Source organism: Lissotriton vulgaris, chromosome 1_1 (genome assembly GCF_964263255.1).
Source record: "Lissotriton vulgaris chromosome 1_1, aLisVul1.2, whole genome shotgun sequence".
NCBI classification, from domain to species: domain Eukaryota; kingdom Metazoa; phylum Chordata; class Amphibia; order Caudata; family Salamandridae; genus Lissotriton; species Lissotriton vulgaris.
Window position 1 is genome coordinate 1,712,573,863 of NC_141685.1, and position 72,089 is coordinate 1,712,645,951.

Genomic DNA, 72,089 nt, shown 5'->3' on the forward strand with positions numbered 1-72,089 from the left:
GCTCCCCAACACGCGAAATGTCTTTACAGGCTTCCCCTAAAACTTGATTCAGGTTATTAATATAAAGGGTGAAGAGCAGGCGGACCAAAATACACCCCTGGCTGACCCCATTGGCGATACATATTCCCTGGGTACAATTCCCCCTTTGATCATACCTCACTGTAGCTGTCGCATCTCTATGCAAGTCGGCAAGGAAATAGAGAATATTTCTATCCACCCCTATCTTGAGAAGTATAACCCATAATTTGGACCTATTCACTCGGTCAAAGGCCAAGGAAAGGTCTATAAATGCCAGATACAGTGTTCCCTTCTTGGAAAAGGTATATTTCCCAATTATTAGGTGCAGATTGAGGGACTGATCAGTAGTGCCTCGTCCTTTCCTAAAGCCGTATTGCAGATCTGAGAGAGTGTTAGATTCAGTTAAAGAGGCAGTGAGTTTGCTAAGTGCCACCCTTCCAAGCACCTTTACGGCAGAATCGATGAGTGATATTGGTCTATAGCAGCTTGGGTCCTCCCTATTACCTTTTTTAAAAATCAAGACAATCACTGACTCTGGCCATGATCTAGGTAAACCAATTTTACAAGCTATGTTAAAAACATTGACCAATATTTTGGACCAAAGCATTATATCAAATTAAAAAATGTTGGCTGGGATGCCATCTGGTCCAGGGGCTTTGTTACTAGTCATTTGGATTATGGCATCCCTTACTTCTAAATCTGAAAAAGATAAGGTGTATGCCTCGACTTCAAATGGATTTAAAATGATTATGCCAGTCATGCTCCTGTTTTTCACAATTAAGGGGACAAACCGTAGATTCTTGAAAAAAGGGTTTGTTAACAATTTCCCAAAAATTGGCAATATTTTTAATAACATCAATGGACAAAAGGTCGTTCCATACCTCATGTTTAATCTCATTTTTACATTTGTTTATTGCCAGTTTATATGTTTTCCTTATACTTGCTATGGCACCCTTGTCTTGAGGTTTAGATTTTAAGGCCTCTAACAACTTTCGGTGGGCAGCTGAGCAATTACGATCAATCCACCTCTCCCCTTTATTTGGGTGTTCTTTACAAGGCCGTTTAAGATTAGAGGCCACCTAGGTACAAATTTTCGTATATGCCACAAGGACCTCTTTATCCCTTGAATTGTCATCTAAAGAATCTCATCTCCCTACTGACAGTAAGATACAAGTTCGCCTGAAAATCCTCCGACACTACTGCACACCATTTAAGTCTGCAGGCCTGGTCTTTAGGACGTATATTAGAGGTACAACCCGATCTATTTGATTTCGGGATTTCTTGAGACCTTCCACCAGTGTCAAACTTATAGGGCTATGGTCACTATACTGGGACCATATGTTGTGTAACCTATCACCCAAGAGGTCAGAACTACACTGATAAAATATAATCAATGGTGGAGTGCATACCCCTACCTTTAAAGGTGGGGACGTCATCACCATCATGTATTATATTAGGATAAAATAGGCCGTGGTCCACCAATATACTCTCCATAAAGCCTCCCTGCAATGAATGTTCAAAATTCATCTCTGAATGATTTGCAGGACCTAAACTGTCCCAAACGCAACGATTTAGGTTGCAGCGATGTACAGTAAAGTCACATGAAATAATAACTGAATCAGAAGTAGTTTGTTTTCTACTATACAGTTCTAGGAAACAATTCAGACTAACCAAATGTTTATTTGTAGTAATTCTTTTGAATGAGTTATAAAAATTAACAATTAGCAAGGTTGGTGCATTAATAAAAGTGATCTGTACCACCAAACAATTCGGTGAGCCAGAGTCCAGTTTGCAATGATTGCCTGCAACTTTCAAAGAAATCAAGGTAAATAGACCACCCTTTGCCCTACCAGTTACAGATGCTTTAGCTGGTTCCGAATAGGTTGTATAACCATCCATCCAGAAATTATTCTCGGTGTCCCAGGTTTCCTGCAACCCAATGATGTCAAACTCTCTTAGGAAATCTTTCTACCTAGCATCATCTGATTTATCTTTAAGTCCTGCTATATTCCAGCTTATTATCTTAGAACACTGTCCCCAATTAATCTTTACCCCCTGGGTAGGTTTACTTGGACAAGTCATATTGTTAACTCCAACTACATTTTGCCCTTCACAACAGGGGTCTAGTCAATCATTATTGTCCTGCTGACTTAGTGCGGCAAACATATTAGGTGTCACAAACCTGCTTTCTCTAGTTCTGCCATCCCCACTGATGGTCCCTTCTTGGTGTCCTCGGGTTTGGGCAACAATGTTTACCCTGGGGGGCTGAACAGCATTGTACGTAGTTTGAGCAAAGGATATGAACGGCCCTTTTCCTACCGTATGTCTATATGGCCCCCAGCTGTCAATGCCCCTAGGGCCTAGGTCTGGGGGGTAAAAGAAGCCCAAGGGTATAGCTGTAATCACCCCCAGGCTCAGTTTGAGCTCCCCTGAAGGAGCCAACCAGCTACATCCATCCGATCAAAATTGATTACTATGCAATCTCCCTCTTCCATTTTGGGGCAGGTTCCCACCCAGCCTACCCATCTAGCCATTATAATATGTTTAGATGCTCTTAAACCCCCCTCAGAAGCCCTACTGCACCAGAACATGACTTTGCGAATAAGCTCCTCGGTTGTCTCAGTACAATTACCTTTAAGAGGAGGGACCACTACTAAGACCGCCAGTAGAGGAGTAGCCTCCGGTGGAAGATTCAGCCCTACTGGTTTGGCAGGTACTCCTGAGGATATAAGGTTTGGCCCTGTCAGGGATGGCATATTAGCCTTCCACTGGGTGGTGCTCACAACTCCAATAGCGATACCACCTGTTGGGCCATCACATACATCATTAATATTAAAAGGCCCCAAGGGAATCAGAGTTGGTAACCGGTTATCTTTGGGGATCGAGATACAAGATGTTTGTGAACTCCTACCCACCTCAGCTTCACCTGGTCTCTTACCCGTGATTTTAGCTTTGTGAACCAGACTCCCTCCCATGTTGAGGTCATCCAGTTTGGACTCTATTTTGGTCAATATATCCATCACACGATCTAGACCAGATTTGACATACTTAAATAAATCCTCCTTTAACAAGTCAATAAGCATGTCAATGTGTGAGAGCACCGGATCCATGTTCACATTAGTCAAATTAGAAGATGTCAGTTCCTCTGTGGGCCGTTGACCAGCACACCCCTACCGTGTTATTGGCTTCTTTACGGCGGGCCTGTTTTTAGGCATTTTTTCCTCCCTTTTTTGGTAGAGGCTACAGCCCCATCTCTTGGTGGTCCTGTACTCCCTTTTTCCTCTGATTGACCCTGCGGCAAGGGATAGAAGCAATGTTAGTATCGCTAGTAATAATGTTTGCCGCCACATATGTTATTTGACTGGGGATGGAGTCCGGACATGGAGCATCCTTGGTGGCAATTCCACCTGTTCCATCGGCCCCCAGCCCCAAACCCAGCTGAGCCTCCACATCCTGAATCTCATTGGTTATGGCCCCCACAGCTGTGGTGAAATATGAGATAATGGAGGCACAATTCCTTAGAACTTTTGCCTTGGATATGGTTGAGACTGTGGAGCAATCATCTTTTCGCTTACCCATAATGGTGTCTCAATGAAAGAAGTAGGCCGGGTCCGGTCTCAGTCAGTCTAGCTGTTTTTAAAGGGTCTCTGGCCCCCTTTGATGATGCCCTCCTCGAGGGCAGTGCACTGCCCCCTGGGATATGGAGTCCAGGTCGAGCCATTCCCCTCACATGCAGCGCAAGAGCAAACTGACGAGCCGTTCCCCTCACGTCGGTGCTAGGGGAAGAATCAGGTGAGGCGGTATGCAGGGGAGTTTAACAAGCTGTTCCCCTCACGGCGCTGGGAAAATGATGTTCTGTGCCTCCACTCACACTTGCTTCAGGTAGCAGCACTGCCCCGCCCCCAGCCGCCTGGGTCAAAGTCTATCCCCAGCCTTTCGTTACTTCACAGTTTGGTGCCTGGCAGGACCCGCAGTCGCAGTTTCTTCCCCAATGTACCTCTTGTATCCACTGCTGCAGAGTTCTGGGCAGGAGGTGCCTTGAACTTGCTCCAGACGGGGTGAGGGATCCCAACTGATGCGCCCACACAGCCTGAACGCATCCCGCGGCAGGCCGGGCGCTCTAGGCAACTCTGAAGCTGATGCACCAAACAGGGCTGGACCACGGTATCCTCACAGCCTTTCAGAGTCGCTGCAGAACCCAGAAGGCTGCCTCACTTCATGAACAGAAGGATCTCTCAGCTTACATTGGAACACAAATTTTGAAACGCTTTTTCAGAACTACAACAGTAAATTTTATTACAGAACCTTTTAAAGGGTATTACACATCCATAAGGCTGGAAGACATTGTGGAAGGTAACGCCTAGATGGCAGTGGGTACTAAAATGCCTCAAGTCACTGATAAAAGTAGGTCTGTTAAATGTTGGCAAAGTTGTAGCCCAATACGAATAATAACGCATTTTCTATGGGGATGCCCGGACATTCGCTTCACATAGAGAGAGGGAGTTATTTAAAGCAGGGATGCGCAAAATCCATCTAATTTACGGTACAGTAGTTACATGAATTTCCCCCCAAAACAGCATATTACTACATGATTATGCATCTCATACATAAAAATGACATGAAGATTCATTTCATATTATGAACACCAACCTGGACCCCCTTTGGCAGGAAACTACAGACCAATCTCATTATTCCCTGAGCTGAACAAAATCTTAGCGAAACTTGTGCCATCAGCATTTCTCAGATTTTTTAGAAACAAATAATGCCCTACACTCCACTCAGACGGGGTTCTACCCTAAACAAAGTACAGAAAGAGCCTTACTGGTGGTTGTAGAGGAGTAAAAAATGCTGCTTGATCATAGCTGCACAGTTGGCATCATACCTTTTGACATCAGTGCAGCATTCGACATGGAGAACCATGACATCTTCATTAAAAGACTCAACAGAACATATATATATATAGGCAATACTTTGTTGGTTGAGATGATTCTGGGAGACGATTGCTGCCATGGTTCCCGCGGTGGAGAGCGGGTGAACTCAAAATGCTGGCGTATGCTGGGGCACCATCGTGTGCCCGGACCGGTCACTGTACCAGAGTCCGCAAGATGGAGAACGTCAGCTTGTACAAACGACGGAAACTGTTTGAAGGACTTGCTAGCGTGAGAACTACAATTACCAGCAAGCAACAGCAAACACTGCAACAGATGTGGCAAGAGCAGTACCTCTAAAATCGGAACGATCAAGCTCCAATGGGAGTTTTTTAGGCAGCGAGTGATCCACGCAAAAGATAACGCAAAAAACACAATGCTGGCAATGAATAAGGCAAACGCCGAAATGCGTCTGCCAGGTGTTTTTAATTACTTGTGTCTTCCAACTTGGCAGCAATAAATCTTACCTGGAAAAGCCTCAATGCATGTGTCGGACCCTTTCTTTATGAAGAGGCGAGGACTGGTAGTATATGTTAAATGCAGTGGTCGGCTCTGCATTTCCCGACATGCCTCTCGTTCAGGTGCTCCACTGATGGCCGGCATTTCCGTGTTGGTTTGCGTGCTGGATGCACACAGTGGCGCCCCCCCGCCCAGGACTTGTTTCGTGGTATCGGGGAGAGAGCGGCAATACTTTGTTGGTTGAGATGATTCTGGAGACGATTGCTGCCATGGTTCCCGCGGTGGAGAGCGGACAAACTCAAAATGCTGGCGTATGCTGGGGCATCATCGTGTGCCCGGACCGGTCACTGTACCAGAGTCTGCAAGATGGAGAACGTCAGCTTGTACAAACGACGGGAACTGCTTGAGGACTTGCTAGCGTGAGAACTACAATTACCAGCAAGCAACAGCAAACACTGCAACAGAGGTGGCAAGAGCAGTGCCTCTAAAATCGGAACGACCAAGCTCCAATGGGAGTTTTTTAGGCAGCGAGTGATCCACGCAAAAGACAACGCAAAAAACACAATGCTGGCAATGAATAAGGCAAATGCTGAAACACGTCTGCCAGGTGTTTTTAATTACTTGTGTCTTCCAACTTGGCAGCAATAAATCTTATCTGGAAAATCCTCAATGCATGTGTCGGACCCTTTCTTTATGAAGAGGCGTTGACTGGTGGTATATGTTAAATGCAGTGGTCGGCTCTGCATTTCCAGACATGCCTCTCGTTCAGGTGCTCCACTGATGGCTGGCATTTCGTGTTGGTTTGCGTGCTGGATGCACACAGTGGCGCCCCTCCGCCCAGGACTTGTTTTGTGTTATTGAGGAGAGAGCAGCAATACTTTGTTAGTTGAGACGATTCTGGGAGACGATTGCTGCCATGGTTCCCGCGGTGGAGAGCGGACGAACTTAAAATGCTGGTGTATGCTGGGGCATCATCATGTGCCCGGACCAGTCACTGTACCAGAGTCCGCAAGATGGAGAACGTCAGCTTGTACAAACGACGGGAACTGTTAGGAGGACTTGCTAGCGTGAGAACTACAATTACCAGCAAGCAACAGCAAACACTGCAACAGAGGTGGCAAGAGCAGTGCCACTAAAATCGGAACGACCAAGCTTTAATGGGAGTTTTTTAGGCAGCGGGTGATCCACGCAAAAGACAACGCAAAAAACACAATGCTGGCAATGAATAAGGCAAACGCTGAAACGCGTCTGTAAGGTGTTTTTAATTACTTGTGTCTTCCAACTTGGCAGCCATAAATCTTACCTGGAAAAGCCTCAATGCATGTGTCGGACCCTTTCTTTATGAAGAGGCAGGGACTGGTGGTATATGTGAAATGCAGTGGTCGGCTCTGCATTTCCCGACACGCCTCTCGTCAGGTGCTCCAATGAAGGCCGGCATTTCCGTGTTGGTTTGCGTGCTGGATGCACACAGTGGCGCCCCCCCGCCCAGGACTTGTTTCGCGGTATCGGGGAGAGAGCGGCAATACTTTGTTGGTTGAGACGATTCTGGGAGACGATTGCTGCCATAGTTCCCGTGGTGGAGAGCGGACGAACTCAAAATGCTGGCGTATGCTGGGGCATCATCGTGTACCCGGACCGGTCACTGTACCAGAGTCCGCAAGATGGAGAACGTCAGCTTGTACAAACGACGGGAACTGTTTGGGGGACTTGCTAGCGTGAGAACTACAATTACCAGCAAGAAACAGCAAACACTGCAACAGAGGTGGCAAGAGCAGTGCCTCTAAAATCGGAACGACCAAGCTCCAATGGGAGTTTTTTAGGCAGCGAGTGATCCACGCAAAAGACAACGCAAAAAAGACAATGCTGGCAATGAATAAGACAAACGCCGAAACGCGTCTGCCAGGTGTTTTTAATTACTTGTGTCTTCCAACTTGGCAGCAATAAATCTTACCTGGAAAAGCCTCAATGCATGTGTCAGACCCTTTCTTTATGAAGAGGCGGGGACTGGTGGTATATGTTAAATGCAGTGGTCGGCTCTGCATTTCCCGACACGCCTCTCGTTCAGGTGCTCCACTGATGGCAGGCATTTCCGTATTGGTTTGCGTGCTGGATGCACACAGTGGCACCCCCCCCCGCCCAGGACTTGTTTCGTGGTATCGGGGAGAGAGCAGCAATACTTTGTTGGTTGAGACGATTCTGGGAGACGATTTCTGCCATGGTTCCCGCGGTGGAGAGCGGACAAACTAAAAATGCTGGCGTATGCTGGGGCATCATCGTGTGCTCGGACCGGTCACTGTACCAGAGTCCGCAAGATGGAGAACATCAGCTTGTACAAACGACGGGAACTGTTTGGAGGACTTGCTAGAGTGAGAACTACAATTACCAGAAAGCAACAGCAAACACTGCAACAGAGGTGGCAAGAGCAGTGCCTCTAAAATCGGAACGACCAAGCTCCAATGGGAGTTTTTTAGGCAGCGAGTGATCCACGCAAAAGACAACGCAAAAAACACAATGCTGGCAATGAATAAGGCAAATGCTGAAACACGTCTGCCAGGTGTTTTTAATTACTTGTGTCTTCCAACTTGGCAGCAATAAATCTTATCTGGAAAAGCCTCAATGCATGTGTCGGACCCTTTCTTTATGAAGAGGCGTTGACTGGTGGTATATGTTAAATGCAGTGGTCGGCTCTGCATTTCCAGACATGCCTCTCGTTCAGGTGCTCCACTGATGGCTGGCATTTCGTGTTGGTTTGCGTGCTGGATGCACACAGTGGCGCCCCTCCGCCCAGGACTTGTTTCGTGTTATCGAGGAGAGAGCAGCAATACTTTGTTGGTTGAGACGATTCTGGGAGACGATTGCTGCCATGGTTCCCGCGGTGGAGAGCGGACGAACTTAAAATGCTGGTGTATGCTGGGGCATCATCATGTGCCCGGACCGGTCACTGTACCAGAGTCCGCAAGATGGAGAACGTCAGCTTGTACAAACGACGGGAACTGTTAGGAGGACTTGCTAGCGTGAGAACTACAATTACCAGCAAGCAACAGCAAACACTGCAACAGAGGTGGCAAGAGCAGTGCCACTAAAATCGGAACGACCAAGCTTTGATGGGAGTTTTTTAGGCAGCGGGTGATCCACGCAAAAGACAACGCAAAAAACACAATGCTGGCAATGAATAAGGCAAACGCTGAAACGCGTCTGTAAGGTGTTTTTAATTACTTGTGTCTTCCAACTTGGCAGCCATAAATCTTACCTGGAAAAGCCTCAATGCATGTGTCGGACCCTTTCTTTATGAAGAGGCAGGGACTGGTGGTATATGTGAAATGCAGTGGTCGGCTCTGTATTTCCCGACACGCCTCTCGTCAGGTGCTCCAATGATGGCCGGCATTTCCGTGTTGGTTTGCGTGCTGGATGCACACAGTGGCGCCCCCCCCGCCCAGGACTTGTTTCGCGGTATCGGGGAGAGAGCGGCAATACTTTTTTGGTTGAGACGATTCTGGGAGACGATTGCTGCCATGGTTCCCGTGGTGGAGAGCGGACGAACTCAAAATGCTGGCGTATGCTGGGGCATCATCGTGTACCCGGACCGGTCACTGTACCAGAGTCCGCAAGATGGAGAACGTCAGCTTGTACAAACGACGGGAACTGTTTGGGGGACTTGCTAGCGTGAGAACTACAATTACCAGCAAGAAACAGCAAACACTGCAACAGAGGTGGCAAGAGCAGTGCCTCTAAAATCGGAACGACCAAGCTCCAATGGGAGTTTTTTAGGCAGCGAGTGATCCACGCAAAAGACAACGCAAAAAACACAATGCTGGCAATGAATAAGACAAACGCCGAAACGCGTCTGCCAGGTGTTTTTAATTACTTGTGTCTTCCAACTTGGCAGCAATAAATCTTACCTGGAAAAGCCTCAATGCATGTGTCAGACCCTTTCTTTATGAAGAGGCGGGGACTGGTGGTATATGTTAAATGCAGTGGTCGGCTCTGCATTTCCCGACACGCCTCTCGTTCAGGTGCTCCACTGATGGCAGGCATTTCCGTATTGGTTTGCGTGCTGGATGCACACAGTGGCACCCCCCCCGCCCAGGACTTGTTTCGTGGTATCGGGGAGAGAGCAGCAATACTTTGTTGGTTGAGACGATTCTGGGAGACGATTTCTGCCATCGTTCCCGCGGTGGAGAGCGGACAAACTAAAAATGCTGGCGTATGCTGGGGCATCATCGTGTGCCCGGACCGGTCACTGTACCAGAGTCCGCAAGATGGAGAACATCAGCTTGTACAAACGACGGGAACTGTTTGGAGGACTTGCTAGCGTGAGAACTACAATTACCAGAAAGCAACAGCAAACACTGCAACAGAGGTGGCAAGAGCAGTGCCTCTAAAATCGGAACGACCAAGCTCCAATGGGAGTTTTTTAGGCAGCGAGTGATCCACGCAAAAGACAACGCAAAAAACACAATGCTGGCAATGAATAAGGCAAACGCCGAAAGGTGTCTGCCAGGTGTTTTTAATTACTTGTGTCTTCCAACTTGGCAGCAATAAATCTTACCTGGAAAAGCCTCAATGCATGTGTCGGACCCTTTCTTTATGAAGAGGCGGGGACTGGTGGTATATATATATATATATATATATATATATATATATATATATATATATATATATATGCCATGAAAACTCCCAACAGCCACCTTCAATCCCACAAGACAGGTGAAGCAGGAGACGGACCACAATTTTAGGTAACAGTTCTTTTTACTGCAGAAAGGTCAGGTGGAAAAACCAGTGATGACACGTTTTGGGCTGAGCAGCCCTTGTTCACATGCAGAGAGTAGCAGAATTTTGTTATTTTTAGAATGCAAGCACCCCGCCTACATCCCGCCTCCAGCTTGATCATGTGACTAATGGACATAACAAACAGACTGTTGTTGCCGAGCCCAAAAGTGAAATCAATTTCCATAATGATTTTTACATAACAAAATAACACAAAAAATAACACGATTTGAACTGCATAAATGCAATAACGAATAAATGAATTCACATGGCATCAAATGAGCATGATTGTTCTAAAATTTCGATTACTCACTGGATAAATCCTGTAAACCAAATAGGCCACAACATATTCAAAAAAATAAATGTTAGTACCAAGTCACTTGTTCACAATAGGAACAAATAAGAATTACGCTGGGAATTACGTAGGCCATAAAGTGCTATATATAAAACACCTAATGGCAGTCACCAGTAGGTAGTTTTAGTTAGGACCTATTTTCCATAGGAAATCTGCAACATTCTATTTGGAATAACTTTGGCGCCAGTTGACGAATTGTCACAAAATTTCCAAAACTTATGGTCCGCTCCGGTCCACTCCTATCCTGAAAGTCTTGGGTGACTTGTCAAGTGGGGGCCGAGAAAAAAGGGGGGTCCCAAAACATGTCTTACCCATGCAATTTCCCATTGGAACATTTAATCGCAGCTACAGCCCGAACTGCGTAACAGATTTACACCAAATTTGGCAGAAAGGTAAACCTTGGTTCAGAGTTGTGCCTTTTGTTCAAACGGTGTAAATCAGTTCAATAGTTCCTGAGAAAATCACAATTAAAATCATATATATATCTATGGCCAAGGAGGATCCGTGCACCTTCCCGAGCACGAGCTGTATGCTAATTGGCTGTCAACACTCCAAATCTACTGAGGCGCAAGAAACCTAAGAAAAAAATGAGGAAAATGCGAAAAGGGGACAGGGTAGAAACACCATGACCCCCTAGGCCTGCTCAGGGGGTCCCACAAGGACGACCAAGGCCCAAAAAAAAAAACATAAAAAAAAAAAATCGGCAAAATCTGCGCAGTGTGCCGATAAAAAATAAATGAAGCGCGGTCTCCTACACTTCAATGCTAATTAGCTCCCGGGGGGCCAAGTCCTGGGGCATGTGGAAAATAAAGTGTGGGTGGGGCCAATCCCCCCCACACTGCCCCTGGTACTGGCACCACCCCCCGCGCAAAGTATGAATAATTGCGGAGGGGAAGCGGCCCCCGCAGCCCCGGCGACCGCCACCCTCCTTGGTTTAATAGTTTAATGTGGGGAGCCTCTAAGGCTCCACCAAGCCTCGGGGATCAACTTTATTGACATTGCGGGCGGAACACAGCCCCCCGCAGCCCCAGGGACTGCCACCTCTGGGACTTTTTTTAGGTGGAAATACCCTGTGTGGGGGAGCAAAAGCCCCACCACACGCCCTGGGGACCGCCACCTCCTGGGGCTTTGTAAAATATGGGAGGGGGCTGCATGGCCCCCCTCCTGGAGCCTTGAGCTGCCCTGGGGACCGCCCCCCTCAGGGCCAGCACAAGCACACCCCCCAGGGCCAGCTCCTGCAGTGTCCCGGGGTGCCCACCCCCGGGACACTGCGGTTTGCAATGACAGGGCGGGAGCCTCGCGTCTCCCACATTGTCATTGTAAACTGCTTTGCTTCATTGAAGCTAGAGCAGGGAAACCTGCTCTCGCTTCAATGAAGCAAAGCAGATTGCTTTTCTACATAGGGAGCAGCATGTTAGCTCATCACCATGTGCAAAAGCAATGCAGGCTCGGGCAGGATGCAGGAAGCCAGCTGGGACTGTGGGGGGATTGGGGACCTCCCAAAGTCCCCAACGGAGAGGGCCAGCCCCGAGAGATGTGGTCCAGAGGGCTACAAGTGGCCTGGAAGTGCGGCCACGTGGCCAACCTCCCCACCAACATTAAAAAATAAATAAATAAAGGAAAAGGCTATGTCCCGGGGGATGGGTCCCTGGGGCCGATTAAGGCCTCAGGAGGGGGGCCACATGGCCCCCTTCCACATTTAAAAAATAAAATAAAAATTAGGAGGCAGGCCTTGGGGGATGGGGTCTCCATCTACACAGCCCCCCTACTTAAAAGAAAAAAAGTATCGCGCCTGAGGCTACGCCCCCTCCCTTCATCACTCTGCAAACACTCCCCCTGGTGCATTTGCAGAGGGGGAACAAACTACTGGGGGGTCCCTGGGGGCCAACTATCCCACCAGGAACCTCCAGGATGCGCCAGGGGGCTGCATTACAGAGAGGTGTTCTGAGGCCATGCCCCTTTTCACACCTCTCTGCAACGGAGGTAGCTGGTGGGCTAGTTAGACCCCAGGGACCCTTAGGATTCAAGGGGATTTAATCCCCCAACTTAAAACGCGCCATGGGGCGCGTTTGCACAGAGGTGAAGGGAGGGGGCGGGGCCTGAGTTCACATGTGTGGAAACACACCCTGTGGCGCGGTTTAAGTTGAAGAATTAATTCCTTGTCAATCCTGAGGGTCCCTGGGGCCAACTAGCCACCAGGTACCTCCAAAAAGGCGCCATGGAGCTGCGTTGCAGAGTGTTGTAAAAAGGGGCATGGCCTCTGCACACTTCTCTGCCACGCAGCCCCCTGGCGCATACTAGAGGTACCTAGTGGGCTAGTTGGCCCCAGGGACCCACAGGATTGGAGATGTTATTTGAGATGTCATCAGTGATGTCACTGATCATGTCATGAATGATGTAATATTTGACATCTTCAGCAGTGGATTTCGGGCACGCGAGTTATAGTTAGTACAACAAACTATAACGGGGGAATTTCAATGGTTTTGTACAAGTGAAATCTCCAGCTAACTAGAGCACCCCTAAAATCTATGTTTTTTTCAGTGAATTTTAAGGTTTTTTAAATGCTAATTCCTAACTATCGCATGTCTGAAACCTATGGTTTTTTTCAGTGAATATATATATATATTGATTCCAAACATTCCTGAACCTCCTGATGCAGCAAAAAGGAACGAGTGAACTCCTCTTAGTGGAAAAAGGGAGTATTTTTATTTCTCTCTTCTGCCTGCCATGATGCTTTTTGACCGGTACAATGGCCTTGATCACAAATGGCTGGCTTTGTGGGAAGACTGTCTTTTACATGTGCTGAACCCATGCCACATGATCAAACAACATGGAAAACAGACTCAATACTCTTTTACTTTGTAAAGGTAAGAAAACATACTTTCGAATAGTGTGTAGTTTCAATCCTAGTGCCTGACAGTTTATAGACATCGAAAAACTGAAATATCTGGAAGGCACATATATTATATAAATATATAAATATAGATATAAATATATAAATAAAGAAATATATGTTTCACTGTATAAATACAAGTTAAAAATCAAACAAGCCCTTTATAACAGCATAAATGCGATGGGGCTACTTAAATTCAACAGGTGTCTCAAATATATTTTCAGGGGGGATACGTGCAACACATGTATCGTAAAAGTATAAAATCCTGAGAATTAATAAAAATCTGTAAAAGCTCCATATTAAAACATCTATAAAACACCCCCTAGAAGTAGTAAATAAATGGTGCTACCAGTAAGCAATACCATAATAGTGCAAAATATTGAAAGTGCTATTGATGTGCAAATACGCTCAAATCTGAAAAATTATTTAACGCAAAAGACCTATTTCAATTAAAATAGTTACTGCGATTCTACATAGAGGTGTCATAAAAGGTAATGGACAGAATTAATTCTAATCATGCATGTAATAGATATGTAAATACGAGGTACATGTAGTATACAATGCAAGTAAATAAATAAATAGATACATGTTGAGAACAAACCAAACTGAATTCATGTTATGCAAAAAACTAGAAGAACATATATCTCTGTTAATGCACAGCTACAGATAAGTGTACATATCTTCTGTGGTATGAGGTAATAGAAATTTTCAGGTAGCTAATGTGTCCCCCACTCGCACCCTATCCATGCACCCATGTTCCTTGTATGTTGTGTAACTTCTTTCCCGTACATGCTAGAAAGACGCATATGCTTTTGCGTCCAACCTTAACATGTCAGCTATCCAGTCCTGCAAGAAAATCCCGTTAATTAGGCTTCTAGGCCTACGGTGCCAACGTCTTTACATGGTACACTTTTGAATCTCGCACACGTTTTCTCCATGTTTCCTGGCTCAGTCGAGCTAGGCCCTTAAACGAGGCCCCTCATCTCTCCTGTCTCCGAAAGCTGTATGCATCCCTGACCCCTGCCTTACTCCCTGCCCGGCGAAGCGGTGCCCGGCTCGGCCTGGCCTGCCTGCCAAAATCGTATTGTGCCTACAGTTATCTGCTCAGCCTCCTCGAAAACACATTCCAGTCTAGTGAAATAGGTAAACATATTCCCGGCTACAGAGCAAAGGGCCCGGCCTTCCTGTCCTCCTTGCAAGTGATTTACTGAACCCGTTTCCATGGTAGGCCCATGGCCCCGCGCATTGCACCAAGACACGTATGCACGCACTAGCATTCAGTATTGAACGGCCTCTGCCCGAGAGACCTTTTACTTCAGACACTACATCCTCCAAACATGAGATACCAGATATGCTATAGGTACAGGTTGCCCTGACATCCCAGACACCAGTCTCCTCTACTAGTGCTAAAGTCAATGCCCCCAGTTCTCCCCAGTTACACGTCATGCTCAGTTGCGCGCGCATATAGGTCATAAGTTTGTGCTGATCCTGCAAACTTTCTCTATGCATCCACCCACTTGTGACGTTACTTGTGACGTTTCTCTGACATGTTCAGTGCACGCCCATGTGTACGCCTTTTTACACGCCTCCTGTTACGCACATGTGTTCTTATCTCTCTCTTTTCACCTGTTACGCCTACTGCATTCATTTCAATTATACTGTTTTACTATATATAATGTGTAATGCTAATAAAACGTTGAATGTCCCTTCCTGAACCTTAGTGGTGATGGAACATGATATCCTGCAACTCGAGTCGCATAATTAAAGCCCGTATGACTCAGATACCACGGACTCTGCCTCTCATTTGATTGAGCTGTCCTTTATTGATAATTAATTGTATGGAAAAATGATACAGTAAAATTATTTACCACATAATCTGGCGCCCGAACAGGGACTCCCCCCTTCCCCACTCGCCGGCGATGTTACGCCGGCTTTGACCCCTTCTACAGCCGCGACGGAAACCGTGCACGCCTGCGGGTTTTCCTGCTATCTCCCTCGGGCCCACGGAGGGGACGGAGACTGCGGTCCGGCATCCAGACGAGGCGGTGAGGAATGCGGAGGATCCCGACCAGAGCCCCAAGTCGAGAGAGCAAGGTCCGAGGTATACGGAGGCCCACCTGTTCCGAAGCGCATGCGTGGTAGCGTGATGCGTAGCAGCCAGACGTCGTAGCAGTCCAGTCCAGTCCAGTCCAGTTTCCGAGGCCTTCAGATTCTTGCTTCCCGGTGAGTACCGTTGTTGGGAACGCATCTAGACGGGTTCATTAATTTGTGCCCGGTCAAGACAGGTCTGGGTACACAGACCTGGTCCAAATGTGTTTACTTAGGTGAATGCGGTATGACGTGTCTCTTTATCGGACCGGTATTGTCTGTACTGTTTTATCAGTACATCTAGTTATCCAGTATTCTAGTATTGTATCTCGAGATTTTCAGAATATCGTGTTTTCTATGCACCAGGTAATATCAGTCTGACCTGTTTCAATGTGTTTTAATGTCATGGTATGAATGATTGTTTGCTATTCATTACTGTGTTTACTGTGCTCACGTTAAAACCAGTTCGAAAATGCCACTGTTCTCGAAATTACGTCAGATAGGAACTAGGAAAGGGATACTCGAAGAAGCTGTTCCCGTCCCACCTAGGGACACTCCAGGATATTTTATGTACCATAAGCACGGCTTAGATGCCGTACTGTATCTAGATTTGTGGGTGGATTACACTAGGGATCTGGAAGAGAAGTATAGATGGCCTGTCTCAGGGACATGGGATGCTGATTGCATCATGAGAGTAGAAGAAGCATTGTGGAAAAAGAAAGCCAGACAATCCCAGAAAGATGCCATAGAATTGTGGCGTAAGGAATCGCATAGAAGAACCGAGAAAGCAATCAGAAAAGCAGAGAAAAGTAAAGAAGAATCTGAAAAAGCCAGAGAAAAAGAGTTACTAGAAGAAGGAGAACAAGTCAGATTAGAACAATTAGACCGTCAAAGAAACGCACTCAATACAGGCATGTATCCTGTTCTTGCCGAGGGCCTGCCCAAGGCGACCCCGGAAGTACCCCGTAACTTGCCACCACCATTGGTCCCGACTAAACTTCGTCACAAACAGACCGCAGCAGACATTTTCCTTTCTTCCTATTTAGATGATGTAGCTCCAGCATATACCAATGTACGCGTACCACCGACTAATAATGCACAGCAACCTCTCCCGCCTGTTCAAAACGTACAGCAGCCTACTCAGCCCGTTCAGTCTGCTCAAGACGCGTTACCCCCACCCACTCAAGACTCGACTTCTCCATCCGTTGCCACTTCCCATCCTGTCACCACTGTCCCTGTCACAACTATTCCTGTCACTACTACTACTACTGCTGTTCTTCCTACTACCAGTCCTCACAATCCTTTCGCTATACCGACAACTCAGGGTCCGCTTACATTACCTGCACCTGTTTTTCACACTATGACGCCAGCAGTATCAACACATCTAGTTGATAGTTATGCTTCCGCTTCAGGAGGCGCCGTAGGGGGTCAACCTGTCACCCCGCCTCAAGTAAGAATGACATACAGAGAAGCAGCATTACAACGCACACCGAAAGCTGAGACTTTCGCATCCTTAAGACCGTACATTACAGATTGCAGATATGACCCAGTACCAGGTGAAGGCGAAATGATGTTAATTTCGTTACGTTTACGTCGTGTTGCAAATTATTTGATGCTTTTACCAGAAATGACAAACCATCTAGACAATATTTACCATTTTATTAGAACGGGGGAGAGACCAGAATGCATTCGGGAGGCCATGGCACATCATAAGGTTGAGACACAGAGAATGATCCTACGGTTTTTGATAAATTGTTTGATAAGGGAACGAGATCGGCCAGGTGCTATCAAAGAAGAGATGGACGTACTAATGAATTGGAGTAATAATATAGCAGATTGTAAACATGATAAACAAAATTGCGTAGAAGCCATGTACAGGAAGATCCGTAAAGAAATTGTAATAATACACGAAAAAGCAAATGCGGCTAGGGAGGCCGAGACAGACAAGAATGAATCCTCAGAGGAGGAAGAAATAGATAATCCAGTAGAAGACGCAGACAGAATAGCGTACGTAGGTAAAGCGAGGCTTCCTAAACAGTATTCTTTTGACAGACCTTTTGACAGACCCATTCGTCTAGAAAACAAGAAACGTTTCCTTTCTCCCATACCAGAACAATGTTCTCTTGAACATGTATTCCAAGACACCGATAAAATACTGAAAGAAAGAATAGGTTACCATGAACTTAGTACAATGCGTGATCAGGAACTAGCACGGTCAGCAGTCCAATGGGCTGGAAATGAAAGCATTTATAAAGATGATTCAGTAGCGCAAACGTTTTTGAGTCTTACCCCAGACGAACAGCGATTAGCCGGTATGTACATGATCCAATATCTCATTACACTATATGAGAGTCAGCATTCTGATCCAGGTCCCCTATATAATATATTGGAAGAATTACTCCTAAAAAGATGGAGAGGCCTAGGTACCGATTTAATTAATACCATTCTAGAACAACGTCACAAATACAGAACTTTCCTGACTCCACATTTTGTTTCTGTTCCACCCCCAGTAAGACAACCTTTTCACATAGACAGACAGAATCCCTTACGAGAAGTTCATCCCGTCCTGACCCCAGGGGGTGAGCTCCAACGAGTATTCGTATACACTCCTTTGACCAAAATGGAATTACTGGAAATGAAGAAAATAGTGCCTAGTCATGATAAAGATCCGGCAGGTTTTCACTGTGAATTAAAGGACATGTTACTCATGGGAGACTATACGTATCCCGACATTCTTAAAATGTTAAAAGTATTGTTGCCGGCTGGTATTTACGAAAAACTGAAAGAAAAAGAATGGGAGGTGGGAGATAAAAAGATTATTTGGACGGAATTAGAAGACGAAGACGAGTCCCAGGCACAGGTCTTGGGGTCAAAACCAAAGCATTACCAGGATTATTAGTACAAATCTTGCCTAGATTATTGACAGTTAAAAAGGAAGACTGGGATGCAATCTCAGCCTGCAAACAGAAACAAGACGAAGACACTAGTGATTTTTATTCTAGATTCGAGAAATGTTTCATTATTAATAGTGGCCTGAAAACAAGTAGCGAATCATATCCACATCTTTTTGTGACCAAATTAGTCGAGAATTCCTTACCCCAGGTTAAAAACAGAGTATTAAAAGTCGAAAGCACATGGCAAGCAAATACGCCTTCCCAAATGTTACAAATGTTACAGTATCACCAGAACAGAATTAGAGAGGAACACGATCATGAACAGAGACGTATGAAAGATACGAAAATGAAAGTACTAGTTGCCCAGTCCGTCCCAGCAGATGGTCAGAAGAGGGGTAACACACAGACTAGTCATTCTGCAGCTCCTGTTAAAGGGAATTGCAATTACTGTAAACAGCCAGGTCACTTCATAAATGAATGTGCCGTTTTAAGACACAATATTGCTACAGGCAAAACGAAAGAAAGACCGCGCCCGCCTAGACCAGAACACGTTCCACAGAATATTCCACAGAATACGCAACCTCCCCAGAATGTACAACAACAGACAGTAGCTGTACCCCAGCCCCAACCCATTGCCGCAACGCAACATGTCACACAGCAAATGTACCAGTATGCACAGTCAGATTATCCCGATTATCAGCAGTACACATGAAACAGCCTAGAGAGGGAGGTTGGCTTGCCCCTTATCGAGGATCCTGTGGATCAAGATGGTCCCTATGTACATAGTCAGGTATTAGGGAAAGACAGAAAATTTTTGATTGACACAGGGGCGAGCAGAACTACCATTAGTCATGACGAGGTTCCAGGGGCACCCCTCTCAGGCTCAAAGAATGTTTCCCTTAGATTTTCAGGAAAGTCTATTGTTAACGAAGTGTAAAAGCCAGTTCCTCTTGCAGTTGGTCCATTGTCCCGTACTACAGATCTGTTACTTACGAAATCATGTCCTGAAAACTTGCTTGGTATTAAAACGTTGAAAGCTCTAGGAGCAGTAATATGTTGTTCTCCGGAAGGAGTGAGATTGTTCTTACGTGACTTTAAGGGTCATTATGTGTAGAGAGATTTTGATCCGAGATTGAAAAATGTTCCACAGCATTTATGGGCGCAAGGTCCAACTGATGTAGGTTGTATGCACATTACTCCCTATCGTGTCACACTCAAGCAAGGTGTTGTACTGCCTCGGATCCGACAATATAAACTGCCCCCCAAGGCTGTAGCAGCCTTACTGAAAATTATTGACGAGCTCATTGCACAAGGAGTAGTTGTAGAAACTGACTCCAATGTATGTAATTCTCCAATCATTCCGATTCTTAAACGAACAGACCCAAATGCACCTCCAGTCTACAGATTGGTAATTGATCTTAGAGAACTCAATAAATGTATAATACCACAGTACCCGGTAGTCCCAGATATTTCTTCACTATTAACTGCCATTGATTCCGAAGCTGCGTTCTTCGCTGTAATAGATCTTAAGAACGCCTTCTTTAGTGTCCCCATTCATCCCGATAGCCAGTACCTTTTCGGGTTCTGTTTAAATGGCCGAAGCTTCCAATTTGCACGTGCACCTCAAGGGTTCACGGAAAGTCCTAGTATTTACAGCCAAGCACTGAAACGACAACTCGACAGTATTCACATGCCTACTGACACTGCTCTGCTGCAATATGTTGATGACTTGTTAATTACAGCACGGACCGAACGTGACTGCGAACGCGCGTCGCTGACAGTCTTGTATTTTCTGGCCGATAAGGGGCATAAAGTGTCCCCTTCGAAGCTACAATTCTGTGCCCAGCAAGTGGTATACCTTGGACACTTGCTGTCCAAGAGGGGTAGACAGTTGACACCAGATCGTATCCAGTTAATTGCACATCTGCCACAACCCAAGACACAAAAGGAAGTACGGGCCTTCATTGGCCTCACTTCTTACTGCAGACAATGGATTCCCCAATATGCATATCTAGCCAAACCACTCATACAGTTGACAACACAGGAGGCAGCGACTTCGACTGTCCTCCCTTGGACTCAGGAACATACACAGGCTTTTGACGAATTGAAGAAAGCTTTATGTCAAGCACCTGTTTTAGCGACACCATGTTACAGCAAACCTTTTATACTTTTTGTCACAGAACGCGATGGCACAGCATTATCTGTTCTCACACAGGATCAAGCAGGACACCATAAGCCTTGTGCTTATTTTTCTAGTACATTGGATCCAGTAGCCCAGGTCTTGCCTGCGTGCCTAAAATCAGTTGCAGCAACAGCTCTAGCTATCAGACAAAGCGACTCAATAGTGTTAGGACATCCCCTGACAGTACAGGTTCCACACTCAGTGGAAGTTCTCCTAAACCGAACCCAGACTCAACACTTGACCATAGCACGACTGACAGGTTATGAACTGACACTGTTCCAGCCACACATAGAAATCAGACGTTGCAACATACTCAACCCTGCCACATTGTTACCCTCGAGTACAATTGATCCAGCACCACATGACTGTGTAGAAGTCATTAATACAGTGACAAAGCCCCGACAAGACTTGACAGACATTGCATTGCCCGACCCAGACCTGACACTTTATGTGGATGGTTCATGCATGAGAACAAGCACAGGAGAGTTAGTGGCCGCATATGCAGTGACCACTGAAACTGAAGTCATAGAAACACATCGTATTGACACATTATCTGCTCAAGCAGCAGAGCTCATCGCTCTGACCCAAGCTTGTATACTAGCCAAGAACAAGAAAGTAAACATATACACAGATTCACAGTACGCATTCGGAGTCGTTCGCGACTTCGGTGTTCTTTGGGAAGAGAGAGGTTTTTTAACTTCTCACGGTGCCAAGATCCAACACGGTCCCCTCATTCAAGCCCTGTTAGAAGCAATACATTTGCCTACAACCATAGCCATTATGAAGTGCAAAGCACATACCAAAGTCACTGATACTATTTCCCAGGGTAACGACCTGGCAGATCGAACAGCCAAACTCACAGCTCAGACTCAGACAGATGTCCCGACAGACACAACAAAGACTGAAGTAACCTCACTGACACATTGCCTGACAGTTAAGGATCCCACACTAGATGTACTCGATATACAGACACATGCAACCCCAGATGAAATCAAGAAATGGACTGAACAAGGAGGGATCCAGACAGATCAGGGATGGATGACGAAGGGAAGAGCCACATGGTTCCTCCCCGACTCTATGGTTCAAGTTATCATTAACACAGCACATAGTCCAGCACACTTAGGAGAGAAAGCTATGTTAGACAGTTTACAGAATCTTTGGTTCAATAAACATTTACGAGCAGCAGCGAAACAGAAAGTGCGTACTTGCATGATCTGTTGTCAGTTCAATCCAGGCAAAGGTATTCCCGTGGAACAAGGTGGATTTCATCCTCCTGACCATCCTTTTGAAGTCCTCCAGATGGATTATATCCAATTGGACAGATGCCGAGGATTCAAGTATGTCCTCGTAGTTGTATGTGCCCTTTCCCGATGGACAGAAGCATATCCAGTCCCAGATTACACTGCTGTAACCACTGCCAAACAGCTGGTCCGTGAATTTTTCCCGCGATATGATTTGCCCCGTGTCGTGTACTCTGATAATGGTCAGCCATTCTCGTCCGAGCTCATGAAACAGGTATCACTCCTGTTAGGTTACCAGTGGAAATTCCACTGCGTACGACACCCAGAAGCAGCAGGTCTCGTTGAGAGACATAATCAAACCCTGAAAACATGCTTAGCAAAAGTCTGTGCAGAAAAAGGTGTAGATTGGATAGTAGCTTTACCAGTTGTCCTCTTTTACATGCGAATGGTAGCCCATTCTAGAACAGGATTGTCCCCGTATGAGATAATATTTGGACGTCCCCCAAACATGTGGGGTACGCCTATGCCCCGCAGAATCACAGATGTTGATAGTACTATGCTGACAGATTACTTGGCTTCCTTGATGTCTGCACTACAATCTTGTCGTTCACAGGTCGCGGCTGCCTTCCCGGACAACACCCAAGTAAAACCGCATGAAGTCGTTCCAGGAGAATACGTATATGTGAGAAACTTCGACAGAACAAGTCCGCTGGAACCCAGATGGAAGCAGCCAAAGCTGGTGTTGATGACAACGAGGACCGCCGTAAAGCTAGAAGGTCGCAAGGGATGGCTCCACTCCAGTCATATTAAAAGAGTACACGGACTGTGTCCAGAGACTTCGATTAAGGACTGCCCCCTTTCAGACATTGACTCTAAACTCCCCCTGCTAGAGAAAACTCCTCAACAGGAGTATCGGTCCAAATTAAGGTCTAGTAAGTCAGACAGCGTTTAATTGTTTAAGTCCCCCTTGGGTGAAGCGGTTAGACAGGTTTCTGACATGTATAAGATAGACCCAAGTAGTCAGAGAGATAGGCGTAGCAAAAAGAGAAAACAGTATTGTAAAAATTTGCACAGCCGATGCGTCATCGCATTAATTTTTATGTTTCTTCTGAGTCTTACGATCATATGCATAAGTTTAATGTTACATGTTTTCTTTCCTTTTGATTCTCATGTACATGCTTCCTCTAATGACACTGTAGAGCACACTTTTAGCGACCTGCCCCCCCACGAATTATCCTATCGTTTAGCAATGCGCAACAATACATTCATCCGTATGTTACATCATTCCCACCAGACCAGCAATGCCACCAATTGCTGGGTATGTGGCCGACTCCCTCCCTATCAGAAGTACAAGGGAGCTCTGCCACTTTTTCCTTATCCGTTCACACATAATGGTTCGTGTGGTGCATGGTTTACTTTGATGTCTTCCCTAGATAGTAAGTCCAAGGTTTCCCAAGGCAATTAGATATGGGGAAACCTGAATACAGTTATGAATAAAATATGTTTCCCAGATCAAGAAGGTCTTCCCCAAAGGACAGGGACCGATCTAGAAAATGAAGTGTATGGATTAGGTCATTTTACACCTAATCTCATGATCCTGAATGTGCAGTCTGAGACTAATTCGGACTTGCCGTTTATTACAATTTTGCCAGTGAAAGGCGAATTATGCGTCAGAAAGAATGGTTCAGTACATCTAGGACACAGTGATTGTAATACTGTGGTCGAATTCAGTGATATAGGAAAGTCTACTTTCAAAGCTTCCCGCCATTCTTATTTTATATGTGGTCAGACAGCCTATGTACGTCTGCCATTAGATTGGGATGGGACGTGTTATATTGCGTTCCTAATGCCACCTGTTTTCCTAGCCCCGCCTGATTATCATCGAAATCCACATCTTGTGCATGTAAGACATAGAAGGGAGATCAAGACCCCGATTGTCGACCAAACTGAAACAACATGGGAACAATATACATATTTCAATAAAGGATTCTTTTTCTTTGTAGGTCCTGTCCAGAATAGTAAATTGATACGCAAATTAACCAGAACTTTAGAAGCAGTAGTGAATGAAACTACTTCTGCTTTAGGTAACCTGACCGAGGAGCAGTCTGCTATGAGACTTGTTGTTCTTCAAAATCGCCTTGTCCTTGACGTCATCCTGGCCGATAGGGGCGGGGCTTGTAGAGTCATCGGATCCAGTTGTTGCGTGTTTATTCCTAATAACGCGCCATCCGTGTATAAGGCCATAACTCGGCTTCATGAAATTGCTCACCTGATACACCAGAATCCAGGCTCCTGGACTTGGTCCGGTTGGCTCTGGAGTGTGATATCCGCCTGGGGATGGAAATTGTTATCATTCCTGGGAATAATATTGGTCATAGTATTCAGTTGTTGTCTCTGTCTGCAATGTGGGCCAGCGATTTGCGGCTTGTGCGCCACAGCTTGTATTCCCCGTCCGAGTACACGTTCCCGTTCCTGACTAAAGAAAGAAGAACAAATGATGCTTTACGAACAGATAGATGGTCTCATGAATATAGATATATCCTGAAGGGTGTAGTAGGGTCCAAGGAGGGAATGAGGTAATAGAAATTTTCAGGTAGCTAATGTGTCCCCCACTCGCACCCTATCCATGCACCCATGTTCCTTGTATGTTGTGTAACTTCTTTCCCGTACATGCTAGAAAGACGCATATGCTTTTGCGTCCAACCTTAACATGTCAGCTATCCAGTCCTGCAAGAAAATCCCGTTAATTAGGCTTCTAGGCCTACGGTGCCAACGTCTTTACATGGTACACTTTTGAATCTCGCACACGTTTTCTCCATGTTTCCTGGCTCAACCGAGCTAGGCCCTTAAACGAGGCCCTTCATCTCTCCTGTCTCCGAAAGCTGTATGCATCCCTGACCCCTGCCTTACTCCCTGCCCGGCGAAGCGGTGCCCGGCTCGGCCTGGCCTGCCTGCCAAAATCGTATTTTGCCTACAGTTATCTGCTCAGCCTCCTCGAAAACACATTCCAGTCTAGTGAAATAGGTAAACATATTTCCGGCTACAGAGCAAAGGGCCCGGCCTTCCTGTCCTCCTTGCAAGTGATTTACTGAACCCGTTTCCATGGTAGGCCCATGGCCCCGCGCATTGCACCAAGACACGTATGCACGCACTAGCATTCAGAATTGAACGGCCTCTGCCCGAGAGACCTTTTACTTCAGACACTACATCCTCCAAACATGAGATACCAGATATGCTATAGGTACCGGTTGCCCTGACATCCCAGACACCAGTCTCCTCTACTAGTGCTAAAGTCAATGCCCCCAGTTCTCCCCAGTTACACGTCATGCTCAGTTGCGCGCGCATATAGGTCATAAGTTTCTGCTGATCCTGCAAACTTTCTCTATGCATCCACCCACTTGTGACGTTACTTGTGACGTTTCTCTGACATGTTCAGTGCACGCCCATGTGTACGCGTTTTTACACGCCTCCTGTTACGCACATGTGTTCTTATCTCTCTCTTTTCACCTGTTACGCCTACTGCATTCATTTCAATTATACTGTTTTACTATATATAATGTGTAATGCTAATAAAACGTTGAATGTCCCTTCCTGAACCTTAGTGGTGATGGAACATGATATCCTACAACTCGAGTCGCATAATTAAAGCCCTTATGACTCACATACCACGGACTCTGCCTCTCATTTGATTGAGCTGTCCTTTATTGATAATTAATTGTATGGAAAAATGATACGGTAAAATTATTTACCACAGGTATTTAAACCAAAAGGAGCCTTACTGTCTAGTTCTAATATTAAATGAGTCTCCACTTGTCTCAGCATTCTTTCTCTGTTGCCACCCTGTCGTACCTTGGGGATGGCATCAATCACAAAATAAGTTAGACTTTGGAGATCATTACTGTGTACATCCCTAAAATGACGATCTACCGGTTAGGTGGTATCGTTATTAACAATGGCTCTCAAATCTTGGTGCTTGGTGCTGCCCACATAATTGAGGCCACAGGTACATGTGAGAACATAGACAGCATATTCTGTACGGCAAGTGTAGTGCCCCTTGATATGTATCTCTTTTGAACTAAACAGTGTAGTGTAGGATGTACGATAAGTGCCAAATGTACAGACTCTACATGAAGTACATTTGTAGAAGCCCTCTTAGGTTGAAGTCAAGTACGACTGGATATTATTTCAGGGTTACTTTTGACTAATTGCGTTCTCATGGAGACCACACATCTGAAGGTAATGGATGATTTGGTGGGTAGGCAAGGTGCCAGAACTGCATCCGTACTCAATATGGGCCAGTTTTTGTTGATGATGGCCTTCAACTGTCTATGTTGCCTATTAAATGTGGTGATTAGACGGGGCGCGCTATCCTCATTTCCATTCTGTCCAATCTCAGGAGGCCTGGTGACTGTACCCAACAAGGATTCTCTCGTTCTCAATGCTGTCTTTCCACTAGCTTCCTTACGCACAGACTCACTATAACCTCTAGCTTTGAATCTAATCAGAGCCTCTTCAGTACCATTAGCGAGCTCATCATTAGTGCTACAAATCCCTATCAGTCTTAGAAGTTCCCCATCGGGGATACTTCTGATGAGTTGGCTATATCTATCTATCTATCTATCTATCTATATATATATATATCTATATATATATATATATATATATATATATATATATATATATCTATATATATATATATATATATATATATATATATATATATATTTTTTTTTTATAAAAGACTTGGCGAACCTACGCCGTATTGGCTTGGAGTGCTCTCATTTCTAAACCCGGGATCTGGGGGTTTTGCGTTGTACAATATATATATATATATATATATATATATATATATATATATATATATATATATATATATATATAGCTATACGGCCGCTAACAGACATTGTCCAGTCATGCAACATATCATTGGTGTCATTTGCCAATGACACCCAATTGGTTTCCATGGACGGTATCCCCTTTTCCCCGATCCGGGACCCTATCTGAAGAAAGTAGAAAGGTGGATGGCAGGTTCCTGCCTCAAACTTAATGGGGAGAAAACAGAGCTCATGCTAATAGGCAACAGCATCAACCCTCATTTATACCTGGGCTAAATTAAAATTAACGATCATAAACAAACATAATTATATATAAAAAAGAAAAAATATAAAACATTTATCTACATATAAAATTAAATAACAATAAACAAAATAAAACCAAACAATAAATAAACATCACATTAAATAAATTACAAGATAACAGCTAAAGAATTTAAAAAGGCTACCTCAACCAATATAATTTAAATACACAAACACAAACCAATAGAAAACTTTAAACAAACACTATAAAAACAATCAAATATTTAACTTAAAATTTAACATATAACTGACGACCGTGGAGGAAGAACGAATATTTGAAAGAGAGAAAAAATGAAAAAAAACTACATGAAAAATTATTCCAAATATCCCACAATAAAGTTAAGCACAAAACTTGATAAATAAATAAATAAAGTGATTTGTAAAATATTATAATATAATTTCCTTTAAATATAACCAATTCAACATCACTAAAATTGCATCTATAAAATTCAGCACAACGATTTACGTACACAACATCAATAAAATATAACACAAAAAGAAATATATAATTTCACCAACAACTAACGTAAATTCATTATAACAACTAAACTGAATAAAATAACAAAACATTGCTAACAAATGTTCTTTTAATTTCAACAGCTTGTACAAAAATCGACATTAGCAGAATATCTACTAAGGACACTCCAGCAGCTAAAAAGAGTAAGTATATTTATTTAATTACAAATTAATAAAAATAAACACTTAATAATATAAGTAATGAAATAAACTAAAATTACAATGTCATGTTTTATTTTGAACAGATTATAATTCATAACAATTCCACCCAAAACTACCAAAAAAACATTACGTTTGAAAAGAACACCAAAATCAAAATTATACAAATGTTATAATACAAAGTAAATATATCAAATAACAAACAATTAGACCTAAATAGTCAATTACATTTTTTTATAAAAAACATAGTCCTATTAACAAATACTTTTCTCTTAACAGCTTCTACAAATTAAAAAAAATCAACATCAACTAAAGATACTTCACCAACTATATTCAGTAAGTATTTTGATTTCTTCAATAGAATAAACAGAATAAAAATGTGAAACAAACAAACTAAAACTTTAACCTTCTATTTTATATTTCACAGATTAGACTTCAATAAACGTCCACCTCAAAGCAGCCAAGCCTTTGAGAACAGAAACAAAAACAACATTACAGAAAAAGATAAAATGATGTAAGTATATACATTATCCAAGAATTATTACAAACTAATTAACAAAATTAAGATAAATTAAAAAGCAAATATAACTAAAAATATTTTTTTTACCAGCTTCTATGAATTACAACCTACAACAAAATCATTGAAAAAAACATCATCAACAAAAACTAGTAGTTTTTTTATCAACTAAATAAAATAGAAAGTAAATAAATAAAACAATAAAATGTAACACTTTAATAAAATTAATATTTTCCTCTATACCAACAGAGAAAAAACAAGTGGTCAAACATCAAAAAAATAAAATCAAAATACTTGTAAGTTTCTTACAAACATATTAAATATATACAATGTGTATTGTTCAAAATAGTATAATTAATACATGTATATACATATAATTACAGATTAACCAAGAAATGGCAGAGGGAGCAAAATTCATTACCTCACAAAAAGGGGAACTTCTTCTCTGCTACATGGGCTAGACTTCTACCCAAGAGAAAATGAGTGGAGACAAAACACATTGGAAATGCAGTAAATATTACTCTAACTCTTGTTATGGTGGAGTCACCACAAAAAAACACTTAAAAATGTGTTAACTAGGGTACCTAAGCATGTAACAGTACAATTGCCGTCCATCCCCACTCTGAAGAGATTAATTTCTCGAACTAAAAGAGGTACGCTCCAACACCACCAACCCCTTCAAACTTTTGCTAGAATACAAATATTACCTGAATATACCATCACTCAAAAAGACTTGAAAATTCCTTTTCCATGACAAAAAAAGTTATGAAAAACGAATTCTTATCTTTGCAATAATACCAACTTAAAAAACTTAAAAACTGCGGCACATGGATGATGGATTCTAGAAAGCCGAGCGAGGACGCTCCTGTCGTTGTATGGAGTGTGGTGATGCCAGGATTAAGCGTCTCATCAAGGAGACTCTCAGAGAAATGGGGGGGTGATGGGGCTCACCCTTGAGACCCTGGGCCGGTGTCTTCGGGTCCCCTGACAGTGAGGCTGAGTGGTTGGAGGACAATGAGCACAAGGGAAAGTACATTGATAAGGACATGTTGGCTGGGTTGCTGAAACATGTCAAATTGAACATGGGGCTTCTGTATGAGGAGGCTCCGAGTACCTCTGGTGGTCCCTTGTTTCACCAGTTTCAGAGCGCTGCTACTGTTGATGTTCCTATTAATCCTTTCATCAAGGATGTCCTGAAGCTGAGTCGGTGGATCCCGATCTTATCCTGCTTCCTAGTTTTATGGCTCAACTTTATCCTCTGCAGGATATGGCTATGGAGCTGCCGGACACCATTCCAATGGATTTTTTGTGGCCTGTCTGGTGGGTCGCACTTCCTTCGCAGAGGATGCGGTACTGAAGGATAAGCTTGATGAGAAAGTTGATGCTTCCCTAGGAAGGTGTATTCTGGTTCTCATCTGGCATTGAGGGCTGGCATTCATGGCACTCGGCTTTTGGATATCAAGTCCCTGTTTCAGTCAATGGATGATGCTACTGACTGTTCAAGTCTTCTGGAACATATCGAGGGCAGGTGGAGTTGCTCTGGGATGTGTCCTTTGATGTGATGCAGGCTTCTTCCCTTTCCTTGGGGGCGTGTGTGGTGGCTCGTCCCAATCAGCTTTTCAAGAACTGGAAGACGGACTCCACTCAGAAGGCTTGCGCTTTGCGCCTGCCCTTCCGGGGGACAATGATGTTTGAGGAAGAGTTGGAGGATTAATTGCATAAATTGTTTAAGGAGAAAAAGCACTCTTCTTCTTTTAAGCAGGCCTCTGCTGCTTCTGTTTCCTCTAAAGCTTTTTTCAGTCCTTCCTCTCATAGGCAGTTTTCCGGGGGCCCGGGGTGGTTCTCTTCCAGTCGGGGTCAGGATAAAACGGCTAAGTCTCCCCCTCCCAAGCCATGTTCCTGACTATATGGATGGGGTTCCTGGATTGTTGGTCGGCTACGCTTCTTCCTGCCGGCCTTGGTGCAGTCCTGTTCAGATGCATGGGTGTTGGACATCATTCGTCTGGGCCATGTCATTGAGTTGTCGAATCCTCCTCCAGACTCGGGGATTCGTCTGACTCCTTGGCCGTCCTGTCTGTCCAGGAGGTCCAATCTATCTCTGGGGGTTGAAGCTCTTATCCAGAAGGGTGCGCTACAGGAGGGTCCTCCTCTGTAAGTGGGTAGGGTTTTACTCTCTGATCTTCGTGGTTCCCACAGTGACGCGGGGTTCTGCCTGGTCCTTGATTTGAAAGCACTGAATAAGTGGGTGGTTCGTCTGCCCTTTCGTATGGAGACCCTGCAGCGGGTGATCCAGTTGGTGCTTCCGGGCCATTTCATGTGCACCCTCGATCTTCAGGACGCTTACTACCATGTTCCGATTCATCCTTGGTCTTGTCCCTTCCTGAGGTTTTGTGTTCTGGGGCGTCACTATCAGTTTTGGGTCCTTCCTTTCGGCCCGAGGTCGGCTCGGTTGGTTTTTACCAAGGTTGTGGCTCCATTGGTGGCTTTGCTTCATATTTGGGGAATCCTAGTCTAACCTTACCTCGATGACTGGTTGATTCATGGTCCCTCTCGGTCCCTGTTGTTGGTGGTTCAAGGGGTGGTGTGTTCTGCATTGAGGGATCATGAGTTTCTTCTGAATCTTCCCAAGTGTCAACTGACCCCCTCCCAGGACTTGAATTTCATTGGTGCTCAGTTTCAGACTGATCTCAACAGGGTGTTCCTGCCTGGGCCTCCGGTCTTCACATTGGTGTCTCTGGCTCAGAGGTTCAGGGATGGGGGTTCCATTCTGGTTCGCCCCTGGTTGCATCTCCTGGGTCTCATGGGGGCGACGGTGTTCACAGTGGCCTGGGTGTGTTTTCACTCCGTCCTCTCTGGTTGTACCTTCTGGCTCATTGGGATCCTGTGTCTCGCAATCTGGACTTTCTTCTTCCTGTGTCCCCTTTGGTCCTCCCTGCCCTTCTCTGGTGTATGTTGTCGGCCAATCTGTCACAGGGTCTGCCTCTGCAGCCTTCTGCTCTGGTCGTCCTGACTATGGACGCTAGTTCTTTCTGGTGCGGGGTGACCTTGTGTTCTCTGTCCATTCAGGGTTGTTTCTCCCTTCAGGAGAGTCGTCGCTCTTCCAATTGCTGGGAGTTGACCGCGGTGTTCGGGGCTGTGATGGGGTTTCGGGTTCGGTTGCTTGGTTGCCATGTGGTGGTGAGATCCGACAACACGGTGACTGTTGCTTACCTGAATCATCAGGGGGTGTTCGGTCCTCCTCTCTGAATGCGGTGGTGGTCCCCCTGTTCTGTTGGGCGCATGGGCAGCTGTTATCTCTGTCGAGGGTTCATATTCAGGGGTGGACCTCTTTGCTTCCCGGCTCAATGCCCAGCTGCCCTGCTTCTGCTCCCGGGGTCATCAGGAGGGTTGCTAAGGGGTGGATGCCCTGACCATTCCCTGGCCATCCAGGCTCCTCTATGCTTTCCCTCCTCTGGCGCTGATTCCCCGGTTTCTGGCCCGCCTGAGTCGGGAGGATCGGATGGTGTTGGTTGTGGTTCCAATTTTGGTTCCAATTTGGCCTCAGATGTCCTGGTTTCTGACTCTGGGGTTGTTGGCTGTGCAGGGTCCCTGGTTTCTTCCTCTGTCACCGTCCCCCCTGTGGTGTACTCCGTCGCTGTCTCTCCTGTGGTTGCATCTGTTGTTGTGGAAGTTGAGAGGCAGGGATGACGTCGGAGGGGTTTCCCTGACCATTTAGTGGTGGCTCTTCAACGGTCTCGTCGGCCTTCTACCCTTATGACTGTCATTGGGTAATATTCAACGCTGGTGTCTCGCTCTGGACTTTGGTGTGCTCTTTGTCGGTGGTGCTGCAATTTCTTTTTGAAGGTTTTGAGAAGGCTTGGCTGTTACCAATTTGCAGGCTCAGTGGGCTGCTGTTCGGGCCTTTCGTTCCCCTCGGGGGAATTTGTCTGATGTCGAGGATCTGGTTTCCCGTCTTCTTTGCAGTTTTTCTCTGTCTTGTCCGGTGGTTTCCTTCCTTCCGTTCCTTTGTATGATCTGCCTTTGGTTCTGCGGGCTTTGGTGGCTCCTCTGTTTGAGCCCCTGTCAGATGTGGACGTTAACTTTAATACTCTTAAAGTGGTCTTTCTTGTGGCGATTACTTCCGTTTGTCTGCTAGGGGAATTGGGGGCCTGATGGTCCGGGAACCTTGTTTGTCCTTTTCTGTGGGTGGGGTGGTACTCCATTTAGGTTCCGGGTTTGTTCCAAAGGTTTCTTCCCCATTGAATTGTTCCCAGGAGTTGGTGTTGCCAGCCTTGGGGTCTGATCGGGACTCCCCTGGGATCTTCCCTGGTCTTTGTTGGATGTGTGCAGGGCTTTGCGTGTCTACTTGGAACGCACTGCAGATTTTCCGAAGTCAGACTCCCTTTTTGTTTATTTTGGGGTTGCTTCTCGTGGGGGGAAAGCTTCTTCTGCTTCCATTGGTCATTAGCTGAAGCAGGTCATTGCTTTGGCTTACTCTCTATCTGGGTCTCCTCTTCCTGTGGGGGATTATGGGATTATGGGAGGTCTACTCGTGGGGTGGCTACTTCCTGGGCTGAGGTTCGAGGAGTTTCCCCTTTCACTTGGGTGTCTTCTAATACCTTTATTCGGCATTTTCGCATTCAGAATTTGTTGGGGGATGATGTTAACTTTGGCTTGGAAGTGCTGCATGCTGTGTGCTCCTGAATTTCTTGTTCTACTGTTCAATAAATCACTGGAATTTTGCACTTATGGTCGTTCCCGTGGTTTATTGTGGATCAACGCTGGTTTCTGCTTGGGTATTTTGGAGGGACCTGTGGGTAATGTCCTATTACTTAACCGGTAATCTTCATTACTCCTGGTCCCGTTGTCCTCGTCTCCTTCATGACTTCCCTCCCTCCCTGCCTTGCCTGCCTTCATATGGCCTTGGTATTGTCAGAAGGAATGCTGGGACCAGTAAGCTTATGTACTCCCAGAGGGAGGGGGAGGTCCAGCATTCCTTCATTTTTTTTCTGTCAGCGAGATAGGGTTTTCTCATATGTTATGAAGGGGACGAGGACAACAGGACCAGGAGTAATAAAGATTACCGGTAAATAATAGGACATTCACAAACACCAAAGGTCTAGAATACTTAGCCATGATAGCTAAATCTATACTATAAAAAGCTTAATTCTACTCTTTTTTTAAAAAATTAACAAGGATAACTATGTCATGTAAAATTTACAAAATAGTACAATATATATGACATATTATAATTATTACATACAAATAATTACAAACAAATCAACTTAAACAAAAACATTTCCCACCCATAATAATTAAAAATGACTTACTGTTATTTAGCAGTAGACGATCTGGGAAATCCAATGAATCTAATAAATCCATAGAAGATAAATCAATAACCAAATCCATTAAAAAAGCGAACCTCCCAAAAAATGCAAAATTACAACTGAAGAAAAATGATCCAAGGACGCAATCCTCTCAATAACGAAAGCCTCAAAAACCAGAAATATAGTTTAAAAAGGAAATGTAAAAATATTTTTTTTTCAATAAACAAAATAATGTTTCCTTTTTTTGTGCAAATAAAAAGGCTGAGACCATCACCCCTTCACGATCAGGAAAACCGGAAAAAAATAAAACATCACCCACCCACAATAACACGTTCAAACCTTCAAACATCAACATTAACAACAAACACAAAATAACACAATTAAACAACTCATAACTAACACTACATAACACTCTACTGTAATACAACACTACAGCAAACACATAAAACACTAAACTACCAAAACAACAGCTAATTACACTAAAAACTAACAAATGTGGTTTTCATAAACCTAACTACACTCCTACTACCACGTCCCTACCCTAAAACTACCTTGAAATTAATTAAATTAAACTTACTTTCAGCGACGAAATGCAGCTCCCAACGGCGAGGTTCTATCTTCCAAAATGACATAAAAACAAAACATATAGATAGAAAAGTGAGGAAACTAGAAACAAAATGGCCACTTAACCAAAAACATTTCCCACTCATAATAATTAAAAATGACTTACTGTTATGTAGCAGTAGACGATCTGGGAAATCCAATGAATGTAATAAATCTATAGAAGATAAATCAATAACCAAATCCATTAAAAAAGCGAACCTCCCAAAAAATGCAAAATTACAACTGAAGAAAAATGATCCAAGGACGCAATCCTCTCAATAACGAAAGCCTCAAAAAACAGAAATATCGTTTAAAAAGGAAATGTAAAAATAATTTTTTTCAATAAACAAAATAATGTTTCCTTTTTTTGTGCAATTAAAAAGGCTGAGACCATCACCCCTTCTAGGCGTGGGCGGAAAATCCGTTCCGCTCGCGGATTTTGCGGATTTTCGGGAAATCCGCAATCCGCGAGATTTGCGAATTTCCCGCAAAATCCGCAAATCCACGAGCAGCGGATTTTGCTCGCACTGCTCGCACTGTTCGCGTGAGTTCGCGCCCCGCGAATAAGTGCAAAATTGCAGAAATACGATTTTAGCAAAACTGAAAGTAACTACTTACCAGGTTCAAAAGTTCAGGCTCATCATTAGTAGCCATTTCCTGGAGTGCTTCCTGAGGGGCCCCTCCAGAGTTCAGTTGCCAGTTGAAACTAGTATGTGACCCTGCTCTGAACCTCAGAATAGTTACACATATGCCACAAAGGTCCTGAATTACAGCTAAGGGAGACAAGCAGGAGCCAGGCTGGAAGTTAAAATCCATTAATCAGCCCCTAATTCATTATTGTCAGTTGGGGCAGGGCAGGTGTTGTAACTAATTTTGCAACAATGAAAGCACTTAGCAAGTGCAAAAGATCACTAATCAGGGCGCACTAAGGAAGCAGGTGCCAGCTAAAAAAATATTCTGTGACACATGAATCAGCCCCAAATTAATTCAGGTCACTTGAGGCAGGGAAGGTGTGCTTTGCTTTGCCGAAAATAATGTACACTGGACAACCAGAGGGTGTGGTGATGAAACAGAGGGTGGCATGGGTGGGCCAGAGGGTGGCATGAGTAGTCAGAGAGTGGCAGTGGTGACAGAGAGTGGCAGTGATGAAGAAGAGTGTCCCAAACAGGCTGGACACGTAGAAACAACAAGTTCGCGAAACTTGCGACCCGACAGGTAAGTTCGCAATTTGCGAAAGTGTACAAAACCCTCGCGAACTGGCAGAAACACGGGCGAACACAAAAAAAAAAAAAATCCGCAAATTCGCGGGAATTCGCGGATTTTGCGGATTGCGAATCCGCAAATCCGCAAAATTCGCGAACGCGAGATCCGCAAAATTCGCTCATGCTTAACCCCTTCACGATCAGGAAAACCGGAAAAAAATAAAACATCACCCACCCACAATAACACGTTCAAACCTACAAACATTAACATTACCAACAAACACAAAATAACACAATTAAACAACTCATAACTAACACTACATAACACTCTACTTTAATACAACACTACAGCAAACACATAAAACACTAAACTACCAAAATAACAGCTAACTACACTAAAATCTAACAAATGTGGTTTTCATAAACCTAACTACACTCCTACTACCACGCCCCTACCCTAAAACTACCTTGAAATTAATTAAATCAAACTTACTTTCAGCGACGAAATGCAGCTCCCAACGGCGAGGTTCTATCTTCCAAAATGACATAAAAACAAAACATATAGATAGAAAAGTGAGGAAACTAGAAACAAAACGGCCACGTAATAAAAATGACAACAAGACTCACTCCTCACAGAAAACAATGGAGGCATAATATTAAAATACCATCAAATAAATGTATGTATATATATATTTTTTTTAAATGCACAAATATTCAAAAAATATGCAAACAATTTTAAAAGATATATTAAATATTATATTATCAAAAACTGAAAATATGATATTTAATATATATTAAAATGCATGTTTATTTCATGTACTGTTAATTTTAAAAAATGTTAAAATGTATACTGAAAAACAAATGTGAAAATATATATTTGTAAATTATTTAATGTATCAAATATTATTTGAATAAAAATTATATTCAATATACTAGATAATAAAATATTCTAAAATGATGTAAAATACATTTTATATAATTGGATTAAAAAATAAAATGATATAAAATATATTAAAAATCTTTTTACAAAACAAATGCACATGTCTACTTTCTATACTAAAATATAATAAACAGCGAACATCAAATTGTTTAAAATAAACTATTAAAGTATTTACTTTACTATTCCATTACCATACTACAAAAATTACAAATTTGATTTAAAAATATATGTTACAAATATTCCTAATTTTCCAATTCCGCATGAAAAATGTATTTTAAAAAACATTGTTAATTTTGCAATTCTACATGAAAAATTTGTGTTTCAAAATATTGTTAATTTTCCAATTCAACATTAAAAATGTACATGAATAAATATTATTCCTTTTCCAACTCTACATTAAAATGTATATTAAAAATATATTATACCTTGTAAAAAATGTTTAACAACATCAATATGTTTTATAGTGTGAGAAAATGTATAACAAATGCAAATGAGAACAAATAAACTGTAAAATAGAAAAATAATGTATAACCAATGAAAATGTTTGCAAGAATAACGAACATACATCTCCTGTTTTATTTAAATGTACATACAAAATAAAATACCTAATAAACAATAAACAAAATGTCTATGCCTAACTTCAAAACTCAAAGAAAATGCTGAATGATAAAGCAAATTACCCCCAAAATACTGGGAAAGTGCGGGTTAATAAACATAATTAAACTACTATTCCAACTCCAAACCAAAATAAACTCAGGAAAAGGGCTGGAAAAAATAATAAATTACTATTACAATTCAAAAACCAACACAATTCTGGGCAAGTGCTGGATAATAGATCTAATTAAATTACTATTCAACTCCAACAAACAAAGAAACTCAGGGAAAGTGCTGGTTCATAATTCAAATTAAATTACAATTCCAACACCAAAACAAACTAAACACAGGGAAAGTGCTAGATAATAAACCAAATTGAATTACTATTCCAACTCCAAACCAACAAAACTCAGTGAAAGTGCTGGGTAATAAACCTAATTAAGGGGATCATTATGTTAGCAGTGAACCCGCAACCAGTACCCAGTCGGTGGAGAGTTCACCACCATCGTGTGGCCAAATATTGCCCTCTGGGGGACGGTATGCTGACGGATGGAAAGCAATCCGCCACGGGTTCCACCCAGGCAATCATTCCGACTGCCTGCCAGACCCGGCCAGCATACCTTGAATGGTGGTGGTCTAGCAGGCACCGTCTGCCACATTAGGATGCTGCATCAAGACAGCCTTTAAATGGCGGTTCAACCTCCATTCAAAGGCTGGCAGGGATGTACTTTGGGTGCTTGTTGCGGGGCCCCTGTTGTGCAGGGACATAGGAATTGTGCACCTAAGTGCCCCCTAAAGTTCCCTGCACCAGGAGGTAGGCACCAGGTGGTGCCTGCAACAAAGTGCAGGGAAATGCTCAACAAGCATTTTTGCCATTGCGGCATATGCTGCAGCCAGCTTCACCCGCCGCAATTGTAAACATTCACGAGGTGACTGCCACAGTGGCGGTTATTTAATGCATGCTCCTTGGTAAAACACGCAAGAAATTAACATGTTGCTGGATTCTAATAGAAACCTGTATTCACCCAGACTCAGGCGTAGACTTGGCTTTACATTCCCACAAGCATATAAAGCGAAAAAAACAATCTAGAGTAGATAAAATGGGAGGTATGATGGCAATTTATTTTCAAAGAAAACTGGAGATTGGTGACTCTCAAGTTGACCTACTCCAGAGGGCAGAACTGTTTAGCTCCTCCCTGGAACAAGAAGTGGGACAGCCCTATCAGCAATGCTATACTACAGGGCACCGGGGACCTTACAGGATTTTTTGCTGCCATTTTTTAAACGGGTCTCAAATCTGGCCCTAATTTTCTGATTTTAGGCAATTTTAATATTTGGGCTAAGGGCAGCTCACACAACCAAAGTAGAGAATGTATAAGCTCCTGTGAAGCTTTAGGTCTGCAGCAACAGATTAAAGGCCCAACACATCAGGGAGGCCACACCCTTTATATAATCCTTGCGTCAACAGGTTTGATTGAAGTCAGGAAACCAACCCCAGTAAGCTGGCAGGACCAGGCATTAGTGATCTTTGATTTAGCCAGGACCAAATTACAGGTAGATGGCAAAACATCAAGAAAATAGTAAAAGGAAGTGCATGGGCCAAACTAAAGATACTGACACCTCAAACTGTTATCATTGAGAACAATACAGTGGATGTAAATTGTGAGAAATAATACCAGCAAAACAACTGAAAACAAAAGTAAGACCCTCAGTGCCCTGGTTTACAGAAACTCTGTAGGACAGTAAAGCTAATTGTAGGAATATGGAGAGGCAGTGGTGCAAGACCTATCTAGAAATTGATAATTGATAAGATGCTGTTAAAATCCGCAATAAATAAGTATAAAAAGGAAATTAGGAAGGCTGGAGAAAACTACTATACTAGGTCATCACTGAAGATGTCAATAGATCAAAAAAAGTATTTGAGATAGTGAAGGAGCTGGAAAATCCAGACTGCATAAAACAAAAGGTAGGACCATCACTAGAACGGTGAAATAAGTTATCTGAATTTTTCAATAACAAAGTTGATATGATCATTAATGATATAAATAAGGGCAATAATTGCCAGTCAGGAAGTGATTCTGGAGGTTGAGTATTTAACTAGTATTACCCTTATGCCAGCAGTATGGCAACACATGAAGGAATTCACAATAAATTAGAAAATATGGTGACTCTAAATGAAGAGGAGTTTTGACTGTTGGCCGTGTCAATTTTTTACAGGTTCCTTGCCGGACGCAATCTCTTCCAAATTATAGAAAGACAGAGCAGATTAATTATACCCCAACCTGTTTAACATGTGTAATCAATCCCTGTCCATGGGCATGGTACTGTGCATGTGGAAAAAAGCTCTAGTCACCCCTCTACTGAAAGAGATATTAGCGGATGTTAACTACCCCAGTAACTACCATCCAATCGCTCAGCTCCCCTACCAGAACAGGAGCAAATGGGCTTTAGACCAGCCAATGGGATAGAAACAGCCTTAATCTTAGAGAAGGGTGAGCTGAGGATGACGGCGTACAGAGGTCGGATTGCAGTACTGATATTATTGGACCTATCAGCTGCTTTAGACACTGTCAACCATCAAAAACTACTTAGAAGACAGGAGAGGAAGGTACCATCCTGAAATGGGTCAAGTCATGTTTGTCAGACAGATTCCAAGCAATCTATTTGCCTACTTTTTGGGCAGACTTCAAGGACATTGAGCACCGGGCACCTTGGGGCTCATTTAGGAGCCCTGTTCTTTTTAACCCCTTGCATGCTGATGACGGCCCCCGTCCATCATGCAGCACAGTGGGCGCGTGCTAATGACGGCTGGGGGCCGTCATGAACCCGCCCACTCTTTAGAAGTGCCGCACAGGCACTGAATCGCGGCCGCACGCAAGGGGTTACTGTCTATCCACACCCACTGCTGACATTGATTAAATCATGTGGGATGTCATTTATAACTTATGCCGATGACACCCATGATGCACTTTACAGATTTCCAATAATAATACTAAAGTGTGACAGGTCGAGCCCCACTAATCAGTTCATGGGGGCTGTCCACCTGCACCACTATTCCTTGGTGCCGTCCAGGAGGGGGAGGCAAGCCATCAGCAGGAGAAGGAGAGACAGTGAGGAGGGCTGTAAGTATGGGTAATACTCACTGCCCAGGGTAGATGGTGCTCTCTGCAGCTTAATCCAGTATCGCGGGACCCACATAGCCACCGGAGGCTTACAGCCACAGCACCAAGCTGCCCCTTTGCCTGTTCTGCACTCCCGCCAGGCGGGCACTCCCACAGCATGTGACGCTCCTCAGGTAGCAGTGGCTGGGGAAGCGGATATGTTTCGCTCCATCCCCAGGGATGGATTCCCTCTCCGCGCTCCTCATACTGGTTGCATGCCACACCTTTTGTCTTTCATAGCAGCGACAGGTCCTGCAGTCCTCTCAAAGATAGCAAATGCATTTGGGAGTTGGCACTTGTGTGTCGGAGGATGTGAGGTGGGGGCTCTGTGTCTTCACTCCCTTGGATGGGTCCGGATCTTGGGCCACCAAGTGGAGCCAAGTTAAGTCATGTCTTCCATCTTGCCACAGCTGGCCACCATTAGGATAATTTTTTGAGTGTTTAAAGAGGTGGTGGGACTGTTGTGGGTGGCGAGGGCTCAGCATTTGGGGCAGGAGTAGGTTTTATTGAATAGTTTTGTGAAGGTGCACGGGGACTGTTGTGCATGGCTGCTGTGTGACAGTTGGGGAAGGGATATGTTTATTAAGATGCTTTTTGAGGGTTTATTGGGAGTGAGCCTGTGAAACTACGGTTACTCATGATTAGATATTTCTTTTTACAGCAATATCGCTGCTCTGAGCTTGGGTCATCACAAATAACTCAATTATCCACCCTCATTGTCTACTCTCTAGTCTACCCTCTACTTGACTTGAGCCCCCTTATCACTACATAAGGATGTGCAAATTTGGTGTCATTCTTTCTAGTCATTATGCAAAATGACAGCAAAAATATGCGTGAAATGCAAATCTGCCATTTTTCTCTCAAGTTTATAGAGAAATTCATCCTTACAACCAATTTTTGGCATGAGGATGCGTTTGAACAAGAGGACCACAAACGACAGCTCCTTGCCTTTTATTGTGTTCTTTGCACATCATTTTTACCATGAATTGCACCCTTCACAATCATTTTTTTCCACAAATAGTGTGTAAAGTGGCAGGATAACATCACTTTGGGAATTTCCCTTAACAAGCGTATCATGGATGTCCCCAAATTACATGAATTATGACATTATAATTTCAATTTCACATAGTCCTACCTATCCTCAATGCATTCCTAGAGTCCAGCCTCATACAATCAGTGTTGGAAAACTGAGGATACATTATCTTTGCCACTTCCCTTCATGGTTTGATATTACCTGAACGCACCCACCTTATTTTCAGTTAGTTGTTGTAATATCTGTATACTGTCCTACCCTCACCACCTAATCACCTTTACTTAGGAGGAGTGCTAAAAAAAAATAATCAATACAAAACATGAGACCTGTTCATATTATGCATACTGCAAAGTCCTCTCCAGTGACAAACCTAATCACTGCCTCTTTTCAGTTCTTGTCAGAGCAAAAATGTATTGCCTGCCGACTCCCCAAAGACTTTCTATTAATGTAGGTAACTTAGGGTGCCCTCAATGGACCTAAAGAGGGAAGACAGCACTGGAAGAATACGTTTTTCTTATTCACAATGGAGCACGCAAAACAGCACAGAAGGATTCTCATTCTGCAACCTGAAACAAACAAAACAAACATTTGCAATGCAATAAGTCTCGCATTTCGCTAGTTTAAGCTATTGGCATTGTAAATGACGAAGCCTTTTATTTACATTTTGAAAATAAAAACATAAATAAAAGTCATTGTCATTTACAATGTCAATAGGTAAAACTCACGTAAATGAAAACCTATTGCATTGCAAATGCTTGTTTAAATTGTCAATTTATTATTGCTGTGCGTCTCTCTTGTCAGTGCCACTTACTTTTCTTGAGCTAAGTGCCCTTCCCTGTAGACATGTTTACTGCTGTCCTTTGATGCATAATTGGTGGTCTTGGGTGAGACAGGGAATAAATGGGCGCAGTCTATAAACTATTTCCAGATTTATTGGAGCAGATTTGATGCCCTTTGAGAGACTCACATTGATGTAGAGTGTTATGAAGTCAGGACACAAGTCACTGCAGTGCCTTTTATTGTACGGCCAACGTCACGTAGCTCAAACAATTACCATTAAAGTCATGGGTACATGTGCCCAACACTGAACCTTCGCGCATGTACAATATTCAGGGCAACTGGAATTGTATGATTCTGCAGCGATTTTCTCATAACTAAGGATTTGCCACATAATCCATCAGCTTCATAATCAACAGATTGTAACCAAAAAAACTGTTTCTAGCTCAAGCGGATCAAAAGTTACAAACAATATGGCTACTTGAAGAATCCCTACATGCCAAACCCCCTCTGTACTATACCACCAAATGCTTTGCCTCAGTTCAGACTCTTCTCACGTTGCATTACTGCTCCAAGCCTGCCCTGCATTTTTAAATTAATTCTGTTACTTTCTGACCGTACACGCTCAGCCTAAAAGCAATTTGAGTCATTTACCAATTTCTCTGTTGATACTTGCATGTCTTTTTTGGCACTTAGTACCCAAAAGAGCATGATCTTGTGAATATTTTGGGTTTATTTGCAGTGATCTGACTGGGAATGTTTTCATCGTCTCTACTGTATTGATACCACTGGGAGGTTTAAATGCCTCTCTCGCTTCCGCTCTCCCTCTCATACCTCTGTTTTCTCTTTTCTACTGTAGGACTACAGTTGCAGTCTTTAAGTCTGTCATATCACCCCCCTTCTAAAATGGAGCTGCTGTGGATGTACATACTTCCCTCTCCTCCTGTACTCGTGTAGCTCAGGTATGCCTCTCCCCTCTGAATGATGAGGCCTTGTAGTAGTCAATGTGTAACACTTCTGGGGCAGAGCTTGCACTATATTCGAAGTTTTGCTTAGGGACCCTTTGCTTCAGGAGATGTGGCCTCCAGCACTGTACACGCACCTCAAATTGAGGTGTTTCCAGGTATGGGCACAGTACTCTATACGAGGGCCAACAAAAAGGTGCACAACATTTATGGGGACACTTCGAGAATGGACATTGTGAAATAGCGACCCTGGCCCTGCTGCCAGAAATAATTTGGACACAATAATCCATATTGGGCCTTCGGTAATCGATAATAATGTTTCCAGTGTCCCCTCAAAAGGATGTCTCCTGGAACTCTCTTGTTTTCTGTGTCACTAACACTGATTGCAGCGCTGTGATCTGTCTGCAGCGCTTGCAGTGGATGCGCTGCTACGACCTGCATTGCTGTCAGTAAAGGCACTGTTTGGAACCGCAGTGCTTACAGTTAAGGTAGTAATGGGATCTGCAGGGATTGCAGGGCCCAGGCATAACTAACCGGAAGGCCGCAAGACGAGTCGAAACGTCGACATCCAATAATACCTGGACCACTAATGTTATTCCCCCCCAGTGCAGACATTGACTCATCTGATGTCTCTTGAATAACTAGAAGGACTACATATTTATTCACTTAAGTGGCCAGGTTCTACTGTTCCAGTTCTTTTTTGACTGGTGTTTCCTTGAATAATATAGAAAAAAAAATTGTTGTATACTCTGTGTGAAACCTCTCCTTTTCACCTTTTCACGATCACGCCCTTTCAACACCTTCTTTTCCTTTACTGCACGCTCTAGATACGGGGCACTGTATATAAAATGTAAAATAACTGTAGATTGAATCTTGTTTCAGAAAATGCATTAAATGCTATGAAAGAGTCTGAGGTTGTTGCTGTTGCCTATTCTTTTGGTTTTTCATTAATTGTGCTTAGGTCTGTGAATTTATTTTATACACACCTTGAACTACTAAAATTTTGATCTCTCGCTTTCAACAAAATTGGGTCTCGGACCATTGTTTGTTTATATTAGTGATTGCAGTGCACGCGCCAGTGGGATGTTTGACGTGCTTGCAATGAAAACACTGCTTGGACCTGGCTGCAGTGCCTGGCGTCGGAGGCACTGCTGGGGTCTGCAGTGCCTGCAGCAGAGGCTTTGGATCGCCAATGCTTTCGGGGGGAAACAGTGCTGGGATCAGCAGTCATCACGTTGGGATTGTGGTACAGGATGAAGGAGAGTAGGGCGGGTTAGAACACTGGCCTTTAGCTTGAGTTGTACAAGGTACCAAATTAAACTCTTTACTTTGCCCGAGGCACAGCAAGTCACCCCCAACTCGGTTTATGAATGGCGTGGAATGGCGGTAGTGGATGCCCGGGGGTATCATCCTTGCTATGGCATCACTGGCTGAATGTTAGCCTCCTGCTGGCACAAGATGTCTGATGTGGATGAGACCAATGAATATGGAAAACCGGCTTCCTTAAATAGCAGTCTGTGAGAGTCTCTGGCTGTCAGGGAAAGGAGGGGAAGCGTGGTGCTCCCCTCACGGCTGCGCCCTGCTTTGGTGCCGGCAGTCCGTGCACGGAGACATTCCAATTACCTGCCACTCCCGCTGGTAGCTGGCCTGCTTGGGCGCTACTACTTTTAACACGGCTGCCCGCCGGAGCCGCTAATTGCTGCCTTTCCATTCCAACTGGGATGGTGCAGTGAGCTAAAAAACGGTGTTGGATCTAGCCCTGATCTTTTGACTGGGTGAGAGCTTTCTGCTTAATTCAGAGACTCTGTCCCTCACCACCCCTTTTTGTAAATATTTTTGTCCACCCTAAGCGTGGAAGGGTATTCTCAGATGTGAGACCCTTGCTCATTGCACCATCAGGATTCAAGCAAACCGGGCCGAAGACGGCTGTAATGCCAGAAACCGGTCCCCGGGAGCTTGTTTCCTTCCCAGTGTAAGAATTGGCTTCTGTAGTTTGGTTTGTCCTGTTCCCATCATGCACTGGGACAGGAACAGACTAATTTGCATACAGCCAGGTTCTGAAACTGGGATGGTGCAGTGAGCTAAAAAACGGTGTTGGATCTCGCCCTGATCTTTTGACTGGGTGAGAGCTTTCTGCTTAATTCAGAGACTCTGTCCCTCACCACCCCTTTTTGTAAATATTTTTGTCCACCCTAAGCGTGGAAGGGTATTCTCAGATGTGAGACCCTTGCTCATTGCACCATCAGGATTCAAGCAAACCGGGCCGAAGACGGCTGTAATGCCAGAAACCGGTCCCCGGGAGCTTGTTTCCTTCCCAGTGTAAGAATTGGCTTCTGTAGTTTGGTTTGTCCTGTTCCCATCATGCACTGGGACAGGAACAGACTAATTTGCATACAGCCAGGTTCTGAAACTGGGATGGTGCAGTGAGCTAAAAAACGGTGTTGGATCTAGCCCTGATCTTTTGACTGGGTGAGAGCTTTCTGCTTAATTCAGAGACTCTGTCCCTCACCACCCCTTTTTGTAAATATTTTTGTCCACCCTAAGCGTGGAAGGGTATTCTCAGATGTGAGACCCTTGCTCATTGCACCATCAGGATTCAAGCAAACCGGGCCGAAGACGGCTGTAATGCCAGAAACCGGTCCCCGGGAGCTTGTTTCCTTCCCAGTGTAAGAATTGGCTTCTGTAGTTTGGTTTGTCCTGTTCCCATCATGCACTGGGACAGGAACAGACTAATTTGCATACAGCCAGGTTCTGAAACTGGGATGGTGCAGTGAGCTAAAAAACGGTGTTGGATCTAGCCCTGATCTTTTGACTGGGTGAGAGCTTTCTGCTTAATTCAGAGACTCTGTCCCTCACCACCCCTTTTTGTAAATATGCCTTTCCATTCCGCACAAATTATTTTCCTTCTGAGAAACCTAAACAAGCTGTCACCATCACGCTTTCACTTACATAAAAATAAAAAAGCTGTTGCCGTGAGAGACACGTGCACATCGCCTGTCCGGGCGGGTGCACATCTCCTGTCCCCCTTCGGAAGCTAAATTGACAACAATTGATCTCGCCAAAGCGTGCAGCGCATGTGCTGCATCGCTAGGCGAGACCTAAAAAGGAGAAAGAGCATCAAAAATCAACACAGTGTAAAGGGGGGACAGATTTACTAACGTAAGCATAATGAACACTCAAGTCATGGTGGTTAGATTCAGTGGAATCATTTGTCAGATCTGCTAGTGGTGAATCGAAAACAACTGTCATGGAAGGAAAATGACAGTTATGTCAAGCTATTTAAACGGTCTATCGCAGTCCACAGTCCCCAAGTTAGTTAATAGTTATCAAGGCAGAAATAAAGAATAGAGAGGATCCATTCAGGTAAAAAAGTATTTATGATAAAAGTAAAGAAAAATTATACTGTTTACAAAAGGTGCAACTTTTTTCTTCGGACATGGTGTGTCTTCAAAGAGGGACTAAACCACAGAGCAGAAGAACCATTGAGGTTCCTTGCAGAACAGAATGCCTGTGGAATAAAACATTTTTTTTAAAGTCTTGGAGAATCAAGGACCATCTTCTTTACTTTTTTTATGGGTCAAATAGCACAAACAGAAACCCTTAGGAGAAAAGGCTCTGAACTCTGGTTTTAGTTTCAGCGAATTCACAGACTCCTCTCTGTATTGTGAGGTTTTGTGCACATGCACGCATATACAAATTTGAGGAATGATAGAGAGACCTGGGAAATCTTCTCAACTTAGGTATAGTGTACCCAGGAATAAACTAACTTTTTGTCAGATTGTGCACAGTAAAAGCTAGCACAGTGTTCCTTCGGAGATCAATATGGGTGGCTGGGGGAAGCAGGCAAAAATCTCATAAATTAAAAACAAAAATAGCTGTTGTCTCAAAAATCTAATACATTAATTAGAATGAGTAAAGCTGACTACTACAATCAACTACAAGCACAACTCAATAACCTATATAAGAAAAAACAACAAATGAATAAAAAGCTTGGGCTTCTTAACTCCCATTACAATCACTACTCCTAGGAAAAGGTTTTGAAAAGTTGAAACACGCAATGATAGATGTAACACATGGCCAGTAAGAAGGAGGCATGGATTGCAAAGACAATCTTGCCGCCTATGACTTTCTCTTTCTCGCTCAACACAAACAGCATATGTCAAAAATTACCCCTACAAAACACTCCTAAAAGTTGCAGGAAAAAATATCAACCAACAAAATGATGAGTACGCTTATTCTGAAGATGGTAGCTGAGAACAAAGGAAAATAACATACATTGGACTCCTGGAGCCATTCTCTGACCCTAGCTACCAACAGACACACACAATCAAAACAATAATGTACATTTGGCAAGCAAAAAAGACCAACCAGAAGCCCATAAAAACAAATAAATGCCACTAATACAGGAGGAGTGACAATATGAATAATACACTTAAAAAATATCCAAGGCCCACTGTAGACTAAGACCAAACAGCGTTGTAAAATTACAAATCTGGGCAAAATTCACAAAAAATGCAAGGTTTTGAAGGAAACACCAGTCCTCCACCATAGACAATACTTTTAACAGGCTCCTTGTCTTGATAACACTTTCTTTCCTCTGTTAAGAGAAAATGCCTTTTTTGCTAAAAAGTTAAGCAAACTGTCCGTTCCAGTATAAAATTCAGCCATAATGCATTTTCGAGTTGATTTTCGGATCTGACATTTAAGAGAATACACCACTTGTCGAGGTCCGGTCAATTGCATGGTTCTTGTGTCATCGTGTTAAGATTGTACCCAAATACATTTCTCTCATTATGCAATGTGACATAATGATGTAATCTCAGGCATTACAAAATAAGTTTTGTTCTGCAAAAATGCTTGAAAGTATGTCATATTTTGCCATTGTAACAAAAAGTATGCCCAGGCCGAAATTAAAGCCATTGAAACGATGTTGGATGTAACACTCTCTGTGCCTTCTCACAGTGGGCTGTTGCAATGGTTTTCATTATGGTCTAAGAAACCCATACTAGATAAGATGGGGGTCAGCTAATAGTCTACACTTACAATATTGATATGCCAAACTATAGCAAGGATTCCTCTGAATATCAGTGAGGAAAGGAAGTCTTCTGCACAACAGTGTAGTTTCTACTGGACTACTTGTCAAAATACTCCATTGATCTCACGTTTCCCACAGTCTCTAGAGATTTCACTTTTCCCAGAATCTCAGGGCATTGCGATTATGGACTCTGAATATCTCTCATGAGTATTCATGTTAGTGGAATAGTATAAAAAGGAGAAGTTAGTATCACAATAACGTGTGTTGATAAGTGGGAGGAGGGTACACTGTCCTCAGTACAGAGCAGGTCTCCAGCCTAATAAAATCTACTAAATCAGGATCCCCATTAGACCCGTGTCCCCCAAAAATCGTGCCTCTTGTCCCAGAAATGTGAAGCACTCATTCAACATCGATCTGTAACTAAATAATGAATACAAGTTGCTTCCCCTCTGAGTAGGAGAAGGCTTCCATTCTTCCTTTACAAACAAAAAAACCTGGATCTGCAAGAGCCTTGCAACTACAGGCCAATATTTAGGCTTCCTTTTTCAGCTAAGCTGTTGGCGAAGGCTCTGAATATGGAAATCATGTCTTTCTTAGACACCAACAGCTTTCTGGACTGTACACAATATGAATTTAGGAGGTCTCACAGTACAGAGACAACACTGATAGCCGCATCAGATGAGCCACATTTAGATGGAGTCGGCAAGGCTGTACAAATACTACTGGTCCTATTGGCAACCTTTGATAGTCAACCATACCATCCTGATTAAACGGCTCACTGACCTGGGAATAGGTGGTCTTGTGCTCAGCCTGATAAAATCCTTCCTAAAGGAAAGAGTAGAGGATATGGGGGAATTCATCTCTGACCAGTTCTGTCTGCCATGCAGGGTGCTACAGGACTACTCGTTGAGCCCTGGTCTATGCAACCTTGATGTAACCCCACTAGCACAACTTATCAAATCATTTGGATTCTCTGTGGTGTCATATGCAGACAATACCCTTATATTGGTATCACTATTTAGTATTCCTGAACACAGTGCTTTAAGATTCCGTTCCTACAGGTCCCCGATAGATAATCAGATGAGGCTTAACTGTTTAGTTTAACGATTCATTCCAGTAAAAAGGACGTCTTGCTCCTGGGCCATGACATCTCATTTGACCTCCAAGCTGGTGGCCTCAGGTAATGGGGTCACTTCCTTCACCAGTGAGAAATTTGGGGATAGTGCTTGACTCCAAACTCAATTATGAAGATCAGGTTAATACTTTGGTCTCATCCGTATTTTTTACACTAAAAATAATTTGGAAATCTGTTCTTTTATTCCCACAGACCCCCAAAAGCAGTGGTTACCACTCTCGCCTTAGCCAGATTGAATTATAGCAATGCCCTATGTATGGGTATCCAGAAAAGACTTCTCCATGAACTTAAAATTCTATAGAATGCCTTTGTCCGACTTCTGTTGGGAATTCCAAAATAACACCCTGTGTCTCAGGACTTGATAAAGCTGCATTGGCTCCCAGAAGCTAAGATGATAACATTTAAGGCTCTTTGTATAACTTTCAAGCCACTGCAAAACATCGGCCCTGGTTACATTTAGGACACATTTATTTAGTACACTCCATCACGGAAGCTTAGATCCTTGGAAGCCAAGCGCCTAGTGCTGCCTAGGGATAATTGAGCATCTTGGGGCAGTAGGAGTTCCTTTCTAGAGATGGGCAAATTGTGGAATTCTCTCCCTGTGACTCTAAAGAACTATCCAGACCTACTGTCCTTAAGGAAATATGTTAGGATTTGTCTCTTAAGCCGCTAGTGTAGCTCTTTTCTTTTTTCCAAGGCCCCATACACGACAGCAGCAGAGCTAAGACACCCCAGGACATTTGAGCGCTACATAAAATTAAAATCATATCACTGTCAGAGGCTAGGCGAGCCATGGGGGTGCGGGTTATATGATCTCTGTTATGTTTCAAATAAAATTAGTACAAAACTTCTTGAACCATAAAAATCCACAAAACTGGCTGAGAGACAGCACAGTCATAAATCAGCCTACTGCACATGTAAATAATGTAGAAATGTACTGAATATTAAAGGAAACTGAGCTAACCTTTACTTTTTCCAGGTTGCTTTTCTTAGGGGCGCCTAACTTAGAAAAGTAACCACCTTTGTAGACGGTTCTTAAATACCTACCGTTGTTTCTCTTTAGAAATATTTGCCATCTCTCATAAAGATGACTTTTGTGTATGTCAGCAAATGAAAGCAATGGAATATAAATATCACTGACACATTTTTTGAGGGTTTGTTTCAAAGAATTTCAGTGTTCTTTCTGAAAATTATCTCGATTATCACAATTTGCATGTACGCTTCTCATAATTTCCCCATGACACAACCATTTCTTATCAGAGTTCTGCATAGATATAAAACCTCTTCCTTTGAAACCTCCGTTTTCATGAGCACGCTGATGCACGGGGTTTTCTGAAGTTAATTATGAAGCTTATAGTTCTTTTCTCCAAGTCGTTTAAGTCATCAGCAATGATATTTTATATATAGGGCTCGACCTATGATGTGTTACCAAACTCATTCCCAACGACTTGCTCCCATGACGCACACTGGGTTTTAGTGTGGTAGATTATTGAGTGCAAACTCTTTATTGTGATATAAACTGTAAGAGACACGACAAGAATTTCAAACGAGTCACGCATTATTACTCAAATGTAGTTGTACTGAAAAACACTTTTCAACGGGTGTTATTGAAACAATGTACCTAGATAAAAAATCGCTCCAATGGTATTTAAATTCAATTTCAAGTTAAAATACTGAAATTTAAACAATGCTATAAAAAGATTTAGTCATGAAAATTGAAGGATTAATAGAATATACTTTTCAGTTAAAATATATAAAAAAGGGAACTTATACGTCTTACTTTATATTTGTACATAATACATTTCAGCAAGTTACTGGTTTGATGTTTGTACAGTGAACAAAGACATAATAAATGTGCCATCGAGTTTATTCCTAGTGGCACAATGGATGCAATGATCCGATCTGGAAGAAGGCTAATCTTTTACAGGTAACAGGGGCCAGCGGGAGAATCCCAGGCCTAAATTTAGTAGACATGGGGGCTTTTTTGTGTTAAGTGCATAGGCTGTCCACCGTATTCGAAGTGCCATAGACTATAATGCACTTATAATATGTCATATGATATTCTCCACATTTGTAATAGAGTATCCCGTTCGGCCAACTCCAAGGGTGATATTCACAAGGATTTATCTCCGATCTATCCCCACCCTAACGCAACAAATGTGGAGCTAGATCTGCGATGCGGACCACAACCAGGCGATAAGCTGAGGTAGCAGCAGGTATTCAATACCTTCCTCCTACAGGTGTAAAACTGGTCGACTATCTGCAGTAGGCAACGGAGCCCCGCACACAGCCACACCCGAAGAACAAACAACATCATGGAGCTACTCATCATGCAGCCCAGAGCCCCAACAGGGCCACACACCCACCGCCACCACCCCCAGGCCCTGGACCCTCCCCCCCGGACCACCACAGAGGCACCACAGAGTAAGACAAAGACCTTCTGAAAATGCACCAGTCTCACGGACCTAGTGCCTGAGCAAGTTATTGCCAACTACAGGCTCAAAAGGACAACCATCATTTGCATCATGACCCACATTGCCCGCAGGTTGACGGTCCCAACACAGCGGACAAGCAACATCCCTTTGCAGACAAAGCTGCTGGCTGTGCTGCACCTGTTGGCCTCTCCTACCTTCCAACCAACAACTGCCAGCGTCGGAGGGCTTTCACAGCCAGCCCTATCAAAGTTCATCACACCTGTCCTGGATGCCATCCTCAGCTTCATACCCCAGTACCTTCATTTCCCCAACACTGCACAGGAACAGCAGAAGACCAAGCAAGGCTTTTACGCCATAGCCGGATTTCCAGATGTATTGGGGGCAATAGCCTACACACGTCTCACTTGTGCCCCCTGTGGATACAGCACACCGCTACCATAACAGGAAGCACACGCATTCCATCAATGTGCAGGCAATAGTGTACCACCGGGGACTCTTCACCAATGTCGTCGCAAACTACCTGCGCAGTGTGCAGGGTTTCTACATCTTCCGACAGTCCATCATCAACCAGCACTTCCAGGATGGCACATATGGAACTGGACTGCTCGTTGGTAAGTGCAAAATCAACACACCACACACCTCAAAGCCACCATCACAGAACGCACAATTGTTGGAATGCACACGTTACCAAACCATTTACAACATGCCAAACAACATGCCCACCCACCAGACATGACAACACCACTCCATGGTGAACCTGGCCTAACCCTGCACACAATACAGCCATATCATGGCACCCCAGCCACACAACAACTGAACGTGTGTAGATGCAGAATCCAGCCATGTGCGTAGGATGCAAGTGACCCGTGAATGGCAATGTACACAACGGCAAGTGAGGCGTGGAGGTACAGGGCAGACATGGGGAGGCAAACCACAGCCATGTCCATGCAGACCACAACTGCTGGTGACTGGAGAGTAGCGAACAGTGGATGCAACTATGTCACACCAGGCCGGGGCTCAGATAGCCAAAATGTTGCTTGCCAAACCCCCCCCCCGTGTGTGTGAGCGTAGTGGGAGTGCCCTGAGTATGCCAGGGGTGTGCAGCGGTGTGGACAAAAACTCTGTGGCGCAGACTGTGGTTCTTACCCTGACAGGCCAACGTCATTGACAGGGCGGCTCCTCGCAGTCCGACACGAGGCCGACGTCGTGAGCAGCGGGGCCTGCGACCCTGTGCGCCTGCCGCACCCCAGGACGTGGATACCCAGGCCAGGCCTGCCCGCACCAGCGCCCCAAGGCTGCACCGCTCACCTGCCGACACCGTTGTGTGTTAAAGAGGGACCACCACGAGCCAGGGCAAGCGCCATGCCCCAGTCTCGCAAGCTCTGCAGCCTTCGCAGACAATCACTGGCCCCCACAATGCTGGCCCACATTACTGCTTTTTCATTGACATAATCCACCGGCACCCCCTTTGTCACAGTGGGCCCCACATGTGGAACTGTGTCCTGAGTCCTGAATGGCAGTGACCCCAAATCCTTGGCAGAGGCCACAGCGCCAGACTCTCTACGATCTGTGAGGCATGATTCCATATGGCAGGCCGGCGACACTTTGTGCCAATAACCAGGTTCAACACAAGGCAGCGACATGTGGTGCCACTAACCCTTTTCAATGCAAGCCGGCAACGCGTGGTGTCACTAACCCTGTTCAACGCAAGCTGGTAACCCATGCTGCCACTACCCTTGATCAACGCAAGCCGGCGACACATGGTGCCACTAATCCTGTGCGCTGTGGGAGATCGTCAGCCTTCGCCGGAACATCGTTGGTGTCTGAGTCTGTGGCCTTGGGGTTGGCATCAGCAGAGGGCAGGTACGTACTTGGTGTTTGTCATGAGGTTTGTGGCATTCATATCCTATATGTTGCAGGACACAGCTGGCATGTCAACGTCATTGACAGGGCGGCTCCTCGCAGTCCGACACGAGGCCGACGTCGTGAGCAGCGGGGCCTGCGACCCTGTTCGCCTGCCGCACCCCAGGACGTGGATACCCAGGCCAGGCCTGGCCGCACCAGCGCCCCAAGGCTGCACCGCTCACCTGCCGACACCGTTGTGTGTTAAAGAGGGACCACCACGAGCCAGGGCAAGCGCCATGCCCCAGCCTCGCAAGCTCTGCAGCCTTCGCAGACAATCACTGGCCCCCACAATGCTGGCCCACATTACTGCTTTTTCATTGACATAATCCACCGGCACCCCCTTTGTCACAGTGGGCCCCACATGTGGAACGGTGTCCTGAGTCCTGAATGGCAGTGACCCCAAATCCTTGGCAGAGGCCACAGCGCCAGACTCTCTTCGATCTGTGAGGCATGATTCCATATGGCATGCCGGCGACACTTGGTGCCAATAACCAGGTTCAACACAAGGCAGCGACATGTGGTGCCACTAACCCTGTTCAATGCAAGCCGGCAACGCGTGGTGTCACTAACCCTGTTCAACGCAAGCTGGTAATCCATGCTGCCACTACCCTTGATCAACGCAAGCCGGCGACACATGGTGCCACTAACCCTGTGCGCTGTGGGAGACCGTCAGCCTTCGCCGGAACATCGTTGGTGTCTGAGTCTGTGGCCTTGGGGTTGGCATCAGCAGAGGGCAGGTACGTACTTGGCGTTTGTCATGAGGTTTGTGGCATTCATATCCTACATGTTGCAGGACACAGCTGGCATGTGCCCTCTGCATCATGCCCTGGGGGTCAACATTCCACTGTCCACCGAACCACTCTGCGACACGCTCCTTCAACTTGGATGAGAACCTGCTCTATACACGTGACCCTACCCCAGTCTCCAGCAGGTCAGCGTCCCTTGGCAGTGGGCCCGTACCAGCTACTGTGCATCAGGGGTCACTAACCCTGTGCGACTCAAGTCATCCCCCCTTGTTGGCCTGCCATTGCTTGTCTGAGTGCCTGATTACTGTGGAAGTTGTTGCCAGAACCAGCTACTCCCTGAGGGCTGGCTTACACTCATTACAAACACAGCCAGCCCAGGCATCACTGGATAAGTGGGCCTGCCAAACCTAGTATTGACTCTTTTCTCCCTGCACTGTCACAGGTGAACCAGGATATGCACTCTGCCCTTGGATGATGACACCCCTCCAAGATCCGAACACACCCACACAGAGGCAGTAAATTGCAGCCCACATTCACACCAGGGGCATAGTTGAACGCACATTTGGCATGTTGAAGTGACATTTCAGGTGCCTGGACGGCACGGGTGGAAAGCTCCTGGACACCCCAGGGATCGTGTGCAAGATGATTGTTGCATGTTGTGTCTTGCACAACATCTGTGTATGCACCAAGGCCCCATGGATCTCAGTTCCAGAAGTCCCAGACAATGATTGGGACGATGGGGCAGGTGGCCCACATCCCACTGAAGCTGTGGCAAGAAATGGCCCGTAGGAACACCAGCATTGACAATTACTTCTCATGAGCACGTGACATTGTGGCCATCCCTGGCAATCATAGGCCAGTACAAAATGTCTATTGATATAGCATGTGTGAATAAAACATATTTACAGTTTACCGGTTGTACTAGTACATTATGATGTCACGGTTATCAGCTGGGCCAGATATGATTTGCCATGGGGTGCACGTTTGCAGCACCAGTTGTGGCCTGTGTTCTGTTGTGGGGGTGTTGCTGTTTGTACCAGTATGTTGTCAATGTCGAAGTGCACTCATACTTATGTGCGTATTCTGCACGGTTGGTGATTCGCTCCTGCAGCTCTGATTTGTATGCCACTGGTCCCTTTCATGCAGTGTGCCTGTCAGTTCTGTGCTTCCACAGTGCTAAGATATTTCAGGCTTGGGTGATTTATGGTCTTTGTCGGGTTGTGACACTTGGGCATGGTTTGTCCACAGATGTGTCGTTGACGTCAAGGGTTGTTTGTGCCGGTGGTTGTGTCTGAGTGTGACCTGCTTCATTCCGGTTGTGGTCCGCACTCAGCCACCTCAGTGTCGTGCCATATTCATTTTCATGGTGATTAGACTGCTGCCACACTACTCGTCATGTGGTGTCTCTTGCATTGTCAGTGTGGCTGACATATTTTCCTGTTTGCTGTGTTTCACACATGTGCATGTGTTGGTTGTGTGCTTGTTGTTGTGTTGTGTGGGGGCCCCTTTGTGCACTTGGCGTACGTGGGACTTCTTGGTATTTGTGTGTTTGCTGAAGTGTTCTGTGAGATCTGTGATATGATCCTCAGTCCTTGTGGATGTGCAATGTGCACTGCCTAGTTGTGTATGTGTGCCATTGGGCCCGTCTACCCACCCGTCCAGTCTTTCCCTGGTCGGTGTGCGCCATGTTGATGTGGTGTAGGGTCATGTTGGACAGTGTCCGGTGCCCCAAATCTTGTCTCCATTTCCCGCATGGTGACTGTGATGACCATCTTCTCCATGTCATTCAGCTCCTGGTGTTCTGCTGGTCCCCCTCCTCCAGGGTGCGTTGCTGCTTCCAAGTTGGCAGCGAGTTTCTACTTGGTTTTGCCATTCACATCAGTCCAAGGCCTCTTGTGCTCTTCCATTGGCCTCCACTGCCATGCAACAGCATTCAGATGGTCCGAGGTGGTGTGCCATCTCTGCCTCTTTGTTCCCAACGACACATTTCGGGGTGATGTACAGTTGGTGGTGGTGTTCTGGCTCATCCGTGGATGTACTCATATGTTCCTAGCGACTGTGCCCCGTTTTCCTCTTCCTGTTCTCATTGGCCTTCCACGGGCCCTGTATTCCTGGATGCTCCTCTGTGGGGATTGTGGGGTTCATGTAGTCCTCTGCAGTGGATCAGGGTGCATCCGTGGTACTCCGCAGTTGGTGTAGTTTTTTCTGTGGCATTTTCCGTCTGCTGTTCTTGTGCTTTTCCACACATTACGTGTGGGTATTGCTGGCCTTGCGCTGGTTCTCGCTGTTTTCTTATTGCGTTTGGGCACATCGCATGTTTTTCCGCATTGTGGTTTGTGTTTTTATCTCTGTCGTGGTGGTTGTATCACGGACATTGGGCGAGGTTTCGGCAGACTATTGCATGCTACCACCTTGTTCTGAATTCCACATTGACACAGGGTTATTTGCCCGCGATCGGCTGCAATGTGTAACGGTGCGTTTGCTTTTTTTGGTGATGTTTAGCATAAGTTCTTGTGAATATACCCCTAAATAAGGCCGAGAGTTCTGTAAAGAATTATTATATTGAATATATGAAAGCAGCGTTAAGACCCCTACCAACATGCACTTTTGCCTCCAGATATATCATGCACTCACTATTATTGTGGACATTTATTAGTGAACTGGATTGCTTTCCAATAACAGTTTTTTTCAATATTTGATTAATTCATATTTGTGTTTGGGTTATTCTAGTGACTACCAGGATCTATGTTTCTAAATGTGTTCTACACACCAATACCATTCTAACAGATTGATACCCATTTGTCAGAGAGAGTAAATATCAATATTGTAAGAAAGGGAAATTACGGGATGTGTTCTTTGCACCTCATTCCGATTTTTGGATCTCAGAATAGGAGCTAATATGCCATTTGTACTTGACCCCCGCCCCCCGTGATATTGAAGTGAGCAAACTCTAAATATTCACTATTTGTTAATATAGTTTGCACCACGACAAATTACTTGCCCATTAGTTTGAGGAGTTCTATAAATTCACAAAACGATGTATTGATTACTTGCACTTTCCCAACAAATAACTGGAGCATCAGAGTTGGCTGGAATTCTAGAGCAACAGCTGAAAAAAGTCAAGACGAAATCACTGTCTTCACATCTTTGATGGAAGTTCACCTTTCAGAATTTAAAGCAAGCATTGGGAAAACCAAAAGGTCTGCCTTGGCAAGTGTTCAACTCTGTTATTTATTTCTTTTTTTGCAAACATTTGTTACATTAAAAAAAGTGGCAAAGATTAACAGAAAATCAAAAAAGTAAAAGAGGGGCCCACAAGGCCACGCAAAAAAATGCTCTGGCACTGAAGTACACTTCTTTTCAAGCAGCTTCATACATTCTATGTATATGATCAGGCAAGACAGTCAATGGATGAATAGCGCTGACCCACTCCCCAAGGTGTATGCTGTGGTGGGCAGAAGCAAAATGTGAATATCCAGTGCACAAACCAAGGGCTGACTGTAGTCCTGCATGATATATATATATATATATATATATATATATATATATATATATATATATATATATATATATATATATAATATATGCATAATGCTTCGGAATACGGGAGACTAACTTAACAGCTAAAACTGTCTCCGAGACCAACCTGAAAGGAATAACCGGCACTGCCTTTGCGCACCGGAATGCAGCTTATCAGGATAAATGACCAAACAAAGTTTTTTTACAGCAAACCACAGACTACGAGAAAGGTGGAAACATGGAGGAAGGTGATAGATAGCATTGGTCCAGTCATATGCTGGTAGTATTATTGATTTTGTATCCTGCCAATAACTTTTCTTCCCCATACTGTTCTAATGCCCCTCATGTGAGGATTGTTACTAAGTCAAACAAAGGGCACTAGAAGGCATTACTGACTACTGTCCGAAAGGAAAAAGTGATGAAAACAAGGCATGATATTCTTAGGTGGAGCTGCTCACGCACTTCACGTCCCATTGAAATTCATGTAATAAATGGCCAATCAAGGCACTTCTACATGTTTTAGGATGCATTCAGCCGAATAGCCAATCACATGAACGAACAGTCTAAGGAAAATGTAGGGTGTCCTCCTCTTCGACTTCCTATGTCATGACAATTCCGGCGTACTCTTGGACACTGCAACTAACTAACTACAGAGTAGAAAGCCATGTTCTGGTCTACTACAGAACAAGTGAGCATCGAGTCTTCCACATGTAAATCAGCTATGCATGATATGACCATGATGAGGGTTCTCCTTACCTCCTTACCTCTTTAGGACAAATAAGATTGTTTCCAGGCACTTTAGTATGTCAATGAGGCCCGAGTGAAAAATAAATACGGACACGTGCAACATATGTGGAATTAGGGGAGGAACTTATATACTCACAACTTGAGTCAAATTGGAATATCAGAAGATGTGAATTGAAGTCCAAGCTCTGTACCTACTGAAATGCGACAAAAAACTACGAGAGCCGCGAGGGATCAACAACACAGGCGTTCTTTTTGCTCACAGCACTGCATCTTCTCTGGGTAATATTCTGCCAGAAGAGCTCATAAATCAATTCACTATCATTCATAATCTAAAGGAGACATTGAAAGAAGAGGCAAATTAATCACTGTCAAGCGAGCACCTTTGCAAAAGGGACACCTTCAGCATACTTATGAGAATAGACTGTGTCTGGAGCATTTACCACCTGGCAGATTATATATTACTTTTGTGAAGGCTGAATAGATGCCTTTTAAAAGCCATATAGATTATTTATGTGAAACAATTTGAGCTAGACTATGCTACCACCTGCCTTGGCAAATAAAACACTGGAATAGCGAAAATCTAAGTCTGCAACTGCAGTCATGAATACCGTAGACAATGAGATTGAGTTAAAATGATCATACAGGGGCTTTTTTTCCTATCAAACAGTGCCACATGCTTCCTGAAATCTAAGCAGAAAGTAACATAGAATTAAACTTTAGGAATAGGAATGGAAAACATTGCAAGCTGTCTAATAAATATTGATAGTCCTAAGCAAGCAGTGTGAAGTGTAAACATTTTAGAAAAAAAGGAATCTAAGAAACTCAATAACGCATTCTGAGACACTTCATGCTGCTCCTTTCATTCCTCGTTAAACATCCTCGTCAGGGGGACCAATGGATGTCAATACAACCCCGATTCCCAAAAAACAGAACAGCAAAAAGCAGCTATTGGGAAAATTGCAAACTCCTGCAGCGCAAAGCTCGGTTTCACAAGTAAACTTTCCAATAGGTCAAATTAATTTTTATTAAAAAGCTGACACCTGCACAGCAAGTGTGAAAGTAGCAACGCAAGCACAGACAACAGCTCCGGTTACAGAACGTTGCAACTAATGAAACCCTTCTTTACAACTAAACAACGAGCCACCATTGTAAACCTTGAAACACACGCATAGTCATTAGCAGAGTATACGTAGGTTGAAGTTAATAGTTTATCTCGAATAAAGCACAGAAACAAAATCTATGCACATAATTAGTCTTGAATGCCAATATACATAATTGTTATCGACAAACGCAGATTCCCAATGAATAGCGCTGATCTGCATGATCACTACAAAAACATGTGACAAACCACCCACGTAGATGTCAAAAGATGCCCATGGTAAAGCAGATAGTTCAAATAAATCCGATTTCAGCATTTTGTCCTGTGACCCATTTTGCAAATATGAATGCATTTGAGCATATAATATTCACACATACTAGTGTATGTCTTCGTTTGTTCACACCACCCGTTGTGTGGTAGCCTTTTACTCAATCGATGATGAACCCATGAAAAAGGGACACAGCAGATGGACATTCCGGAATGGATCAATTAGCAGTTTCCTGTGCACTGAGAAGCAACTCACCAAACAAACAGTTGGGATCTTCAGGCTGTGTGCCACTTAACCACTGGAATTAAGCAGTGCATAGAGAAGGTAAAAGACATGACGTCAGAAGGTCATGCTTGCTTGTAGACTAACCTGCACAATAATGTTAAGTATGCCGAGTATAAATGTCTATATTTGTTTAGCAAAATCACTTATTAGGCGTCAACCTACAGATGTCATGTCTCTGACCAGATGTAGGGTTCACCAGCAGGATCAGCCTCTGAAATGAGCTGTTGAATTATAGGTTGGATTGTAAAGGAAGCAGCATGTCAGATGTGTAAGTTCTCTTGACAGTTTCATGAAAATAAGAGTGCTTTTGAAGATGTACCTTTGAGATCTCGTGAGACTAGGCGCATATTATCAAGGACCGGTGTTAAAATTATTGCTGTTTTATCGGCAAGAAACTGCTGATAAAACGGCGATAATGGGCTTGATAATACGCCCTTGTTAATTCCCATAGAAGCCCTTGTTAACTATGCTGGGTATACATACCATGTCATTTCCCATCAATCCTTGCTAGGCAATCAGGAACCTGGAGGAAGGAAGCAAAGTTCGCACTACTTTGTTCTGCAAGATACCTGAAGACACTATGATCACACTTAGGATCCTTTTATTTACAAAGTCTTCTGGAAACTGCCTTGTCAATCTGTGTCACAAGGTACTAACCTTGCAGTCCAGACCCAACCGGAGAGAGAAATGTTTCTGCACATCTCTCAGACAATCTCAAATGAGATGAATATGTTGGTTGTTGTGATGACCTGTCTCTGTGTGGTGGTCTGGTTCCATGCTAGAACTTAGAGCTTGGAACCATCTGTCACCAATGTTCATCTAATGTGAAAGTTCCATATTTGTCAGTTGTTAGCTGACTGTTGGTTGGGGCTGAATAAATTCTACATATCAACCTTATCCTGGATGAATCCTACTTTGTTACACTGGCGACGAGGGTGGGATCCGAACCCACGCGTGCAAAGGGGAGATACGAGGACAGAGACTAAGTTGGTTAGTTTTCAAATTAATGATGACGTTGTAGAACATCCTTCTGATTATGTGTTGGTTGGGGAAGCAAGTGTGTTGATGAAATTTGATTCATGCTCGCATGTCACTTTCATTTCAAAAGAAGTGTTTAAAGATGTGCTTGAAAAGAAAAAGACTTTGCGTAAACCGGATATAAGACCAACAGGTTATCAAGAACAACCCATAAAAATAATGGGTTACTTTTTTGACTGCATTGAATATAAAGGGAGGTTTGTGGAAGCAAAAATATATGTGGCAAACAGAGGAGACAACTTGTTGAGTTGGTCTCATCAAGCAAGGTTGGGTGTGAGTCTCAATCCAAATGCTCATCCAGTTATACAAGTACAGTCTGTAGATGATGAAGAGAATAAGTTTATAAAGGATTTTGGGGAATTGTTCAGTGAAAAACTTGGATGTATAAAGGGTTACAATCACGATATCAAACTGAAGTTGGGTGAGGTGCCTGTTGCTGCTAAAGTAAGGCGCATTCCAATTTGTGTACAGGATGCTGTGGGAAAAGAGATTGAGAGGTTGTTGTCGACTGGGGTTATACAACCAGTAGAAGCAACTGAATGGCTCGCACCAATTGTGGTCGCGAGGAAGCCAAATAATGAGATTCGGCTGTGTGTTGACCTTCGTGCATTAAATAACTGTTGTTACAGGTGAGGAAAGACAAAGAGGTTCTCATAGCTTGTGCTTCGAGATGTTTAAAGGGGGCGGAGTTGAATTACTCTGTCATAGAGAAAGAGGTGTTGGGAATATATTGGGCTGTGAATAAATTCAGGAAGTTTGTTTGGGGTTCTTCCTTTACCATCAGATCTGATCACAAGCCACTAAAGGAGGTGTTTGAAAGGAAGGGGTTGGACTCAATCTCAGCGAGAATTAGGAGGTGGGTAATTTCTTTGCAGGAGTTTGTGTTCAGGTTTGAGTATATTCCAGGGAAAACTAATGTCTCGGCTGATTGTCTGTCAAGGTTGGTGGATGTTGTGGAAAATGTTGATGAAGCTTTGGTGGAGGATTTTGAGTGTGAATTAAAGGTGTGTGACGTTACTTTGGGTGCGGTGAAGGAAGATGCTTGGAAAGAAGAGTTGAGTAAGGATGAGGAATTAAAGGAGGTCATTAAATTGTTGGAAGGAAATATGTCTCGTTCTCTAAAGAAACCTTGGTCAATGGTTGCTGATGAGTTAGCTGTGGTGGATGGTTTTCTTATGAGAGGTACTAGATTAGTCCCACCTGTTAATCTCAGAAGTGTTCTGGTGGACATGGCTCATGAAGGGCACTTGGGCATTTCTAAGACGAAAGAACGCATACAAATGAATTTCTGGTGGCCAGGGATTAATTTGTTGGTGGAACGTACAGTTAGGGATTGCTCTTCTTGTCAGACAAGTGATAAAGTTTTGAAAACTAGGTTTTCCCCAATGGTTTGTAGGAGGTTGCCTAGGTCCCCCTGGGATGAGATTGCAATTGATATTGTGGGGCCGTTACATGGTGAGCATCAAACTCTGTTTATGTTGGTTTTGTTGGACTTGTATTCAAGATGGGTGGAAGTTAGTTTGGTGAGGGAGATACAAGTGATTCTGTTATTTCTTTCTTGGAGTCTGTCTTTAAGCGCGAGAGTTACCCGAACTCTATTCTTTCTGACAATGGGCCACAATTTTGTTCTGGGAAAGTTGAGGGTTATGTCAGTAGGTGTGGTATAGTTCACAAGAGGATTTCTTTGTATCATCCTGAGGCAAATGGTGCTTTGGAGAGACTTAACAAGACTTTGAAGGAAAGCATTCAGTTGGCAAGGGTTAACAATTTGGACTGGAGAAGGGAGTTACAGAACGGAATTTCTGCTTATCGATTCTCTCCACACTCAACTACAGGAAAAAAGACTCCGTTTGAACTCTTCAAGGGTAGGGCACCAAAATACTTGTTTATGTCCTGCCTGGATAGCAGCAGACAAGGGTGTAAAAAATAATGATGTGGGTGCATGGAGAGAAAGGGGAAACTACAGAGGCAAAGGAAGATTTATGTAGATAGGAGGAACTCTGCAAAAGAATCTAAATTCAAGGTGGGGGAAGAGGTAAAGATTAGGGCTCCAGTGGGTTGTCAAAATTGGTCAAAGTTTTCTGTTCCTAGAACCATTGTAAAGATTTTCAAAAATACTGTAAAGACGGAGGATGGTCGTATCTGGAACAATAGTCGTGTTTCTCATTTTGGGGGAAAAGGGAAATGTGAAGATAATATTGTTGTTCCAGATTTGTATACAGATTCTTCTCGTAAGAGTGTGAGAGTACGCAGGCCTCCTGTTCACTTGCGTGATTACGTATAGGAACCCTTTCTATTGTTTCTTCATATGTTTCTGTTGCTTATTTTATTGCTGGACATGTAAACCTGTTTAGTGTTTAAGAGGGAGAAGTATGATGGCCTGTCTCTGTGTGGTGGTCTGGTTCCATGCTAGAACTTAGAGCTTGGAACCATCTGTCACCAATGTTCATCTAATATGAAAGTTCCATATTTGTCAGTTGTTAGCTGACTGCTGGTTGGGGCTGAATAAATTCTACATATCAACCTTATCCTGGATGAATCCTACTTTGTTACAGTTGTAAGTAGAATTTGGGAAATGAAACTGGGATAAGAAAGAAATGAGAGACCATGGATATCTACACTTAAACTCGTCTTGCAGCTGGACATTCACTTCTACTGGTTCATAGCGAATATCTAAAGGCAAGGTAAAGATCAATAGCATCTTATCAAAATCTTATCAACATGTCCAGAGTTTATTACTTTCCATTATAAATACCACAGCATAATCATTTCCAACTCTTTAAGTTCTGCTAGAACTCTGAAACTTCGTGAGGACTGGAATAGAAATATGATAGATGAAATTATGATCAAACGTATTTGGATGTATCTCGCTTATTTTAATGATATTAACCCCTTTGCTGCGGGGTTTAACCCCCCACTGTGCAGGGGGGGAGGGGGGCGCGCACAGCGCATGCATGCTCACGACGAGCCAAGCTCGTCATGAGCTATAGTACTCCTGTGCTCATGACGAGCTCAGCTCGTCACAGGTGCATTGGCTCCGTGGAACGTTCAGCACAGCGGGGGAATTCTCCCCGCACCGAGCGTTCCACAGGCCATGGCGAGCTGAGCTCGTCATGAGCACCGGAGCGCTGTAGCTCATGACGTCAAAAAGGTTCCTATGTTCTGTTTTGTGATATATTCAACATTCTTAAACTTCACTATAACAAATATGCATCCGAATCATAAAGTTCACATGGATATCAACTAAACAACTACTTCCCTAACATATTTTGTTTTCTAAATAAAAACGTGCATCATGTGAAAACTACAGGTTCGAACTGGGACAGAAATAGGTTTGACCATATATAAATGCCTGTCAGTGAACCAGAAAGGTAAAAAAGTGGCCATCATTTGCAACTCAGGTCAGTTTTGAACTTGTAAACATATGCTGTATTAGTACTTTGCAACATATGGGAGACTGCATGTTTTTTTTAAAACTCTTATACTAATCATATCGCATGTACAGGAAATGAAAAGAAGAGTATCACTTGTCTTTTACAGAGGTAAAGATCTACATTGTCAAGGACAAAGAATGGATTCACATCAAGGATGGCTCTTTTAAGGCCTATTACACAGACCTGGGTGTAGTTCCCAGAGTTTCGCTATGCAGAACTCCACAAAGTGACAAAAAATCTCAGCTGAGCTCCGCAAGTGGCGGCGTGCAGTGCGAACTGCCATTCGCACTGGTCTTCCTGCCGCTTGGGTAGAAATTCTACCCGACCGGTAGCTCATACTCGTGAAATTACCATTCGCAAGCCTGAGCGGGGAAACAACTCTGCTGCACTACACACAGCAGAGTTTTATGCAATTTGCGAGCTCCGCAGAGTGCAGGGTGCAGAAGACTCTGCTAATGGAGAGGAGTTCACTGCCCAGGCCTGAGTATTACAGACCGTTGCACGTTTACCTCTAGCAGCCCACAGGCTCGACCCACTCAATCATCCCCCCTCCAGTCCAGCCTCCCATAAGGGCCCCTTAAACATGTGACAGGCCCCTCACACTTACTCCAATTTCTTGGGGTAACCCCATCTCTGGTCTTGCTCCACCCTCTGGCCCCATTCAAGATCAAACTCCCAACTCTGAAAGGTTGGTGGTGTCGATGTACGCCATGCCCGGGTTTATTGCGCTGGCCTCCCCGGCTGCCAACACCAGACAGATCTTTTGATACCTGGTCCAGGTTTCATCCCCTAGGATCATTAAAAGGAGCCACTTAGCATTCATGGCAGTTTCTAAGGACAAGACTGAGACATTACCTCAGTGATCCCCTGACAAATTTCCTGTATCTTAGGACATTCCCACATAATATGGAAAAATGTGCCCTCTTATCTGCACAACCAAAGGCAGAGCAATGTATCTGCTTTGCCTATCTGATGCATCAGTGTCCTTGAGTAGTAAAACTTGTGCAGAATCCTGAGTTGCACAAGCCAAAACCAGGCGCAAATAGATATTTCCCGTGGATTCTGTATGCCATCTATCCAGTCTCCATTGTTTATGTCATCTAGGTCTGCTGTCCAGAACTCTTTCAATGCTCCCAGTGGATCCAGAGAGTTTTGACTAGCGGAAGACGCTTCGCTTGCATAGCGGGAGCTGCCCAGGAGAAGGACTGCACAGACCACATGCCCCAGGAGTCAGCCGGGCCGAGCCACGAGTTGCTGCCCCTCCAGCTACCTCACCTGGACATTTAAAAACTACTCACGCCTCCCGCTTCGCGGGAATCGCTTCGTTTGCATAGCGGTGGCTGCCCAGGAGAAGGACCTCACGGACCACATGCCCCAAGAGTCAGCCGGGCTGAGTCAAGAGTTGCTGCCCTTCCCGCTACCTCACCTGGACATGGACCTGGATATTTAAACAACTAGTTTATTCCACCCCGCGGAACGCGTGCGGGCGCCCGCCATGCATAGCCCGGGCCAAGGGCGGGCCCGTTTGAGCCCGTTCGAGACTGGAGAGGCTGAGCTGGGCCACCCCTCTAAGGCCTCGGACAGAACTGGACAAGCAGACCAGCAGCCAGTAAGTGGTCCCAAGAATAGTACTAGAGTTAATTATAACTTTGTTAATTATCCCTGATAATTTGCTATTGTGACCGAATCTATTTAAAATGGCTGCGCGGGAATGAAGTAGGAGGAAAGTAACGGGTGTCGGGTATGTTGCGGGGACCCTTGACCAGTTCATAACTCGGGCCTTATCAGTGCTCGCACACGAGATTGCTGTCACGGAGCGGCGCCTTTCGATTGAGCCTATGTTTGCAACACGATCATCCCTGGGGGGACATTACAAACGCACGCTCACCGGAAAGACATTGTCAATCCGCATCCGATACGGGCCCCCAACCTACCATTACAAGTGTACAGCACATCCCGGGACCATCCAGTGGAGCTCGAGAGTTCCCAGATCTAGCCATGTCACAATGTAGCAACCTGCCTGACTAGCCAAAGAAAACGGTTATGTGCATGGCAGAAATTCATGAGAAGCCCACCGATCCCTCCAATCTTACAAATCATATGCAGGGGGGGTCATACAAAAGGAAAAGAGGAGGCACGCGAGGAGGCATTCAGCTTAGGGGAAAGAAGCCCAAAATCCCTGATCAGAGCAAACAGAGAGCGCTACCCAAAGTTTACTTGCCAATTGCTGAAGATTCACATGGAACAGCGCGCGCACTAACTCCCATAACCTTGGACGGAATCACAACGTGTTTACCTTTGCCGGAGAAACTATATTGGCAGAAAAAAGGGGCTCTAATATCGTCCTCACTGGAGCCACTAATGAAAAGTCTTTCACTAATTGAAAATAGTCTTGTGGAAACAGAAAGTCTGATAATTTCCACTTTGGGTGGTATTGAAAACAAAATAGCGAGTTCTGGCCCTGTGATGGAATTAAGGAGGAAGGGAGGAAGGGATCTGGCTGCATGTCCCAACGCCACTCGGTCATCAACTGTGGGCCTGATTGTGCACCCAACACACCCAGAAGACCCAAGAGGTGGGATAATGAGAGGTGGAAATGTCCCCCCAACTGAGACAGGCCGAGTTAGTAGTAGTAATGATAGGGGTAAGGACAAGAATATAGCCAAGAATGTGGGTCCTTGTCTAGATTTACCCCCAGAATGTACACCGTATGTGGCTGTTTTGACCAGTGTTCCGGTATTGGAAGACAGTAAGACTGAATCCTATAATAACAGACCACTGCCCGGAGACGAAAAATGCAAAATTCTGCATGTAAGGAGAGTGAATTGGGTAGGAGGCAGGATAAAAAATCTAGCAGGAGATTGCATTGTTATTAATTCCAACAATCCTAAGGTGGTAGATCATATCTGTAGGGGTATCTGGACACACTCACAATCTATCATTCAGGTACGAGACCTAAGCTATTTTTATAGGCCCCCCAAGTTATATAGTAAATCCTAATTACTCGCAAGATGATGAGGATAGGTATGGCCACCCAGGAAGGTTAAGAGTGGGGGCGAAGGAGGCAAGAAACATGCAATTGTCGGCTGTATCAAGGGGAGGAAATATGTATGGTCAACAGCTGATATCACTGAGAGAGGGGGAGGGCCATCATTCTTGCAATACAGTAGAGACGCGCCACTCCGCTGGGGAAGACACCTCAGTGAAGTGGACTGACTACCGGGTGAGAACACCGGACAAGAACAAGTTCTGAGGGAGGCCCCACTGAATTCAGAATCAAGACGGGAGGAGCAGGTAAAGGAAGTGCCATCGCAGGGGTACCAGTCAGTCCGAGATAAGATAACACCCCCGAGAACCGAAGTAGCACAAGGTTCGAATGGTCACGTTCCAGTGAGTAACATCTAATTATTATCCTGGAATGTAGCAGGCCTATCAACAAAGTTCCAGAACCAGGAATGGTTAGAATATATTAGCACATTCAAAATAATTTATGTTCAGGAAACATGGGAGGTAGACCACTCTAATTTTCACCTTGTGGGGTATAAATCATTTGGGATCCCGGCAAGCAAATCTACAGCGGGATGAGCAAGGGGAGGTCTCCTAGTACTTGTAGATCTATGTATAGAAGAGAGTTGGGCCGATCTGAAATGGAATTCGGAAAACATGATGGGCCTCGGTCTTAGAATGAGGGGTCTCCACATAATTTTGGTGAACTTTTACAACTCGGGAGGTCTGAGAGCAAAGAAGCTCGAGGACAGATTAAGTGTCCTAACTGAGCAGAGGCAAGGGTCTATAGCACCCTTACTTTTAATTGTGGGGATTTCAACTGTCACTTGTGCCCCAATTTACTACCTATCAAGGGAGACTGGATCTCCTGTAGATCGGAGGAGGGTCCACACTTTGAGCATACACCGGAGGGCAGGGAGCTGACCAGGGTGATGAAAACCCACAACCTGGAACACACAATGGTTATTGGTGGTTAACCCAAACAAATTGGCTACCCCGACCTTCAAAGGAAAGGGCTGTAGTTCCTTTATTGATTTTATTTTAGTGTCCCAACAGCTTAAGATGAGATTATGGGGCTTTTCAATCGAAATGAGTGGTTTTAGAGACCACAACCCCTTAACGCTGTCGCTAGCAGATCCAACCCTAAATAAAATCAAGAAAAAGGGGAGTGAGGTAAATTTAGTAAAGGCCACGGATCAGGGCAGGCAATTAAAATGGATTCGAATTAATGGAGAAAACTTTTACAGGTCACTAGTAGCAGAGGGCAAACATCGTTTGGAGGACTGCATAGATTTATCAATGGAAGGGACACACCTGGTGAAGTCATTTGAAGGATTAAGTCGGCTAATCGATGACCTTTTAAAAACACCAGGACAGGGCAAGCCCAAAAATGACCCTAGATGGTTCGATAAGGCATGTTCCCATGCACAGAAGTGCCCTAAGACTCACCCTAAGGGATAAATACAGGGTCATGCAGTGCAGGATAAACTATAAGCAGGCAGTTAAGCAAAGGAAGTGTGTTCTCCAAACCCAAACTTGGGAGAACCTAAGAGAAGCCTCCGAAAAGAAAGACATGACCACTTTTTGGAAAAAAATTAATAATGCCTGTTTTCACGATGCATCTAGTAACCAGATAGGTTCTAATGTCCTTCCAGAACACCGGGTGGAGCATTTTAGAGGGCTGTATAATCGGGAGAATAGCGAGCAGCTGCACAACGCTGTGCAGTTGAACAACAGTAAAGGGAGGGAGGTATGGAATGCTAAAATCGAATTCACCCTAGAAGAGATTACCGTTGGAATCACAGGTCTTACCAGAAATAAAGCACCAGGCCCAGATGGGATTCCCCCGGACCTCTTCTATAGTAAGGTAGATTATGGGCACCAATACTAACAAGAATCATAAATGCTGCTATAGCTACAGGACTCCCCCGATCATGGTCAACGGCTACAATAGTGCCCATTTTCAAAAAGGGGAACAGAGATAGTCCCCAGTGTTACCGCCCAATTTCCTTGATAGATGTTACTGCTAAAGTTCTGGGACGTGCTGTTCTAAATCGCCTGATGGATTGGGTTGAGGACCAGCACATTATTACTGATGTCCAATATGGATTTAGGGCAAGCAGATCAACCACAGATCAATGTCTACATTTATACTTACTGGTAGCAAAATATACTATCACCAGTAATGAAACGGATTATCTGGCCTTTATGGACCTCACCGCAGCATTTGACTGCGTCAATAGGGAGAAGCTGTGGGTCCTAATGAGTAACTTAGGGGCAGACCAAGAACTTATAAAGATCATGAAAGCCCTACATTGGAACACTTTGGCCAAAGTAAGGTATAACACAGAGGGGGGATGCACTGAGTCCTTTGTCTGCACCAGTGGTGTGATACAGGGGTGCATTCTGGCCCCATTTTTGTTCTTCTTACACATAAATGGTTTAGAACAAGCCCTACTATGTTTAAACGTGGACTCACCAAGGGTAGGAAGTAGAGCAATCGCGGTTCTGCTTTACGCATACGACGCAGTCTTGTTGGCACGCACTCCACTGGGCCTACAGAGACTGATAAATGGTTTAGTGGATTTTATGAATAAATTAGATTTGTCTGCCAACCTGACCAAGTCGTATGTACTGGAAACAGGGAGCAATTTAAGCAAAAGCTATAACTATAGAATAGGCGCCCATAAACTAGACACGGTACAGACCTTCTCGTATCTGGCCATTTTATTTGATGGGCATTTAAATTTTAAAGCTCTAATGGAAGAACGTTGTAATAAGCTAGTGTCCACCACAGGGGCAATCATGAACTTTGGTAGTAGGCTCGGACGCTGGTCTCCAGACCAAATGATGAGTCTATAAAACTCAATTTGTTACGCCAAAGCGGCGTATGGGGCGGAACTCTGGGGGTTTGCGGAGGTAGAGAAACTACAGGTAGAGGAGAACAAATTCATGAGAAGACTCCTCAAGGTCCCACAGTGTGTTCCCTCCCACATTGTTCATGAGGAACTGGGTGCGGCTCTCCATATAGAGGACAAAGTTCAGGTCAGACCCCTGTTAGCTTGGCTAAAGATCTGGAATAACCCTGAAGCAGAACTAACCAGACACATAATTAAGGACTGTCTAGGTAGGGACAGGGGAATGAACATTCCATGGCTAAAATATCTGAAGGCCACTTTTGAAATGATTGGTTGTAAAGATATCTTCTCAAACCCGGGTGGAATTACAGGTGGGGATAAGGTTAATGTAAAGAAGGTTTTTTTATGTATAAAGCCTCTTATAGAGAAGAGAGAGATTGGAATAAAAAGTTGGTCAAAGCTTATGGGCTGGTGAGGTCCAGTGAAGGAATAGAACCATACCTGGCCCTCATACACAATGCCCAGGACAGATTTTTAATAACACGTTTTAGGCTCAATCTTTTACATTATTTATTAGCCGATCCGGCAGTTTTTAGTAGTGTAACTGAGCCAAAGGGTCCCTGCGGCTGCAATCAACGATCTCCGCAGGACACCCTTCATTTTGTATTATTGTGCCCTTTTTATTCACTACCCAGGTGCCGTTTTTTAGTAATTTGTTGAAGAAGAATAAATTCAAACAGGCTAAGGTGGCCCTTTTATATTTGTAAATGACGCACGACCCCCTGACTCTACTCTCCATTACGAGATTTTTAAGATTAGCAGTTAAGTTAAGAGAGACAAGAGATATCTGCTGAAAGGAATCTCTAAGGAAAATATGAGCAAAATGTGGGGAGGGGATCAGAACCAAATGGATTGTAAATAGAGCAATAAGTGAAATCCTTTTGAAGGGAAAACTGTATATATATATGATATTGTTTTAAATTGTACTTTTATGATGTTTTCTAATGCCGAATAAAGTTTGTTTGATTGATTGATTGATTGATTGACTATGAATTGAATTGATAACAAAGTGTATTTAGACAATAGTCTATAAACCATACATAGAACAATGGATCCACACAGTGATAAAATAGTTAAGACCACAATTCATTTTACACATCTATAAAACGTATAAAACCATAAGACATAAAATTGGGATACTCTGTAAATTTTAAACACTCCCACCCTCCTTTGTTACCTCCGTTACACATTCTCTTATCGCTTTCAGAAACTTTCCCAACGCAATTGTAATATCCAAAATTGACATTTCTGGAAGGAGGTCAATGCCGTCAGCACGTGAGTTCACCTCATATTTTAAAAAAATTGGATGTAAAAATACTTTCCGAATTGCTAAAATCCATGTACAATCAAGCAGTATATGTAAAATATCATTTCTTACTCCTAAACCACATTTACATGTACTGTCTGGTTGGGTCAGGGCCACTCTTATTTTTCTTTCAATCTTCCATGGATTTAGGCCCACCCGAACCTTCAAGATTTCGTGTCTTAGCCATCTTTTTTTGCCTCAGATAGTCCATGTCTTGTGATCTAGAGTATTCGAGCCCCTGGTCTCTAAGCATTTTCTTAGTACAAACTATATTCAACGAAGGTGGGGAGAGGCTCAATTTTAAGTGCGCGGCTACAGTCTGAAGGGTTTTCCTCACATCTCGCGCCCAGCGTAAGCTGCTTCCTTGAATTTCCTCTCTTCACCAAACTGAGACCTTCTGGTCACCACCAAGCTCCTGTCGGTTCCAAAATCTTATTAAGGACATTTGAGTCTTTACATCCCATGCTGTCAGTCCCACCT